The sequence below is a fragment of the Choloepus didactylus genome, chromosome 3 (assembly GCF_015220235.1).
Source record: "Choloepus didactylus isolate mChoDid1 chromosome 3, mChoDid1.pri, whole genome shotgun sequence".
In the NCBI taxonomy this organism is placed as follows: Eukaryota; Metazoa; Chordata; class Mammalia; order Pilosa; family Megalonychidae; genus Choloepus; species Choloepus didactylus.
In genome coordinates, this window is record NC_051309.1 from 128,478,142 (window position 1) to 128,550,230 (window position 72,089).

General features: G+C 36.1%; 1 pseudogene; it reads right to left on the bottom strand.

Moving 5' to 3' along the window:
- Positions 1–36,646: 36,646 nt before the first annotated feature.
- LOC119530420 lies at positions 36,647–58,647 on the bottom strand (annotated as a pseudogene).
- Between the last annotated feature and the right edge of the window lie 13,442 nt (positions 58,648–72,089).

Sequence of the window (72,089 nt, forward strand, 5' to 3'; positions counted from 1 at the left end):
GTAAAGCATGAAAAGCATATCCCACCTTTCTAACTTATTTTGGGTAATTTATATACAGCATTTTATATTGTACATGTGACACTATTGATGTGGGTATCAATTCTCTTAATTAAATTAAACTTTTGAATTCTTTGGAATAAATTCTACTAAACACTTTTTTTTTTTTTAATTCAGATCTCACTACAAAGAATGAAGCCTGCAGACTTCGCCACTATCACCATGTGGACCAACCCCTGGGCACCAGCCCTGAAGGGGGCTCCCAGCTCCCACCATGACCAGAGGCCACCTGACCCCATCACTTCCCACCTAGAGTGTTCTTTGAGCCCCCCTCAAATCATCAACTTATCCTCAGTGTTTATCTCAGTGGCAGGACATGGTAGATACTCACCCATTGGCTATTTGATGAATTAATGAATTCAGGCCAAAAAGTAGCTCTTGATCCAGCCTAAACACATCTCTTCTTTTACATGATTATCCTTACAAGTGTAAGAACACCTCTTCAACATACCTGAAAAAATGGACCTTCCTATGTGGTAGTTAGCCAATGCCAAATAGCTTTCCCTTTTATGTCTGAGATATTTTGAGATCTACTTACTTTTAGAAAGTATAAGGCATTCAAATTTATCCACATTTTTCTGCAGCAAGATGTTTTTACACCTAATACTTCTTACCATAATTTTTCAAAGTAAGTAATGATACTAGATCGGAAAACTTCTTTGCAAAAACAGAGTTTTGTGGTCAAATACTTGAAGAACATATTCACAGTTGTGGATTCATAATGCACATAAATTCATTGAAGTCTTCAAGAATTCTGAAGTAAGGAAATCTTAGATCCATATTAATTATACTTTATTTCACTAATGTATTATAACCTTAACTCCCTACACTGTCTTCCTGGCTAATTTTTGATTCATCCTACCTAGCAGCATAGCTCCAAATATGTAATTTTGGAAGTGCTCATCTGGAGCAATCATCTGAGATATTAATTAAGAATGAAAGAGCATTTGTGGCAGAATCAGTTTCAAGTGATTCTCCTATCGTTTTTCTCTTGAGAGTTTATTAGCCCTTAGTTTCTAGGGCCTCTTTTTCAGGATCTACTGTTTTGATTGTGGAGTAAATAGCTCATGTCCTATCTCTGGTTAGTAATGCAGTCTGGAAGGAGCTCTGGGTTAGAAGCACTATGCAACAGAAATATGTCATGATGAATTTTTAGTAAGCCGTTTTTCCTAACCTCTCCACTGTTTGCCATGGTAGCCAAAGTTAATGGGTATACTTCTCTATCTGGCCTAAACACTTTTACTATGAATTCACTGAGGCAATGCTAAAACTTTGCTAAGCATATAATAAAGAAACCTGGATAGGAAGTATTTCAAATGTCTATCTTTTTTAATTTCCCCTTCTACCTGCTTCAAAACTGTTCTTTCTAGAACCAAGGTGAGGAAATTTTCCATTTACTTCCCAGGAAATAATGATTCCTGAAACAATCTTTGCCTCTGTTGATTGACATTGATCTCTTTTTTTCCCCCGTTTTTATCCCATTTACTGTTTATCTTTTAGAAATTCTACAAAGCTGAAGATATATTCCCAATTTTAAAATACTTACATACCATTATTCAATGAGATTTTAGAAAAGAGGAAAATAAATTAAAAGGCTTAAATTATGGTCTTGAAAAAATTATAATTTGGAGGAATTCTGGCTTTGAAAAAAATTAGAAATCATGATTTCATATTACTTAATTTCAACTTAAATACCATCCTCCTTGTATTTCTTTCAAATACTGCTGCAGCTTGAAAAGGTCATATTTTCACATAAAACATTTATGAAGCTCAGTTAATTTCTACTAGCAAGATGGAAGAATCTGCATTCACCATTATAATTTATTGAGGTAAATTTGTCATTAGCAACCAGTATTAAACTAAACTTATACTGGGTTCCTGAAATAGTTTATGCAGTTTTCAAAGGTACCATTTTTCAACTGGGCAGTAGCTTTGGTTCAAAAGAAGGTTGATTCTTCATGAGCGATAGAACATAATGATAAATCTCCCTGTAGAATTGTTCCTGACCTAAATAATATTTATGTTCTAGTTAAAGACCTGGGATAACCAAACATTTCATTTATAATTACTTTATGAATTTTGTAGAAAACTATAATTATAATCACATGTTGCTTTTAGAATGTATAAAAATGCTAATAATAATTAATATAATAAAATTCTGTATCTGATCCTGCATGGAATTTTATCTATTAATTTTCTCCACATAGACACATACATTTCCCCTTTCAAATTATTAGGCTCATTATTTCCTCCCTTTCTAGGTCCTATAAAGTCACCAGGACTTAGCAGTTGCATCTGCATCTCAAATTCTTAAGTTTCCATACATTTCTCATGTGTATTAGTGTCCTCTCATAGTACTCTCCATTTTTAGAATGTTCCTAGAAAAGCTCACACATTCATTTTCTCCATTTAAAAATGTTTTTGTAAAATTCCTAAAAATTTAAGATAAAATTAAAAAGTAAATTACTTTATTTTAGATAAATGTCTATTTTGATTGGTTAATAAAAACTGAACTAATATTTATGAACTTTTATTGTTTTTCAGTCTTCCCATCCAAAACCAATATGTTGCCTTCAAAATATTCAAGTCTCTTTTATGACTCTATAAATAAGTGCATATACGTATGTGTGTTTTAAATTCGTCCCAACCATTTCTTCTTAAAAATTGTACTTGGAGCGTCTATTTTTGTGTGTTATGGATACTAAGGCTACTATGTATTCTGTCTGTGGTCCCATTAAATTTTAAAACTTGTTTTTGCATGTGAATATAATTATAATTTTGTTGGGGGGGGATAGGTAACTGTTCTATTTCTGACTGCTTCTGTTATTTCTATCCATGCTTTATTGTTTCTATTATACAATATCAACATCCATAAAAACATGCAGGCACACACACACACACACACACACACACACACACACACACACACACACAGGAAACAGGATGAGAAACTGCTTTCCTTTTCCCAATATTAGTATTCCTTTTCTCATTCTCATGTACTGTTACAATGGCACTAGCAAAAGTCAATGAGTAAAATTGAAAGAGAAGCCTTTCTTGCTTTAAACTTTCATAAAGTCAAGTAAAGTATTATTTTAAAAATTATATAAATAAAAAAAGAATAGAAATGCTATTTCAACAACTTCCAGAGATGCTATTTCAACAACCTTCCTATTGCTTCAGGAAATGAAAAAATAAATAAATAAATAAATAAAATAAAGGAACAGAGTGGGTGAAATACTGATCTAGAACATGTGAAAGGTGTGGGGTGGGGTGGGAGTTTTGACCAGTAAGGGACCCTGTATGCCTGTCAGAACCCAAAATTATCTCAACAGTCTGAGACAACTGGATAACTTTAAGGCTAGGAAAGTTGTGTGGAGTTGAGAGTGTCCTTGAAAATTCTGTGCATGAAACCATAAGCTCCTCCTACCTCTTTAATCCATAGTAAAACCATCTATCACCAGCATAAATAGAGATGGGGTAATTTTGCCACCATAAAAGAAGTCTGAGCCAGACCTTTCAGGAAGGCACAGCTTCTCAAAGATGTTATCAAGGACCGCCAGTACTTTTATGTTTTCTCTAACATACTTATCATTTGACTCTTTTTTTTTTTTAATATCTGTGGGCTCATGGTGGCAATGCAGCTCCAGGAACAGGTTTCATAGTTGAGGCAGAAAGAAAGCAGAAAGAGGAAAAATGTGATTGGCTTCTTTTAGACATGGAGAAAATCCCTCTATAGAGACATCTTCTGAAATCACACTGCAAATATCTGTTATTTAGTCATCCCTAGCTGAGAGGGAGGCATGCAAATCAAATACTTCAGTTTTTAGAATCCCAAAAAAGGAAGAAAGAGAAGGGAGTTGAGAATTACTTTACGTGACTTAATGTCTGTAAGAGCCCAAAACATAAAGCAGTAACCCTGAAAAAAGACACCAAAAAGAAAGTTGATAATTCCAAAGGAATAGACTCTATTAAATATTACAGCATCCTCAGAGGCATTCTACTATCTTCCAATAAATTATACAACTTCATTGCAAAAGTTTTCAAATTTTTTATTTTGTAAAATTACTATTATAATTAAAAAATGAGCTGTTAAAATTACTTTTCACAGGAAGCAATCTGATAGTAAGGGTGCATTGAAAAGTAAAATTATGAATGATATTCAAATCTGTAGCTTCAGATCTCTGTTAGTTGGAAAGAATTAAAGTTAACACACAGGCACACACAGAATTTCTGCTACTATAGATCTATGTCTTCCATTACTCACATGAAACAGCTGCCAAGAGCTGGTCTGATAAGAACTATCTTATTCAAAAATCATTAATAATCCAAAACAACCAGCACAGCATCAAATAAAACATAATTAATGATTTAACATAAAAACAAAAGAAACAATAAAATCAAATTGAAAGGGAAAAACACTTTCTAAGAAATACAACACTAAAATAGTTAAAACTCAACATAAAATATATCATACTTTAAAATTGAAGAATGTTTTTAAATATTCATAGAATTCAAAGCATAGATATAAGAACTCTGGGAAGATGTGATGAGTGGACAGCACAGGATAAATCATTAGTAGCAGAACTCAGAAAATAAATGAAAGAAGAAAGATAAAATCAGCACCGAAATAGAAACATTTCTTGAGGTAGTAAAAAAGCAGAATAGCTATTGCTAAATACAGTGTAAGGGACAAAAGGAAACAAAATGGAATCTAAAATAACAATTTGTGAAAAAGAACAGGACAAACTGATAGCTATGGAGGACAAATAAAGGTGATCAAACATATGTTAAGTCCCGACTAAGAAGAAAATGAGCCACATGCGATTTAAAAAATGATTCAAGCAAACTTCAAAGCAATTAACATACATTGAAAGAGTTCATAACAGAATACTAAAAAAAAAAAAAACACCAAAATTATGGAATAATTAGCATTGAGACATGACTTAGTAAATATCCTGGGCTTCAGTGGTAAACAAAAGTCCCTTTGATTATCAAAGCAGAAAAACAAAAGCATCCATAAGTGGGGCTAATGTCCCTCACTACAATCTGGGACAGATTCATTTCTATTTGTCAAGTACCGTTTCTGATTGATTCATGCCTGTGCCTTTTCAATTATTCAATACTTGAATATCACCTCAGTGTATATGAGATAAGAGCAGTAGAAGTAAGAATTCTCTACTACAGTGGCAGACACCTCAAAACAACAGAGCTATACAATCAAAATTCAAATCTAAGAAAAATACAAAGAAGGGATAAGTAAAGGAAGTAATGGCTATGAAAATAGAAAAATGGTAACACTATCTAATAAACCCAAGAGTTTGTGCTTGAATTTTCTAACAAATATGTATAATATTAATTTTTCTAACAAGAATAAAAGAAGGTACAAATATAAAAACTACAAAATTAAATTGGAGAAATAACTGATCAGTGAAAAGTGAAAAGTTTTCAAAGTTTCCTTTCTTTGAAAGCATGAACTCCATAATTTCACATAAAATTTCTACCAAACCTTTAAGTAACTCATTACTCCAAAGCTATTTCAAATGTGTCAGATAGATCATAGAGGAAAACAAAGACCGTGACATTCATTTTAAGTTTCCATCAAAATAGTGGCCAAAGAATGGGAATGTTATTTCCATGTCACAGAAAGCTACTGGCCAATCTCACTTCCACGTATCTGAAGATTGCAACTATGATGAAATATTAATAATTTTCAATAAAAATTGCCATAGTAATATACAGAAAAAATACATGACCACCCATCTATTTAGACTAAAATTAAGATCTATTTTTGTTTTTGAAAAACAACTCATTTATTCCTCTCTTTCTTTCACAGCTTATATTCAATATAGCTACAGACCCAGTCAGCTGTCAAAATCCACTCAGAATTGAGCATTTCTTATCACTTATACTATGTTTACCCTAGTCCAAATCATCATCACATCTTTCCTGGTTATTTCAATAGACTCCTATTTACTGGTCTCCTTATTTCTAATCTTATGCTTCTGCGGTCTGTTGTCAAAACAACTGCCAAATGAGGGTCACTGCTCTGTTCGAATATTCCTGTAGTTTTCCACCACACTCAGCCTAACATCTGAACCCTTTACTATGACTCAAATAGCTTTAAATGATCTGTCCCTCTAACTCTCTGACCTTATCTCACACTACTCTTCAGACCCCCTAGCCATCCTGATTTAATCTCCCATGACAAGAATGCTCCCATCTGTGGAAGTTGGCTCTATGTCCTGCCGAGTTTCTCCCTGATAGCCACTTTCTCACGTCCTCATTTCTTTCCTCCAAAACCTTCAATAGTCTTTCTCTGTTACTCTTTACAAAATAAAAATTTTCTAATCCCTGTGATCATTTTCTGTTGAGGTCACTGCTGTATCCCCAGCACCCAGCATACTGAATAAAACTCATTGATGCTCAATAAGTATTTTTAATGAGCAAATTAATGAATGAATGAAAGAATGAAGAATTGCTTAATGTATTCATGTGGGAATTATATATACCATATTGTTAAATGAAAAATATTTTCAAAATAAATAAATGCGGCATGAGCCAATTTTGGTAAAAATGACACTAAATATGTACATTTTAAATATACATATATTAATTATTAGATAAGTGTATGTGTACTTACACACAAAGGCATGACTTGTGCAAATTAATTAGGAAAGAGAGAGAGAAAGGAAAAGAAAGAAAGAAATATATGAAGGAAGGAAGGAAGGAAAGAAAGAAAGAAGGAAAGAAGGGAAGATAGAAGGAGAAAGGAAGAAAGGAAGGAAGAAATAAAGGCCTGGAAAGAGAAAAACAAAACTATAAACAGCAGTGACCCCTTGTGGGTAAGATTTAACATGTGTTTGTATGTGTGAGAGTGTAGCCTGTGGTGGCAGTGTATTACAAGATTTTAACTTTTTAATTTATACCATGCTCTACCATTTTTCTTTTACTTTCCTAAAATAAGAATTTAATTTTATAATTTTAATATAGTTAGAATATAACTGAAATCATTGAGAGCCAATGTTTCTAATTGAATTTAACAGGTATAATGCTAGCTCTTAGTTTAAAATAGATACTATGTATTGAATTAACAGATATGATATTTTCTTATTAGTATTTCTTTAAAAATATAAGTATTTGCTTTATCAAATATTTTCAGTCTGTTTCAAGATAATGCCAAGTATTTTTCTGAAATACACTATCTTCTTAGAACAGAGACTTACTAATTATCTTAGACATAAATTTACTAATACTCCTCAGCTCTTTCGGTTTAAGAAGTGATATAGTGAACATATACAATTATCTCTGTCATTTAATAGCAACAAATTTGTTATGGTTCAGGTTTTCTAGAATGAGATTATTTTCCAAGCAATATAAGGTGCCTGTGAATTTACCTTCATCTTTAAAGGTCAATTATGAATTTAAGCATTTGGAGAAGAGTGTGGAAAAAAATACAGGTTTGTGTTTCGATGAAAAAATACAGGTTGGTGTTCAGTTGTTACCACATCATTTATTGATTTCTCCACTGAATTGTCTTTGTTCTTTGTCAAAGATGAGTTGACTATATTTGTGTGCATCTATTTCCAGGCTCCCTCTTCTGTTCTGCTGATGTATTTGCTTATTCTCTCAATGTTTTAGTTTCCTAGCCTGCGGTAAGCAAATACCACGTGTTACGGTTTGCTAGAGCTGTTGTTATGCAAAATACCAGAAATAGGTTGGCTTTTATAAAGGGGATTTATTAGGCTACAAATTTACAGCTGTAAGGCCATAAAAGTGTCCAAACTAAGGCATCAACAAGAGGATACCTTCACTGAAGGAAGTCCAGTGGCATCCAGAGCACCTCTGTCAGCTGGGAAGGCATGTGGCTAGCGTCTGCTGGTCCTTTGCTATCGGGTTGTGTTTCAATATGGCTTTCTCCAAAATATCTCTGGACTTCTGTCTCTTTTACCTTCTCTCAGCTCTCTGCTTAGTTCTCCTGGGATGTATCTCTCTAAGCATCTGGAAGTCCTCTCAGCTTCTCTGGAGAAAACTGGGCTTCATCTCTTAGCTTCACATCTCCAAACATTTTTCTGTCTGCATTTCCAAGCATCTCCAAGCATCAGCATCTGTGTTGGCTTTTTAGTTCTTTTAAGTACTCTAGTGAACTAATCAAGACACACCCTGATTCGGCAGGGCCCAAACCTTCATGGAAATAATTTAATCAAAGTTCTCACCCACAGTTGGGTGAGTGACATCTCCATGGGAACACTCAATCAAAAGGTACCACCCTAATGAAAAAACTAATAAGTCTGCCCCCACAAGATTGGATCAAAAGATCATGGCTCTTCTGAGGTCCATAATGGTTTCAAACCCACATACCATGTAATTGGTTGGGTTAAACAATGGAAATGTATTTGCTTACAGTTTTGAGACTATAAGAAAGCCCAAATCAAGGTGTCACCAACATGATGCTCTCTTCCCAAAGACTGGCATCTTGGTGATCTTTTATCCTTAGCTTATCACATGGCAAGGCACATGGCAGTGTCTCTTGGTCTCTCCTTTCTCTTCAGGGTTGCATTAATTTCAGCTTCTGGCTGCTTCCCTGTGGCTTTTTTTCTGTCTTTCTGAGTGTCATTCTACTTATGAAGAACTCAAGTAATATTAAGACCCATCCTGACTGAGGTGAGCCGCACCTTAACTGAGTAACCTCATCAAAAAGTCCTACTTACAATGGGTTCATACCCACTGATATGGATTAAATTTGAGAATATGTTATTATGGAGTATATACAGCTCCAAATCATCACAGGGAATTTTTTTTTTCATTTTTAAGAAATCAAAATTAGGCATGTTGAATTTATATCTGCCACAATTCTCAGAACATATTAAAATATCTATCTGAGAAGATTTTGAGGAAAAAAAATTCCTGAAGTTTTTTTTTTTACCTTGGCTCTGCAATCAGAATGCCCTTGCTCTGGTTTGCATTCTGCTCTTTACAGATCTGTGACTCTGTTACTTTTTCCTTCTATATCAATTAGTTTGTCTGTACCATGTTAATTATATTAATACCTAATTTATGGGGTTCATATGAGGACCAAATGAATCAACCATGGGTGGTAAGTATTACTTGATGATTACTATATATCATATACCCATTTGCCATTGCCCCTTCTTAGAACTGCAATTTTGATGGAACCAGCATTCCTAGTCTCTCTTGAATGTAAGATGACAAGTGACACAGATTTAAGTAGACACAGATATAAGCAGAAGTCATTGTGTGTGGATTCATACCAAAAGCTCCTTAAAAGTGTGTGTGTTTGGGTGGGAGTGGAAGATGGTGGGGTGGGGAGATTCAGCTGGCAAGCAACTGTTGTTAATTGTACTTCCTAATTCTTCTCTTTTGGAATGCTACTATGATCCCTGGAGGACAGGAGACTCCTTAGGACCATGAGGAAAAGATTCAAGTCTTAAAAATGATGGAGCAAACATATAGAAAGAATCTGAACACTGATGCTATTGTGGAGCTAGTCTGAATAAGCCCTGGGAAGCCTACCTCTTGGTTTGCTTTTGTGTTTTCTAGGGTGTTTAAGCCAGTCCAGACTGAGTTTTCTGACATTTGCAACTGAACCAATCATCAGCAGATATGGTATTACAGCATTTCAAACAGTCTCTGTGCTCCAAAATACTCTTAAAATAAATTAGCTCTTAAAAAGTTTTGAAAATGTCCATACAGATGAATGTATGCACCCAGCTGGATAAAATGAAAGAAGTGATTAGAAAACTGTATGATGCTAAGTTTTTCATGCAGCAAAGATGGTAAGACAAGTCAATAAATGAATAATGGAATCTTTCTTTCTAAGTGCTATCTGGTTGAATAATAGCAGCACAATGAAAGCTAAATAGCATTAATATCAAAAATTCTAATTAGAATTTCTTTATTTTCCCAGACATATGGAGTGTTTTTTAACTATATGTAATGTTTAGTGTTCATGATTTTTAATAAATCAATCCTTAAATGTGCTTTGTCTCTTTTTTATACTCAGATATGTCGACAGTGGGCTAAAGTCAAAAGCACTGACTGGAAGTACCTTTGAATTGCTTGGCATAACCTTCTTGGTGGGCCTGCTTTAACCTGGGTAGTTGGCTTGCCTCTGGTAGAACAGACTCATACATTGCAACCATCTTCATGTTTGACACCAGTAACCACACCAAAGAAAGTCTGTGGTGCTCTGAATTAATCATCAAGACAGCAATACCCTTGTGTAGGTCCATTTTCTGTAGTCAAATTAACCCAGCTTTTTCCTTCCCAACCAGCTATGGATCATGTTATTTTCCCATATAACAAAGGGTTTCCTTTTGGTAGCAAGTATTTTAGCATTCTTTTAGAGACAATTCTCCATCAGGGAAAAAATCAGAACATTAGGAAGCATTGCCACATATTGGGATTAAAGATAGCCCTATTGTATACCACTGATACTTTATATTATTTTAGAAATGAGTTTATCAAACTGCCAGCTAATTATCTATGTAAAAATGCTGATAATGCTATACCAGGATTATATGTGATTTCTTTTGATACTGGTTTCTCTTGTCATGGTGGGGAAAACCCATAAAGCCATCATGTTCTTTGTTACTTCACTGCTGATTAAAACAAAAGATTACTCTAAATTACTCAATGGCTTCATGAAGCACAGCACAGAGATGAGGTTATCTTTGACATTCAAAGAGTCTAGAATGTAGAGGAATCAAGTAAGGACAGAAGCACAGAGCTCTGCTTACTTTTACCACTTCTCCCTTTTCAGTAATCTCCTGAATAATTCCCTTTGTTTACACTGTTCTAACTACTCAAGAGCCTAACAATTAGCCTGAAGCTCATAAGCAGACACATATACCTGATACTTCAGGAGGACTGAAAGTACAGCCTCTGATTTGCTTTTTTGTATATTATACCTCATTTACCGTACAATGTTTTCAATAGCAATATAGGCAATAAGGTGGCAAAAGGTTAGACTTAGAGAAAATTGAAAATTATCAGGAATTTCAATATTATTAAAAATAAAATTTATAAACTGAGATGAGACTATAGATTTTCTTTTGTTGCTGAGGTGCATGTGGCCTTGAATAAACATGTATAAAGGCTAGGCAAAGGGTTCAGTGCAGATTTAAAAAGGGGTTGTGCAGACCCCTTTTTATTTAAAAAAAAACAACAACTAAGTAATACAATTAAAAAACTGCAAGGTCAGAAATTTTCCCTTTTCCTAAATGTGTAAAAGAGCTGCAGAAAATGATTTTGTTATAAAAGAACTGAAACAAAATGAAACTGAGCAATGGAACAGATCTTAACTTGCTGACTAGTTATATTGGAATGACTATGTTCACTTAAATTTAAAGTGTAATAAAATATTTTCATAAAAATTACATTGTGTTTATGGCATTATGCCATCTCCAGAAAAATTGGTGTTTCAGGTAATGTGTGTATAAGTTTCAGATGACTTTGTTTAGTCCCATTGCTCCCATTTGAACATTGTCATTGTGCGAAGTTTTAAATAATTCTTGTTATCTATTTGTGCAAAAAAATTTAATTTTGTTTGAGAAAGATTTAAAATGACTATATGCCATCTCTTTAACTCTTTCCCCCCTGCTCTCCTCTCCATGTTTTTCTTCCCCTGTTATGTTGTTTTTCTCCTCATATGTCCAAATCAGGAGCAGTTTATTACACAAATTTTGTGCATTCACATGCGTAGATGTGATTGCTTCTCATAAGAATGAAAACCTTATTTTCCTCCTATCCTTTCATCAACTTTAAGGGCATATTATTCTCAAAGGGGCAAAGAAATGAGCAGAATCAGTAGAAAGGTAGAGGCATGCACACATGTAAACACAGACACACACACATATATAAATGCACACATACAAACACATATATATGTATGTGTATATATGTATGTACGTATGAGTGTATATCTTTCATCTATCATCTATTTATCTATCAATCATCCAGCTAACCTATCTAAATATACCTCTCAAGATCAAGGATTTAAGGAAATAGCATACTTTTTATGCCCTCATCTTCTGTTTAACATTATTATCCTTATCCCTTCTAGCTCTTCTAGCATATATGCCCAAATTACTTATTAAAGCCCCTATATATTTATAGTCAGCATATAAACTTACCATTGAGTCAAACATTTAAGTTCATATAATAGCACCTAGTGGGCATATATGAAATGTTTCTCTATTACCGCATCAATTACATATTTGTCCTCTAGCTAGATAGTAAGTAACTTATGCATTATTAAGAATGAGTCAAGAACCAAGCTTATAATATCCTGTTTTCTTAGATTTTAAATGCAATTTTATTTTTAATAAAAAGTAGAGCATTATAATTCAAAACTCTCCTTTGTAAAAGTACCTACTTGTCTTAAAGTATAAAATTGGTTTATAGCCATCAAAATGAGATGTTTATTCCATTATAGAAAATAGAGTTATAAACACATTCTATTTCCAATTTACAATATGTATGGCACATATACACATTAAAGAAAGGCAATAATATAAATTTTTATACATCTGCTTTTCAATATTGTTACTGACAGGCAGAAACTTGTGTATCAGTTTCCTTTCTCTATTCATTCTAATGATAATGAATATTAAACACTGATTTTGGAGAGCATGAGATTTGCCTGTAGAATCATATGTGTTTATGACTTCATCAGTTTATTTCCTACATAAGGGTCTAATGTTCTGCATTAGATAATGTAGGATAGATGTGCTGGCTTGGAGCTCTGCACCCCAGAAAAACATGTTCTTAAACTTAATCCATTCCTTTGGATGTGAAACCATTATAAATAGGTCCTTTTGATGAAGCTACTTCAGAGAGGGTGAGGCTCAACTGACTCAGAATGGGTCTTAATCCTGTTACTGAAGGCCTTATAGGGGAGGAAGAGAAGAGAGAAAGCCAAAAGAAGCAACTGGAAGCTGGAAAGCCAATGGAACCCAGAAGAGAAGCCAAGTGAGTTTGCCACATGACAAAAAAGCAAAGGACCATGGCTTTATGGTAGTCAGTGCCAGAACACCACATCACCATGCTGACACCTTGATTTTGGATTTCTCCAAGTCTCAAAACTGTGAGCCAATAAATTCCCATCACTTAAGCCAACCTATTGCATGATATTTGCTTTAGAAACCAAGAAACTAAAGCAATAGCCATATGCTTCTATTAAACCAATCTCTAGATATGTAAATTTTATTTTTTATTCTTCATGTATGAACATGTGCATTTCTATTGAGCTAAATCAATGAAATAAACCTACAGCTGAAAGTGTTGTACTGCCCTTGCCTCATGAAAATAGAAATCAATTATTCTCAGATAAGCTTTGTCTTCAGCATGTGGTGGAATGGTTACTCATAAATCTTTGAATGAAATGCCTATGAATTAGTTAGGGATGATTTCCTTTGTCATTGGGTCCTAGTTGGTTTACTGATAAGATAGTACTATCTTAACCTTGATTTTATTATATAAATATTGGTGAGCCACTGATCCCATTTACGTGAGAGAATGCCTCTTTCTCACTTCATAGAGAAATCAAGTACTGCTTTTCTTACTATTGTACATGTGACAGTGTTTGTATATTTCTCTGTGATTTAGGTGGCAACACTACATATTTACTCAACAGCAACTTCTCCAAACATCCACTCTACCCCTCTTAGTCCCATTAAGAGAAAAATACAGTCAATTACAAAGCTTTCTTTCCTAAAGAGTTCTTGTCCTGAATGGATAATTAGGAGACATGCAAAGATGTAGACGGGAAGTTCAAGAAGTGAATATTACATGAAAAAGAAAGTAAAGAGCTGCAATTGAAACTTTAAGCAGAATGAAGATTAGAATAACAAATAGAGACAAGGAAATCCTTAATAAAGTTTTATTTATGGTAACAATTACTGTTAACTATTTTGTTAATTAAAGTATACTTTGCCTTCATTCAACAGATGTTGTAAGGCATAATCAAATTTTCCTTTTGTTCACAAACTTAAGTTAATTACATTTAAATTTGTCAATTATCCAACACTTAATATGTTGCTCCACTTTACTGAGAAATATTTCTAAAATTATATTTATGCTAACTACTTTCAATGATTTTGTAAATTATATTAAAGTGTACTTTGCTTACATTAAAAGGATGATGTAATATTGAGAAATTCCAATGAAAAATAATACAAATGTATTTTAGAATTTTAATCAGCTTTACTAAGTCTTTCAGCTCTCTAAGAAAGCTTATTACTGATCAAGTGAATTAAATTATACTTTTTGTTGTAGCAATGTAAATACATCTTCAGAAAGGTCTAACTGATTCTGACGCTACCATTCGAGTCAATTAGAATGTATTTAGTAATTGCCACATGCTGGACAGTTTACTAAACTGGAAAAGACAAGGGTACTTAATGCTGTGTATTAATGAAACTTATCTTGATGGATTCTATTACTCATTAAGGACATGATATCCCAAATAGCAGCCAAACTAATCGAATACAAGGTTATGCACTGTTGAACTAAATGTCTCTGATTTGACAATAGGAGAAATAAGCTGTATGCCTAGAGGCTTGTAGTTGACTGGATTTACAGTGTACAAAGGAGAAAAACAGAGAGTTATAGTAGCAAAGAAGACCTGGGTATATTCTCACAGACAGTGAAAGGAAATTACAGTTAGGATCTGTGGCCATCTAATGAAAAAAGTGATGTAGGGTTGCACTTTATTTCTACCATGATGTCCAATTATTTTATCATTGCTACTTTATAAAAATAATTATATAATATGGGTGTTAATATAAATAACAATGGTTTTACATTAATATTTTCAATAATTAAGTCCACATAGCAGAGACACTGACACATAAGTATGTATGTTTGTGTATGTTTGAGAGTGATTGTAGATTAAATGTAGATTCTCTGGGGATTGAAACATGGAAGAGGGACAGGGGATTTTCTATTCCTTTTTTAAACACTTCTGTTATAGTTTAATTTTTCTTTCATTTTATAAAAAATATATGTCAATTTTATTTTTAAATTAGCAAAAATGTATGGTAAGGTAGAAATGCAATGGTTTTCTAGAAATTGCTTCACAAGAAAAAAATCCTTTATTCTATATATTATTTTAGAGTTTACCATCTGCTTCTAGACATGATATTTCATTTGCTTATCAACTCCACGTGCACATGATGGAGGAATCCTGGGACATAAGTCCTCTAAAGTTGAAGTTTCATGTCTTTTACAGAAATAATAATGATACCTAACTCACAGTATGACATTTAAATACTAAGTCCATGTATGCCAAAGCACTTTATAAAGTGTGAACACACGTTAGACAACATGAGCCAGTTTTATTACCTAAATTCATGTAGCTAATAAGTAGTTCATCTAGGAACAGGATCTAGTTGGCCTGATTCTGTATCCAGTAACTTTTCCCTAATAGTACATTGTACCTGCAGCAGAATGTCATCTTTCAAATAGATTACCAAATAGAATTTAGTTTATTATTTTTAATGCAATTTTAGTGAGATATATTCATATACCAGATAATCATTCAAATTGTAAAACCAGTGGTCCACAGCATCATTATACAGCTGTGCATTCATCACCATCAATTTTTGAAAATTTTCATTACTGCAAAAAATAAAAATAAAAATAAAAATAAAAATAAAAATAAAAATAGAACATCCAAAACATCCCATACCCCTTATCCCTCACTTTTATTTCTTTATTTTTTGTCATTGTTTTTTTACTCATCTGTCCATACACTGGATAAAAGGGTATCAGTTGCAAAGTTTTTACAATCACACAGTCACACTTTAAGACCTGTATAGTTACACAATCACCTTCAAGAATCAAGGCTAGTGGATTACAGTTCAACAGTTTCTGGTATTTCCTTCTAGCTATTCCAATACATTAAAAACTACAAAGGGATATCCATATAATGCATAACAGTAACCTCCAGAAAGACCTCTTGGCTATATTTGATATCTTTCAGCCACTGAAATTCTATTTTGTTTCATTTTTCTTCCCCCTTTTGGTCAAGAAGACTTTCTCAAGCCCATGATGCCAGTGCCAGGCTCTCCTCAGGAGTCATGTCCCATGTTGCCAGGGAGACTTACATCCCTGAGAGTCATGACCCATGTATGGGGGAGGGTAGTGAGTTTACCTGCAGAGCTGGCTTATAGAGAGGGGCCACGTATGAGCAACAAAAGAGGTTCTTGGGGGTGAATCTTAGGCATAATTATGAATAGACTTAGCCTCTCCTTTGCAGCAACAAGCTTCATAAGGGCAAGCCCCAAGATCAAGGGCCCAGCCTCTTAAATTGGTAATTCCCAATGCTTGCAGGGATATCAGGATTTTCCCAGGTGGGTAAGTTTAGTATTTCTACATTCTTTCCCAGTCTCTCAAGAGGGCTTTGAGAATACTTTTTTATTCTTTGCCCAAGTTCCTCTGGGTTGAATAAGGCATCACACTAATCTGTTACAAACCAGCAAGATCTCACTTCCTATTCAATGTTCCATGTAATTATGGTGTTCGAATAAACTGATCATACAAGTAAAATCAGTTAGCTAATTAGATAGTGTGCTACAGAAGATATTAATTTTGCACCAAATAAACATCTCATCCTTTGGTCTCACACAGAAGTTGAAGGTTTAAAACACTGTCAATATTGTCCTTTACCCTTTAGTTTGATTTGACTTAGTTCTAACCAGATCAGCTCCTTTCATATCTTTAATCGAAGTTTGATCTTTTCTTCAGCTTTTCTAACAGTAGTTGAATTGGATAATACTGACTTTCATAGCTGTCTTTTCCTATCTGACTGTATTTTTCTCTTTAGTATTTCTTATAGAGCAGGTATCTTGTTCACAGATTCTCTCAGTATCTGCTTGTCTGAAAATATTTTAAATTTTCCATCATTTTTGAAGGACAGTTTTGCCAGATATAGAATTCTTGGTTGGCAGTTTTCCTCTTCCAGTTTCTTAAATATATCATACCAGTGCCTTCTCACCTCCATGGTTTCTGCTGAGAAATCCACATATATTCTTATTGAGCTTGCCTTGTGTAGGGATCATTTTTCTCTTGCTGCATTCAGAATTATTTCTTTGTCTTTGACATCTGATAATCTGAATAGTGTCTTGGAGTAGGTCTATTTGGAGTAGGTCTGTTTGGAGTAGGTCTATTCTGTTTGTGCTATGCTGCTTTTCTTGGATCTGTAATTTTTTGTCTTTCATAGGAGATGGGAAACTTTCAGTGATTATATCCTCCATTATTCTTTGTGCTCCTTTTCCCTTCTCTTCTCCTTCTAGGAGGCACATGACACATAAATTCATGTGCTTCATGTTGTCATTCAATTCCCTGAGAACCTGCTCATATTTCTCCATTCTTTTTCCTATCTGTTCTGTGTGTATGATTTCAGATGTCCTGTCTTCTGGTATAATAATCCTTTCTTCTGCCTCTTCAAATCTATTGTTGGTAAGTCTCCATTGTGTTTTTCATATCTTCTGTTGTGCCTTTTGTTTCCATAAGTTCTGCCAATTGTTTTTTCAAACTTTTGAGTTCTTCTTTATGTTTGCCCAATGTCTTCTTTATATCCTCCATCACTTTTGTCATCTCTTCCCTCAACTCACTGATTTGATTTTTGAATTGATTTGGCATGCTTTTTCGAGCATCTTTAATTAGTTGTTTCAACTCCTGTATCTTGTCCAAAGTATTAGTTTGTTCCTTTGACTGGGCCATATCTTCATTTTTCCTAGTGAACTCATAATTTTTTATTGCTGTTTCAGCATCTGGTTTCCATGATTAGCTAATTCTAGAGGTCATTTTCACTCTTTTTCTTAGGGTTTTATTGTTGTTTTTGGCTTTGTTCTTTATGTGTTCTTTGGCGCTCAGTAAAACTTATTCTAGACCTCTAGCATAGCTTCTGTTTAACTCATCAGAATTTTTCAGCTTTTGTTATTCTGGTTCCTGCCCTGCATATATAGAAACATTTTTTTTTTTGAGGATGATCTACCCATGATTGACTCCAAGCAGATTTTCCTAGACCAGAAAGGTCCAGGTCTCAGGAAGAAGGTATAATCAGTATCATGTTTCCCTGAGGATGAGTCCCAGAAGGTTGTCAGATTTTCCTATCATGCCTCTAGACTCTACATTTTTCCTATCTTACCCAACAGGTGGCACTTGTCAGCCCACAGCTCCCCACCAGCTATGATGCCTTTAATTCTCAGCAGACCCTGTCCCTGCCAGGGAATGGTTAAGACAAGCTTAAGCTGTTTCTCTCTCTCTCTTTTATTCCCCAGCACCTGAGGTCTAAATTCTCTGAAGGAGGGCTGTGAAAGAAGGGGAACATACTCCGTCCTCAGTGTCCGTGCAAAAAGAAAGTTTTATTCTACTCATTTCTACATGTCTTTATAGCATACAAGGTAGTCTCCTATGTGACTGCTCTCAGGTACATTTTTTTCTAAAGCCATGAGGTGTATTTACATACCTTTAGTCTTAAGGGACAATTTCTTTGGGGGCTAGACAGGAAACAGCAGGGGCAGGGGGCAGGAGGCAGGAGACAGGAGCACGGAAGGAGCCCAGCAGGAGCTCAGAGATTATTCCCTCATCTAAATTGCAGTCTGCTTTCAGACATGCAAGGCTTTTGGCCTTTCCCTAGCTCCAGTGTCTGCCTTCAAACATCTGTAGCTTTGGGAAGGCCCTGCTCTATAGTTTGTTAAGCTAGGGGGCCTACCGTGTCTCCACAGAGGGCCACCATTTGAGCTGAGACCTTCTTCCCTTTTCTTGGGGAAGATAAGTCCTTTAAGGAATCATATCCTTCTTTTGACTCCTTGGACCCTCAGACCTATCTTAACTCCACCCTTGCATGGGTCTGCAGTAGCAATTGAAAATGCCTGAGACTTTCTCTAATGAACTAATTTGATTTTTAAAAAGAGAGAACAAAGAAAAATCCCCTTTTCAGAGTCAGTCCCCAGCCACCAAGTGTCTCCAATCAAGAGCCAGAGTTTGTACCTGCATCTATGGGACCCTTTTCTTGGGTGGCACAGCCCTTTTTGTGTTTTCTGAGCTCAGTCACCTCCAAAATCTCTGTTTTTATTTTTTTTTCCATCAGCCCCACCTCCTCTCTACCATGAGAGACTTTGGGGTTCCTTTCTTGCTTGCTCTGGGTTTATCTGTGCTTGTAGCTTCTATTCAGTAGTTCAAATTTATTAATTAAAACCATAATTGGAACCTGGTTGAGCTACCTTCCCTTTCTTCCAGCAGAGACTGCTTTTTTCCCACAGGGGAGTGTTCCAGCTCATACTGCCATGCCAGTGGAGGAGGGGCACCAGCTCCACAGTTTGGGGGGCTTTACTTACAGTTCTACACTGTGATCTTGGCCCTTTCATCCATTTCTGACTGGTGTATAATGTGTGTCCAGTCATGGATGTCCCCCAAACAGTTGTTCCAAACTCTTTGCTAGTTGTTCATGGCTGTTTACTAGCTGCTTTAGAGGACTAACTAAATTCCACACTTCCCTACACTTATCTTGCCCTGGTTCTCCTCAATTTATTCTTAAGAGCCAACATAATGTTATTAGCAGTAGTGGCAGTTGTAATTTTGATGATGGTGGTAAGCCTCAATCTACAGAGTGAGAGATGCTATTTTCAGATCCAACATTTAATAACTGGTCTCAATCTAAATCCATGATTTAAAAAAAATGAATCTGTCATATTTTAAAACCATATCTAGAATTATAAATTGAGACATTCCTTCCTAGATGTATTGGAGCTGGGAACTGGGGGCAGACATTGTTTAGCAAAGTTGAGAAACTCTGAACAAGAGATAAAAGCTAAACATCTGGAATTCTCTGTAGACCAGTGTTCTTGAGGAATAGAACTAATGCTGCGGTCCTGATTAGACTAGAACTAATTGAAGGCGGTTGGCTGTGAACACATCGTTTGCATAAATAGAATGCATATTTAAGTCAAAAATATATTTTCTAAAAGATCATAATGTGGTACTCTTTATGAATAAAATCATAATTCCATTATAAGGATAATTTCTTGTTGAAACTCAAATCTTCACAGAAAGAAATAATCTTTTTTTCAGCTTTAAAGATATATAAAGCAATTTGTCATATTTTGGATCTTTAAAACCTGAATCATTTTGAAGCAGAAGTTAAAGTACAGATGCTGGAGCCAGATAAATAGCTGAATAGATAACTTATTTAGTATCTTGATACCTCATGTTCTTTGTTTTTAAAATGGAGATGATAATACTTTATACCTCAGAGCAGTATTTGAGCATTAAGGGAGTTAGGTCACACTAAATAGGAGTCATGTATTATTATTACTATTGTATTTAAATCCATAAAGGTAGTGGTGTCGTTGAGCTATTTACCTTTCAATTATGCTTCAGAATCATCATTTTATAATAATTTTAGCTCATTATTTTGAATTTCCTCTAACATTTGAAGTTAGTGCTTGTGATGGTTAGGTTCATGTGTCAGCTTGGCCAAGTGATAGCACCCAGCTGTCTGGTCAAGCAAGCACTGGCCTAACAATTGCTGTGAGGATGCTTGTGGCTGGTTAATAAACCAACAGGCTGGTTTATTAAATCATCAGCCAATTGGCTGCAGCTGTGACTGATGACTCACCAAAGGGCATGTCTTCCACAATGAGAGAATGCAATTGGCTGGATTTAATCCAGTTATTCAGTTGAAGACTTTTAAGTGAGACAGATAGAGGACCTTCACTTCTTCTTTGGCTGACTAGTGAAGCATTTTCTGAGTAGTTCGCTGAAGTTGCCAATTTGTTTCCTGAAGAGTTCATCAAAATTGCCGGTTCATTTTCTGAGGAGCTCATTGGACATCTTCATTGGAGTTGACAGTTTGCTGACTGCCTTACAGAATTTGGACTCATGCATACCCGCAGTTGCATGAGTCACTTTTATAAATCTTATATTCATAGGTACCTCTCATTGATTCTGTTTCCCTAGAGAACCCTAATACAGTACTCTTCCACAGTTTATGAATCTAGAGTGCTCAAAAAATGCTGTAAAAAGGAATAGTTCTTCATTTAAAAAAAATACTGGAAACAAGTAATTGTTGTATTCAAAAAAGAATGGAAATAAAATGTTCCAGGGATAATATATTTCAGTGTAATCACAGACTTCAATAACTACAGTACTGATTAAATTTAAGATGCCAATGGATAGTACTTTCATATTGCTGAAATACTCTAAATGGGCAATAGAGAAGCAAATTTTACAATTTATCGAGCATGTTTTCTTCTTGGCCAAACATTTTTTTTTTCCTGGGGAAAGGTGCAACATAAATACAATTATCAAGTATAGGTTACAGATATCAACTCTGTTTTTGTTTTTTTTTTTTTAATTTTTATTGGGATTGTTCAGATACCATACAATTATCCAAAGATCCAAAGTGTACAATCAGTTGCCCCTGGTACCCTCTTACAGCTGTGCATCCATCACCACACTTAATTTTTGTTCAATTTTCAGAACCTTTTCATTTCTCCAGGCAAGAAATAAAATGAAAGATGGGGGAAAAAAAAAAGAAAAGGAAACCCGAATCCTCCCATATCCCTAACCAACCCCCCTCAACTACTGACTTGTAGTGTTCGTATAGTACATTTGTTACTGTTTATGAAAGAATGTTGAAATACTACAAACTGTAGTATATAGTTTGCAATAGGTATATATTTCTTCCCTATATGTTCCTCTATTTTTAACGTCTAGTTGTATTGTCATACATTTGTTCTGGTTCATGGAAGAATTTTCTAATATTTGTACAGTTAATCATGGATATTGCCCACCATAGGATTCAGTTTTATACATTCCCATCTTTTGACCTCCAACTTTCCTTCTGGTGACATATATGACTCTGAGCTTCCCGTTTCCACCTCGTTCACATGCCATTTGGCACTGTTAGTTATTCTCACATCTTGCTACCTACACCTCTGTTTATTTCCAAACATTAAAGTTCATCCTACTTGAACATTCTGCTCATACTAAGCAACCGCTCCCCATTCTTAAGCCTCGTCCTATATCTTGGTACCCTATATTTCATGAGTTTACATATTATAATTAGTTCTTATCAGTGAGACACTGCAATATTTGTCCATATGTCTCTGGCTTATTTCACTCAGTATATTGCCCTTGAGGTTTTGACATCAACCCATTTTTTTTTTAAGATGGTTTTGTTCACACCCCATACATTCCATCCTAAGTAAACAATCAATGGTTCTCTGTATGGTCACATATTTATGTGTTCACCACCTTCACCACTATCTATATAAGGACATCTACATTTCTTCCACAAGGCAGGAGGGAGTGTATAAGAAGGTAGAGAGGGAAAAGAAAGAGGAAAAAAATGACAGCTAGGAAGTAGCAAAAGGAAAAGTAATCTTAAATCAAAGTAGGGTAAAGAGTCAGACAACACCACCAATGTCAAGTGTCTATCATGTCTCCCCTATCCCTCCTTCTTATCTGCATTTACCCTGGTATATCAACTTTGTTACATTAAAGGAAGCATAATACAATGATTCTGTTAGTTACAGTCTCTAGTTTACATTGATTGCATCCCTCCCCCAATGCCTCCCCATTTTTAACACCTTGCAAGGTTGACATTTGCTTGTTCTCCCTTGTAAAAGAACATATTTGTACATTTTATCACAATTGTTGAACACTCTAGATTTCACCAAGTTACACAGTCCCATTCTTTATATTTCCTCCTTCCTTCTGGTGTCTCACATGCTCCCAACCTTCCTCTCTCAACCGTATACATAGCTATCTTTGTTCAGTGTACTTGCATTGCTGTGTTACCATCTCCCAAAATTGTATTCTGAACCACACACTCTCATCTTCTGTCACTCTGCAGTGCTCTCTTTAGTATTTCCTGTAGGGCAGGTGTCTTGTTTACAAAGTCTCTCATTGTCTGTTTGTCAGAAAATATTTTGAGCTCTCCCTCATATTTGAAGGACAGCTTTGCTGGATATAGGATTCTTGGTTGGAGGTTTTTCTCTCTCAGTGTCTTAAATATATCACACCACTTCCTTCTTGCTTCCATGGTTTCTGCTGAGAGATCTGCACATAGTCTTATTAAGCTTCCTTTGTATGTGATGGATTGCTTTTCTCTTGCTGCTTTCAGGATTCTCTTTTTGTCTTTGACATTTGATAATCTGATTATTAAGTGTCTTGGCATAGGCCTATTCAGATCTATTCTGTTTGGAGTATGCTGCGCTTCTTGGATCTGTAATTTTATGTCTTTCATAAGAGATGGGAAATTTTCATTAATTATTTCCTCTATTATTGCTTCTGCCCCCTTTCCCTTCTCTTCTCCTTCTGGGACACCAATGATATGTACATTATTGTACTTTGTTTCATCCTTGAGTTTCCGGAGACGCTGCTCATATTTTTTCATTCTTTTCTCCATCTGCTCCTTTGCGTGTAGGCTTTCAGGTGTTTTGTTCTCCAGTTCTTGAGTGTTTTCTTCTGCCTCTTGATGTCTGCTGTTGTATGTTTCCATTGTGTCTTTTCATCTCTTGTGTTGTGCTTTTCATTTCCATAGATTCTACTAGTTTTTTTGAACTTTCAATTTCTGCCGTATATATGCCTAGTGTTTTCTTTACAGCCTCTATCTCTTTTGTGAAATATTCTCTAAAGTTTTTGAATTACTATTAGTTGTTTAAATTCCTGTATCTGAGTTGAAGTGTACATTTGTTCCTTTGACTGGGTCATAGCTTTGTTTTTGTTAGTGTAGGTTGTAGTTTTCTGTTGTCTAGGCATCTGACCTCCTAGGCCACCCCAATCAGGTTTTCCCAGATGAGAACAGGTTCAGGTCACAGAAGGAGGAAATATTCCGTATCTGGTTCCCCTGATGGTTTTTCTTAGAGGATTAATACACTTGTACTTTTCTGTTTGGCAGGTGCAGTCTGTCACTGCCTTTGCAAGGGGGTGTGGCCTGTGGCTCTCCTCCCCCAGGCTTTGGGGTCTGGTTCCGGAAAGGTGGGTGGTAAAGCTGGGCCCCTCCCTTTCCTTTGGGAAGCTATGCCCCCTCCAAAGAGGTCACTGCCTATCAGGAAGTTCTTTGTTTCTCTGACTCTGCTGATCAAAGTGTTTTGATTTTAAAACAGCTGAGTCTGTCTTTACTGCAAAGTGCTGTGGGCTGAAAGCAGCTGCAGTTTTCTCCACAGGGAGCCAAAGGGACAGAAAAGCTCCCAGGTTCACCCGTCAGCCTCTGGGCTTCTCATCCTGAGACAGATATGTCCCCCAACTCTCCCAAGGTCAGTTGTCCCCAAAAGCCTCTGTCTGCTTGTTGAGGATTCACTGTCTGTATTTAGCAGTTAACGTTAAAATCCCAGATGGAGCTAGGCTGCAGTACACTAGCTTGTTCGGAGAGTGCTGTTCTCTAGCACCGCGCAGCTTCTGTGAGGGAGGGGCTCTCGGCTCTCAGTGCCGGTCCGCAGATTTACTTGGAGATTTTATGCTGCGATCTCGGGCATTCCTCCCAATTCAGGTTGGTGGATGATGAGTGGACAGTCACGTTTGTCTCCCTGCAGTTATTCCTGGTTATTTACTAGTTTTTTAGTCATTTATGAATTGTTCCTGGGGGTACTAGCAGTCTTCCACTACTCTCTATGCCGCCATCTTTTCTCCCTCTCAACTCTGTTTTTAATCTGATAAAATAAAAATTGAGGAAGTGAATAATCACAAAAGAAGGGTCCAAAGCAGAATGAATGAATGCAGACAGAAGAATTTCCTGTTATTATTTATTTCCCCCCCTTTTTTATATCATTCTAAGTCTTTCTTGGCTTTAATATTATTTTCTTTCATATTTGTATAAATGAATGGAAATTTAAATACAATTTTATTATTCAGGGTTTTCTAGGAAAACAGAACCAATGGGAGATAGCTATAAAAATCAGATTTTATAAAAGTGTCTCATGCAACTGTGGGGATGCATGAGTCCAAATTCCATAGGGCAGGATGCACAAGTCCAAATTCCATGAGACAGGAGGCATGAGTCCAAATTCCATAGGGCAGGCAGTGAGCTGGCAACTCTGATGAAGGTTGTCAATGTACTCCCCCAGAAGAGGCTGGCTGACTGAAGAAGAAAAGTTCTCCCTCTTCTCCTTTAAAAGCCTTCAATTGTTTGGATTAAATCCACCTTATTAAATTATCTCATTGTGGGAGACATGCCCTTCTTTGATGTATATCAGCCACAGATGCATTCAATGGACTGATGATTTAATAAATCAGCCCTCTGGTTTATTAATGAGACACAAATGTCCTTGAAGTAACAGGCCAGTGCTTGCTTGACCATACAGCTGTTCACCATATCCTGCTCAAGTTGACACATGAACCTAACCATCACAGTCCACAAATTTTCAACTTGGCAGCTTTACACATCACTGTAAACCATACTTGATTTCTAAATAGAACACAGTAACATACATATGTTTTGGCTACCATACTAAGCAGCCCTGTGTACAACCAGAAATGCACCAAATCTCTCCAGAATAGGGTGCAAGTCCTTGGGTAGCATTCACTCTTGAACTTGATATCCTATAACTTGAATATTATGAAATGAATAATACAACTTATTTCATATGATAAGGAGATAAGATAGAGAAGAAAACAAAGATATTTGCTTTATGTACAAATATAAACATACTCATAACAAAACAAAGAGGAAATATTCATGCCATCATAGTCTTCATTTATGTAACTAGTCACATGGTGTACTTCATATTTCTCACTACCTGTTTCCACTACCCATTCCATGTTCCCTTTACCTTCAGCAAGCACTTGAACTGGCCATGGTTCTTTGCCTGGTGGGGTGAACCAAACCTTCATTCTTAAAGTTTCTGGGTCACTGGTAATCCTGCCTGGATTGCATTGTTGCCAGTTTTCCATTGACTTCACACAGGGCATGGTAGTACCAGGAGATGCCCTAGGGGATCTCCTGTATTTCAGGAAAACTCTTCTTTAACTCCTTTGTGTAGTAGCAGTCCTATTTACCCTTAACAGTCAGGATTAATCACTGCAGCCAGTAGAATAATCCCTTCCTTGCTTTTGATTCAGAGACAGGAGCAGCCCAAAGTGGCCAGGTGGCAGTCTTAACTTCCAGTTCAATGGACTCATTGTTGCATTTCTTGCTGGAAGCACTCTTCCTTTTGGAAATAAGACTTGTAAACCAGCAGAGTATAAGGTTGCAGGGATAGGAAGCAAACATTTTCCTAGTGGATCACTAGGAGGATAGTGAGTGGTGCCACTCCCATTTCCACACCTTGATTCCTGGACCTGTGAATCCTGGCTATGTGAGAAACAACACAATAGAGTGGATGCTGATTCAGAGAATACACAGCCTCCTGGAGAACACTGCCCAAACCATACAAGGTATTGCCACCTAGTTGAAACAATATTGAGTCTTCAAAGGGCCATTTCACTGTTCTATCTACCCAGCTGCCTCTGGATAATGGGGAACATTGTAAGACCAGAGAATTCCATGAGCATGTGCCAATTCCCTCATTTTATTTGCTGTGAAGTGGGTTCCTTGGTCAGAAGCAATGCTGTGTGGAATAACATGATGGTGTATAAGGCATTCTGTAAGCCCACAGATGGTAGTATTGGCAGAAGCACTGAGTGCAGGGAAGGCAAACTTATTTTGGGGTACGTGTCTATTCCACTTAGAACAAATTGCTACCCCTTCCATAATGGAAGTGGTTCAATGTAATCAACCTGTCACCAGGTAGCAGGCTGTTCACCTTGGGGACTGCTGTCATATTGGGGACTGAGCATATGTCTCTGCTGCTGGCACATTGGGCACTCAGCCTTGGTGAGTGGAAGTCCATGTTGCTGAGTCAATGCATAATCTCCATCCCTACCACCATAACCACTTTGTTCATGAGCCCATTGGGCAATGACAGGAGTGGCTGGGGAAAGATGCTGGCTAGTATCCACTGAGTGGGTCATCTTATCCACTTGATTATTAAAATCTTCCTCTGCTTAAGTCACCCTCTGTTGAGCATTCACATGGGACACAAATATCTTCATGCTTTTTGCCCACTCAGGAAGTTTTACCCATATACCTCTTCCCCAGATTTGTCACCAATTTTGCAATCATGTTTCTTCCAAGTCCCATCCAAGTCCTTCCAAGACCATCCAGCCAAACCATTAGGAACAGCCCATGAACCAGGATACAAGTGCAAATCTTGCCAGTTCTCCTTCAAGCAAAATGAACAACCAAGTGCACTGCTCAAAGTTATGCTCACTGAGAGGATTTCTCTTCACCACTGTCCTACAGGGACACCCCAGAAAGGGGTAGTAGTGCTGTAGAAAGAGGCAGCAGTGCTGCAGATGTCCACTTTTGGGTGGTACCTGCATTTCATGCAGAATCATCTGTAAATCAGGCCCAAGTTTTCTCATCATCAGTCAACTGATTGTAAGGAACTCCCAAAGAGCCCACAGCTCTTGGCTGGGAAAGAAAAGGTAATGTGGCAAAAGTGGGGACCATGGGCATTTGGGTCACTTCCTTATGTAACTTGTGCCTTCAAGACCCACTTGAGCCCTATCCCATATATATCATTTCCATTTTATGATGGAGTGTGGCTGTGCATGCCCGACTTTATGGCTTGGTGGGTCAGAAAACACCCAGCTCATGATAGGCAACTCAGGTGTCATGGTAACTTGGTGGCCCATGGTTAAGTGTTCCGTCTCTATTAAGACCCAATAGCAGGCCAAAAACTGTTTCTGAAAGGAAGTAGTCATCTGCATGGGATATTAATGTTTTACTCCAAAATCCCAAGGGCCTGCATTGTGATTCTCCTGTAGGAGCCAGCCAAAGTCTCCAAACAACCTCTCTATTTGCCACTGACACTTCCAGCACCATTTGATCAGCAGGATCACATGGCCCATGTGGCAAAGCAGCTTGAACAGCAGCCTGGACCTGTCACAGAGCCTCATCTTGTTCTGGTCCCCACTCAAAACTTAAAGCTTGTCTGGTCACTTGGTAAATGGACCAGAGTAGCACACGCAGATGAGGAATGCATTGTCTCCAAAATCCAAAAAGTCTAACTAGGCATTGTGCTTCATTTTTTGGTCATAGGAGGGGCCAGATGCAACAGCTTATCCTTTACCTTAGAAGGGACAACTTGGCATGCCCCACACCACTGGACATTTAGAAATTTTAATGAGGTTGAATGCCCCTGTATTTTTGTTGGATTTATTGCCCATCTTCTGGCATGCAAATGTCTTACCAATAAGTCTGAAGTAGTTGCTACTTCTTGCTCACTAGGTCCAAACAACATGATATCATCAATATAATGGACCCATATAATATCTTGTAGGAGGGAGAAATAATCAAGTTCCCTGTGGACAATATTATGACATAGGACTGGAGAGTTGATATACTCCTAAGGTTGGACAAGACAGTGAAGGTATGCTTCTGACTTTGCCAGCTGAATGCAAATTGTTTTTTGTGGCCCTTACTAACAACCATTGAGAAAACAGTATTTGCCAGAGCAATAGCTGCATACCAGGTACCAGGGGATGTGTTGATTTGGTCAAGAAATGATATCACATCTGGAATAGCAGCTGCATTTGGGGTCACCATCTGGTTAAGCTTACATTAATCCACTGTCATCTTCAAGACCCATTTGTTTTCTGCACCGGACAAATAGGAGAGTTGAATGGGGATGTGGTGGGAATCACCACCCTTGCATCCTTCAGGTCCTTAAGAGTGACTTTAAACTCTGCAATCCCTCCAGGAATCCAGTATTGCTTACTATTTTGCAAGGCATGGTCAGTTCTAGTGGCTTCCACATAGCCTTTCTTACCATAATATCTCCCACTCCATGAGTTAGGGAACCAATGTGGGGATTCTGCCAGTTGCTGAGTATGTCTATTCCAATTATGCATTCTGGCACTGGGGAAATAATCACTGAATGGGTACAGGGAACCACTGGACCCACTGTGAGATGGACCTAGAAAAAACTCCATCAATCCCCTGACCTCCATAAACCCCTACTTTGACAGGTGGACCAGAGTGACACTTTGGGTCTCTTGGAATTAATGTCACTTCTGAACCAGTGTCTAATAATCCCTGAAATATCTGGTCATTTCCTTTTCCCCAATGCACAGTTACCCTGGTAAAAGGTTGTAGGTCCCCCTGGGGTAGGCTGGGAGGAAGATTAACAGTATAAATTTTTGGCAGTGTAACAGGGTCCTTCCCCAAGGGTTCCTGGCCTTCCCCTCATTCAAGGGGCTCTGGGTCTGTAAATTCTCCCAAGTATGGGAATTGATTAAGGAGCGGTGATTCTCTGTTTTTGTAATTCAGGTTAGACTTTTGTTCACTTGACCTAGAATTCTGCTTACAGAGATCAAACAAGAATTTAGTAGATGTCCCATATATTTTACCTCTAGGTACTCCATGATCTACTGGCTGATACATAAGTCTCTGAGAGTCAGATTATTTTGACTGCTGCTTTGATTCTACTATCCATTATGGCAGCCACACCCACCTTGTCTTTGGTGATTAGCTGCTGCCACATGGCTTCTGCCAACTTGGAATCCAATTATCCCCATTGTGTGTAAGGATTCCAAGTTCAGTGACAGCAGTTCCCACAGTAATATCTGCCTTACAGAGAAGGTTTACTACAGGGCTTTTCATGGAGGAAGCAAGGAGCCTCACAAATGTATTCCTTACAGTCCTGGTGAAAGGTGTGCCCTGTGGACATTCCTGGTATGTGTGAGCAGGTCTTGCATGATAAATCCACTCTAACATTCCAATCTCTCTAAGCCTTTGGATCCCTTCCTCTGCATTACACTAGGGCAGTTCTGGTATTTTAACCTCAGGTAATGTCAGCCACCTTTGATCCATGTTTCATCCAACCACCCAAACAGTTAACACCCTTTCTAGCACCTTAAGCTACAACCTCGAACATAGAAAATTTTCTTAGGGGGCCTAATTCAGCCTAATCAAACCTTAAAATCCTTCCAACATTATCCAACACCCTTAATATCCATTCTTACACATAGTCCCCTGATTTCTGTCTATATAAATCAGAAAACTCATGTAGTTCATTTGGATGATAGCATACTTCCTCACAGGTCACACTTTGTTTCTCACCCTTTGGGGCCTGTTGGAACTTTAGTCTAGTTATAGGATTTGAAGAAAAGATTGATGGTGGTGGTGGGTCGTGGAAATAATTAGAAGTATCTAATTTTTTCAAGCCAATTACCTCAGGGCATTCTGCTGCAGTTTCATCTGGTGAAACAGTATTAATCTCTCTGGAGAGAAGAGTGAGTGCTGCTTCCTCAGTGAGGGTGATTATAGGTTTAGCAGGCACTGAAGGGTTAATCTCTTTAGGTGGAGGTTGGATGGCAGGATCCTTAGGGTAGACTGGAGGGCAGGAACCTGTTTCCTCAAAGCAGGCTGGAGGTTGGGTAGCTCTCCTCAGGGCAGACTGGAGGAGGACCAGGCTGTTTCCTCAGGCCAGACCATTACATGTATATCCAGCAAAGACTCAGCTGAATCCAGGGTTCCAGTGTCCCCATTGCCTTTATTATCACACCATATGTCCTATCCCAATTTTCAGGAACCCATTCTTTTCCAATCAATGCCTTTACTTTAACTGAAGACACCCTGCAAGTTTGAGGTTGTAGTTTATGTTGTAGATCTGCTACTCCTACAATGAGACTCAGGGTCTGGTTTTCAGAGATCTCAAGTCTGCAGCCACAGGAAATAAGATTTTCTTTCAGAGCACACATAGAAACCTTTACATCTGCCATACAGTGTTTAAGTTTCAAGTTTGAAGACTTCAGCTCATCCCTTTTTCTTATAACTTTATCCAGAGTATTTAGGAATAACTGGGCAACATCATTACACATCTTATCTCCACAAAACTCTGTTAAGGTGTCAAAAAGATTGTCACCCAGAGCCTTGCCTCATACAAGACTATGATTAGGAGAATCAAATGGTGATATTTTGCATATCTCCATTGTTAACTCACTCTATGGGCTGACAGTGCTATCTTGATTTTTGGAAATGGAGTCATTAGTACTTTTGAATCTAATTAGACTAGAAAACCAACTGCAAAAGCCAATTTTAAGATTCTGTTTCTCAAGAATGACTCCTGGGAACAAGCTGTATTAGTTAGGTTTTCTACGGAAACAGAACCAGTAGGAAATATCTTTAAATATGAGATTTTATAAAAGTGTCTCACACAACTGTGGGGATGCATGAGTCCAAATTCCATAGGGCAGGATGCACAAGTCCAAATTCCATAGGGTAGGAAGTGAGCTGGCAACTCCAATGAAGGTCTTCAATGAACTCCCCAGAAGAGGCTGGCTGGCTGAATAAGAAGTGAACTTTCTCTCTCTTCTCCTTTAAAAGTCTTCAAATGATTTGATTAAATGCAACTGATTGAATTCTTTTATTTCAGAATATATACCCTTCATTGTTGTAATCAGCCACAGATGCAATTAATTGACTTCTGATTTAATAAACCAGCCTTCTAGCTTATACACTAGGCACAAATGTCTTTGCAGTAAAGGGTAGGCAAGTGCTTGCTTGACCAGACACCTGGGCACCATATCCTGGCCAAGCAGACACATGAACCTAAACATAAGAACACTCTTGTCTATATACATACATATATGCACACATACCTAAACAGGGTAATATGCATACTTATGTATCTGAAAATATGTAACTTTTAAAAACTATAAAATATAAAATTGTCCTCTAACACTGATTCTTCCTTTGCATACATTCCCACTATCCTCAACAAAACTAAAGTCAAAAATTTTCTATATTGCTGGTGAAGTCACAGATGCACACTCAGTGGCCATCTCCAGCCCTTGCCAACCCACCCCTACCTCCTCTATCTACTGTGTAACAATGATTCAGTCTGTTCCTATTCCACAACCTGGGGGAACTATTGTGTCTAATGTAAAGGCATGACTGGACCTTATACCTGGAAACCAGGAATAAACAATCCCAGATGCTTATAAGGGAAAGAAAATCTCAGTAGCAGGGCCCCTTCCCCCTAGGGTGGGTAAACACCCCAACATAAACTTGTCTCTCTTCTCCAAGGCAAAGTAGAGCATGTGGAGCTACCATCCACCCACCCTGACCCAAGCAGTTCAGCCTTCCCAGAAGACCAGCCATGAGGGGCTCTCTTCCCCTGCTCTTTTAGAACCTTTGTGCCCTGAATGTAATAAATTGGTCATTTGCTGAAAGTTTCTGTTGTACCCTGAGTCTGTATTCCAATGACACACCATGTAGCAACTCAGCCCACATATATAACCTCTTTGACAAATTATTTACATTTTAAGTATATATGTATAGGCATTATTTGCATTGTGTTCCTTTTTTAGAAAACATGCCCAGGTTCCTTTTCTTGAGCAACTTCTTTGTCATATTAACCTATATATCTCATTGACCTTTTCAGTACAAATAGGTATATTTCAAATGTTTAAACTACTTATATATAGATACATAAAAATATGTGTTTCTTATTTTGAACATATAATTATGGTCCCAATTTTTACAATTATAGATAATTCTTCAATAAATATTGTTGTGCTTGTCCGTTTGAGTTTGATTCAATGCATTTCTTTAGGTTAATAACCTAAAAGGAAGAATAGCCTGAACATTTTAAAACCAGTATATTGCCAAATTGCCCTCCAAAAAGACTATTCCAAACTGCATCCAATAAAGACAGCATAGAGTTTATTACTTCCAAATATATATATTTCATCTCCTTGGCTATAATCAGTTTTTTTTTCCTTTCTTTCAACCTAATGGAAGGATAATATAACCTAATGTTCAATTTTAACTTACAGTGTTTGAAACATATTGGGGACATTTGCATTTCTTCTTCTAATCAAATTCTCAAAGCATACACATGTCTAATTATCTATGAGCTAGTCTCTGTTGTTTATATTGAGTTGTAAGGATTCTTTCTATATTCTGAATATTAACACTTTGGTAAATGTTATAAGCATTTTCTCTATGTACTTCTCTTTTCTTTTGAAGATTTCTAGGGCATCCTTTTTCAAGTATGCAGTTTTTGACAGGCCCAAGACTGCAGCAGTTCATCTTAACTGACTCTGGAGATCAGATATCATCTCTCTCACTTACTGGCTTGATGGTCTGGGCAATTTACTTAATTTACTTAATAGCTGAAGCCATGTTGGCTAAGTTTCCTCTAAAGTGATGACAAAAGCATTTTTAACCAATACATTAACAATATGACTTTGAGAAAGTTACTTTACCAGACTGTATATCTCAGTTTGCTCATTTCTGATATTAGGATGAAGACAGTACCATCTTCATATGGTTATGTCAGAATCATATTTGTTAATAACAGATCAAGCACTTAGAAGAGTCTCTGGAGTAGTAACTGCTCAATACGTAATACATGTAATATGTTGGAAGCATTATTAATTATTTTTTGCCACATTTTGTAGCATGATTTTTGTCAGGCTTTCCACCTTGGAGTCAAATACCCTAGCTTCCACTTCCCATATCAATCTGCGCACACATGATGGGAGTGTGAGGGTATTGGGAAGGTTGCAGAATGGATGGGTGGCCATTGGCTGTGAATGAAACTAATTTCCTTGGTGATTATAATTGGGACTTTTCCTAGATTTTATATTTGTTCTTTCTGAGCCTGACATTTTTTGGAATCTGAAACTACCTTTATAAGAGCTTTCTCTTGCATGTGTGTTACACTGTGGTGACTTCCATTTTGTCAGACTTTCTATTTGTTTCTAAATCCCAAGATTTGGGCAAAGTTTCTACAGATGGTACCAATTCTTTTCTCTCCCAGGGTTATTATTAAAAATATTATCTGATATTTTAAGGCATATTTGGCGGAAAGAAAAATAATCTTGTATAATCAGTGTATCATTTTGATCTAGTCTCTCACTTTCTTTTGCATTTTTCTTTGTCTACTCTATACCTTGACATGTATAAAATTTTCACTTAAGTATCATGGTAATCTTTCAGACTACTGAATCACACTACCTAATTATTTTTTTCTGAAATTCGCTAACCAATAGCATCTGCACACTAAAATCTACTAATTTCTCAGTTTTCAAGGCCAAGTCAGAAAAATCTTCCAGGATAGAGGTATTGAAAATTGAAATTTATTCTTATAGAATCCATTTATGAGCAGATCATTACTGAACAAGAGAATTTCAGAAGACAATTTAAGATTAAGTTTTTGTTGTGGAAAAGGTATGTAGAAGATTATGAGGCATGCCTGAATACTTTTTCCTCTAATTTCTTAATATTGGCTTTATTGCATTTCCCTGCTTCAGTGTGAGACACATAATGGCAGGCATCTGTCAGCTCCACCTTCAATGGAATTCAGGTTTGTTTCTTTTAGTTGCCTGCAGAGCATCTTGAAAAAATATTCTCATGTACAATTTTTGGTGACAGCACTACTTATATTTTCCTCTTTAACTCTTAAAACTACCATTAAAAGATACAATACACTACAATCCATTTAAATATATTTTAAAACATTAGTCCTGCCAAATTTCATTGTCTTGGTTCTATTACCTCAATTGTTCTTACTTTCTCAAAATTTAGCTGGATTACTTACACACATATATTAATAACTACTGGTTAAGATTTAGAAAAATCCAAATCTATAATTTATAAGTAAGTATTTATGTAAAAGAAAAATAAACAGAATTCTTCCAGGTATTTACAAAAAAAGCTATATATGTAGCTTCCAAAGGCAGAGGAACAATCAACAGAGGAAAGAGAACACTCCTACATGTCAACCGAGAGCATCCCTGAAACTTAGAAGGGTAAAAGACTGGGTACCACAGGTGAGTTACCAAATCTATTTGTTTTTCAGAATGCATCTTGCATGCTGAGAAGGAGGAAATGTGGATTTGAAGCAACTGCATACCAAATTAATCATTTGTGCTTGTTGAGAGATTAAGTATCTCATATATCAACTTGTTCAAGTTTTGTAAGGCCCTAAATAGCACTATTAAGTAGAGCAATTAATTTTTTTCTTCATTAACTTTACTTACGCTTAGATGCCTAGAAAACTTAGAGCGATTTCAAAAAACAGTACTGCTTACTAAGTGGGTTTTCTCAAGTTCTCACAAATCACAGTGACACCAAAAGCATCAGTGTGGGCCTCATTAAGAAGAAAAAAAGGAAACCATAGATATAGATAAGATATATTGGTTTAAGGTTTCAATCAAGTATTGAAACAATAAGAAAAAAAAAAAGGAAACCATAGACATAGATAAGATATATTAGCTTAAGGTTTCAATCAAGTTTTGAAACAATTGGGCATGGAAGGGCAAAAACAGAATTTAAATTTCCTATTATTCTTAGTACAGAATTCTATGGAAAGAGATATCATAAGTACAAAGATTTTTCCAATAAAAATCAGTCTGTTAAAGGAAATGTTAAAGTAGCAAACAACTGGTGTTTAGAAGACACAACTAATTAGCAGCTATGCATTTCCAACTATGATAAAGATAATAAGCATACCATTTAAAACCTTATTAATGACTATCAAGTTAATAGAAAAAAAATTCTTGCTACACATTATACCTCTTTAGCAAGAAGATTTTGACCAGTTATTTACTATATTATTATGAATATACTTGCATTAATTTTCTTCTGTACCTTCCATTGTTTTACTGAATCTGTATGAAGCAAGCAGATATTACAAAGTGATATAGGAATTGTCTATTCTTAATTAGCATCATTATTTCTTCTTGAAATTATGTTTGATCTCTGAATGCATGTGTTATAGCAATCAACCTTTTCTGTGAAACTTGAATAATTTGGAAGCTAATTAAAGTACTTCACTTACAAAGTAATAAAATATACTTTGTTTTCTACAAATTGCCTAAGGGTTTTGAATTGAGCTAGTTGCATCAGCATTGATTGCAGTGTTCTGCAAAGGAAAATAATTTGCTTTGTAAAGGAGAGAAAGCTAGTTCTGTCCCCCTTTCATTTTCATAAAAAAAAAAAAACCTGGACAAGATATCAGGATATTTTAAAAAATGTATGTTGAGAGATATACCAGTGAGTGTGAGAAGAAAGAAAAAAAAGTAAAAGAGAAAAATAAAATAGTGAACTAGTTTTTGTATAGTTTATTTAACATAAAATCTTAATATCTTAAAGTAACAATTTCATTTTAAAGCAGCAGCAGAATTTTCCATCTTCAAATTAAGATATATGGGATATGAGCCTACCATTCTTATATAATTTCATATTTTCAGAAGTCCATTACATAAGCATATAATATTCATTACATTTTATTTACTAAGAAAGTTTTACCTTTTCTTTAGGGATAGTTATGAGATTTAATTAATCTCCCTTTATATCTCATGATATCATAAAATTAAATATAGTATAATGGTGATCAAAGAAAAGATACAAATATAATTCAGAGATTTTGTGGGTTTGGTTCAAGACCATGGCAGTAAAGTATCATAATAAAGTAAGTCACACAAATTTTTTGGTTTCACAATGTAATACTTTAATTTAAAAACTGTTTATTTCTAAAAAAAAATGCCATTCATCATCTGAGCCTTCAGCAAGTCATAATCTTTTTGCTGGTGGAGAGTCTTGCCTTGATGTTGATGGCTGTTGACTGATCAGGGTGGTGTTTGCTGAAGGTAGGGCTTACTGTGGCAAATTTTAAAAATAAGACAATGATGAAGTTTGCCATGTTAAATGACTCTTCCTTTCATAAAATACTTCTCTGTAGGAGCATTGTGATGCTGTTTCACAGCATTTTACCCACAGTAGAACTATTTTCAAAATTAGAGGTAATCCTCTCAAACCCTTCTGCTGTTTTATCAACTAAATTTATGTAATATGCTAAATAATTTGTTGCCATTTCAACAATGTTCACAGCATCTTTATCAGGAATATATTTCCTCTCAAGGAACCACTTTCTTTTCTCATCCATAAGAGGTAACTCCTTATCCATTAAAGTTTTATCATAGGATTGAAGCAATTCATTCACATCTTCAGCCTCTACTTCTAATTCAGTTTCTTTTGCTATTTCCACCACATGTGTAGTAACTTCCTCCACTGAAGTCTTGAACCATTCAAGGTCATCCATGAAAGCTGAAATCAACTTCTTCCAAATGTGTTAAAGTTGATATTTTGACCTCCTCTCATGAATCACAAATGTTTTTAATGGCATCTGGAATGTTAAACTCTTTCCAGAAGGTTTTCAATTGACTGCCCAAATCGATCAGAGGAATCACTATCTATGGCAGCTATAGACTTGTCAAATGTATGTCTTAAATATGGAGAACTGAGAGTCAAACTTACTTCTTGATCCATGGGCTATGGAATGGTTGTTGTATCAGCAGGTGTTCTAGTTTGCTAATGCTGCCGGAATGCAAAATACCAGAGATGGATTGGCTTTTATAAAGGGGGTTTATTTGGTTACACAGTTACAGTCTTACAGCCATAAACTGACCATCAACTGTAGGGTACCTTCACTGGAGAAAGGCCATTGACATCTGGAAAATCTCTGTTAGATGAGCAGGCATGTGGCTGGCCTCTGCTTACTCCCAGTTTGCATTTCAAAATGATATTCTCCAGAACATCTCTGTGTCAGCTTCTCAGGGCAAACTCTGGGCTAGTACCTCCAAAACATCAGCAAAACTCTGCTTTCAATGGCTGTATTAGTTAGGGTTCTGTACAGAAACAGAATCAATGAGAGATATCTATGAATATAAGATTTATAAAAGTGACTCACACAACTGTGGGTATGCACAAATCCAAATTCCATAGGGCAGTCAGCAAACTATCAACTCCAATGAAAATGTTCAATGAACCCTTCAGGAAATGAGTTGGCAACTTCGATGAACTCCCAGGAAACAAAGTGGGATCTTTGACAAACATGTTCAATGAACTCTTCAGGAAATGAATGGGCAACTTCAGTGAACTCCTCAGTAAATGGTTTGCTGGGCAGCTGAAGAAGAAGTTAAGTTCCTCTATCTGTCTCACTTAAAAGTCTTCAACTGATTGAATTAATCCAGCCAACTGCATTCTCTCATTGTGGAAGACACGCCATTCATCGAGTCATAGTCACTGCTGCAGCCAATTGACTGATGATTTAATAAACCAACCTGTTGTTTTATTAACCAGCCACAAACATCCTCACAGCAATGGTTAGGCCAGTGCTTGCTTGACCAGACAGCTGGGTACCATCACCTGGCCAAGTTGACACATGAACCTAACCATCACAGTCCACCCTTTGTCAACTTGGGAGCTATACACCTCACCTAAAACCACACTTTATCTCTAAGTAGAGAACAATAACAGACATATATTTCACCTAACAACACTCCACTGTTCAGCGTACAACTGGAAATGCACTAAATCTCTCCAGAATAGGGTGCAAGTCCTTGGGTGGCATTAACTCTTAAAATCAATTTCCTTTAGCTTAAATACAGCAAAATGAACAGTACAGCTTATGCCATATGATAAGGGGATAAGACAGAGAAGAAAGCAAAGATATTTTCTTTACAGACAAAAACAAATATACTCATAACAAAAGAAGGAGGAAATATTCATGCCATCATAGTCTTCATTTCTGTAACTGGTCACATGGTCATAGTTCATATTTATCACTATCTTCTTCCTCTACCCATTCTATGTTCCCTTTACCCTCAGCAAGCACTTCAGCTGGCCATGGTTCTTTGTCTGGTGGGGTGACCCAAACCTTCATTCTTGAAGTTTCTTGCCCATTGGTAGTCCTTCCCAGATTGGGTTGTTGCAGTTTTCCATTGAATTTAATCACAGGGCATAGTAGTACTAAGAGATGCCCTAGGGAATATTCTGTATTCCAGGAAAACTCTTCTTTACTTCCATTGTGTAGTTGCAGTGCTATTTCCCCTAGATAGTCAGGATCAATCACCCCAGCCAGTACAGTAATCCCCTTCCTTGCTTGCTGATTCAGAGGCATAAGAAGACCAAAGTGGCCAGGTGGCAGTCTTAACTTCCAGTTCAATGGGATTATTGTTGTGATTCCTGGTGGAAGCACTCCTCCTTTTGGAAACAAGACTTGTAGACCAGCAGAGCTTAAGCTTGCAGGGACAGGAAGCCAAAATTACCTAGTAGATCACTAGGAGTGATAGTGAGTGGTGCCATTCCTGTTTCCACCTCTTGATTCCTGGACCCATGAATCCTGGCTATGGAAAAACAGCACCATAGAGTGGATGCTGATTCAGAACATACACAGCCTCTTGGAGAACACTGCTGCAGCCCTGCAAGATATTGCCACCTAGTTGGCACTGTAATTGAGTTTCCAACAGGCCATTCCCCTGTCTATCAGCCCAGCTGCATCTGGATGATGGGGAACATGGTAAGACCAGAGAATTCCATGAGCATGTGCCCATTCCCTCACTTCATTTGCTGTGAAGTGGGTTCCCTGGTGAGAAGCAATGCTGTGTGGAATACCGTGATGGTGGATAAGGCATTCTGTAAGTCCACAGATGGTAGTTTTGGCAGAAGCATGTCGTGCAGGGAAGGCAAACCCATATCTGGAGTATGTCTATTCCACTAAGAACAAATCACTGCCCCTTCCATGATGGAAGTGGTCCAATGTAATCAACCTGCCAGCAGGTAGCAGGCTGATCACCTTGGGGAATGGTGCTGTATTGGTGACTGAGTGTGGGTTTCTTTTGCTGGCAGATTAGACACTCAGCAGTGGCTGTGGCCAGGTCAGCCTTGGTGAGTGGAAGTCCATGTTGCTGAGCCCATGCATAACCTCCATCCCTACCACCATGACCACTTTGTTCATTGGGCAATGACAGGAGTTGCTGGGGAAAGAGGCTGATTGGTATTCACCAGATGGGTCATTTTATCCAGTTGGTTATTAAAATCTCCTGAAGTCACCCTCTGGTAAGCATTCACATGGGACACAAATATCTTCATGTTTTTTGCCCACTCAGAAAGGTCTATCCACATACCCCTTCCCCAGACTTCTTTGTCACCAATCTTCCAATGATGTTCCTTCCAAGTCGCTGACTGTCCAGCCAAACCATTAGCATCAGACCATGAATCAGTATACAAATGCACTTCTGGCCAGTTCTCCTTCCAAACAAAGTGAACAACCAGGTGCACTGCTCCAAGTTCTGCCCACTGGGAGGATTTCCCCTCCCCACTGTCCTTCAGGGACATCCCAGAAAGGGGCTGCAGTGCTGCAACTGTCCACTTTTAGGTGGTGCCTGCATATAATGCAGAACCATCTGTAAACCAGGCCCAAGTTTTCTCTTCCTCAGTCAACTGATTGTAAGGAACTCCCCAAGATGCCATAGCTGTGGGCTGGGAAAGAGAAGGTAAGGTGGAAGGAGTGGGGGCCATGGGTATTTGGGCCACTTCCGCATGCAACTTACTTGTACCTTCAGGACCTGCTCGAGCTCTGTCTTGTATATACCATTTCCATTTTATGATGGAGTGCTGCTGTGCACTCCCAACTTTATGGCTTGGGTCAGACAACACCCAGCTCATGATAGGCAACTCAAGACTCATAGTAACTTTGTGGCCCATGGTTAAGCGTTCTGTCTCTACTAAGGCCCAGTAGCAGGCCAACAGCTGTTTCTCAGATGGAGAGTAGTTATCTGAAGAGGATGGTAAAGCTTTACTCCAAAATCCTAAGGGCCTGCATTGTGATTCTCCTACAGGAGCCTGCCAAAAGCTCCAAACAGCATCTCTATTTGCCACTGACACTTCCAGCACCATTGGGTCAGCTGGATCATATGGTCCAAGGGGCAGAGCAGCTTGCACAGCAGCCTGGACCTGTCGCAGAGCCTCATCTTGTTCTGGTCCCCACTCAAAACTAGAAGCTTTTCTGGTCACTCAGTAAAGGGGCCAAAGTAGCACACTTAAATGAGGAATATGTTGTCTCCAAAATCCAAGGAGGCCAACTAAGTGTTGTGCCTCTTTTTTGGTCATAGGCAGGGCCAGATGCAACAGCTTATCCTTCACCTTAGAAGGACTATCTCAACAGGCCCCATACCACTGGAACCTAGAAATTTTACCAAGGTGGAAGGCCCCTGTATTTTTGTTGGATTTATCTCCCATCCTCTGCCATGCAAATACCTTACCAACAAATCTAGAGTAGTTGCTACTTCTTGTTCACTAGGTCTAATCAACATGATATCATCAATATAATGGACCAGAGTGATGTCTTGTGGGAGGGAGAAACAATCAAGATCCCTACAGACAATATTATGACATAGGACTGAAGAGTTGATATAACCCTGAGGTAGCACAGTGAATGTAAACTGCTGGCCTTGCCATCTGAATGCAAACTGTTTCTGGTGGTCCTTACTAACAACCATTGAGAAAACAGTGCTTGCCAGAGCAAACCAGGTACCATGTAATGTGTTGATTTAATCAAGCAATGATACCACATCTGGAACAGCAGCTGCATTTGGGGTCACCACCTGGTTAAGCTTATGATAATACACTGCCATCCTCCAAGACCCATCTGTTTTCTGCACAGGACAAATAGGAGAGTTGAATGGGGATGTGATGGGAATCACCACCCCTGCATCCTTCAAGCCCTTAAGAGTGGCATTAATCTCTGAAATCCCTCCAGGAATCCAATATTGCTCCTGGTTTACTATTTTCCTAGGCAGGGGCAATTCTAGTAGCTTCTACTTGGCCTTTCCCACCATAATAGCCCTCACTGCATGAGTTAGGGAACCAATGTGAGGAATCTGCCAGTTGTTGAGTATGTCTATTCCAATTATCCATTCCAGCACTGGGGAAATAACCACAGAATGGGTCTGGGGACCCACTGGACCCACTTTGAGATGAACCTGAGCTAAAACTCCATCAATCACCTGACTTCCACAAGCCTCAACTCTGGTGGACCAGAGTGATATTTAGGGTCTCCTGGAATTAATGTCACTTCTGAACCAGTGTCTAATAATCCATGAAATATCTGATCATTTCCTTTTCCCCAATGCATTGTTACCCTGGTAAAAGGCCCTAGGTCCCCTTGGGGAAGGCTGAGAGGAAGAATAAAAGTATAAATTTCTGACAATGTAACAGGGTCCTTCCCCAAGAGTACACAGCCTTCCTTTCATTCAAGGGGCTCTGGATCTGTAAACTGTCTCAAGTCTGGAAATTGATTATGGGGCCATGACTCTGTTTTTGTAATTCAAGGGAGACTTTTGTTCATGTGACCTAGACTACTTCTGCCTATATAGTTCAAACAAGAATTTAGTCGATTGACCATCTATTTTACTACTTGGTACTCTATGATCTACTAGCCAATGCCATATGTCTTTGTGAGTCATATTATTTTGATTGATGCTTTGAGCCTGTTTTCCACTATGGTAGCCATGCCTACCTTGTCTGTAGCAATTAACTGCAGCCACCTGGCTTCTACTGACTCAGGACCCAATTATTCTCATCATGTTTAAGGAGTCCAGCTCAGTGACAGCAGTTCCTATAGTAATATATGACCTACAGAGAAGGGTGACTACAGAGCTCTTCAGAGATGATGGAGCTAGTTTCAAAAATTCATCCCTCACAGTCCTGGTAAAAGGTGTGTCCTATGGACATTCCAGGGGTATGTGAGCAGGTCTTCCATAATAAATCCACTCTAACATTCCAATCTCTCTTAAGCCTTTGAATCCCCTCCTCCACATTATACCAGGATAGTTCTGGCATTTCAATCTCCAGTAGTGCTGGCTGTCTTTTGATCCATGTTTCAGCCAAACATGGAAACAAACTGTTAATGCCCTTTCTAACCCCTCGAGCTACAACATTGAAGGCAGAATCTCTGCTTAGTGGGCCCGTATCAGTAAATTCAGCCTGATCCAACCTTATATTCCTTCCACCATTATCCCATACCCTTAATATCCATTCCCACACATATTCCCCTGGTTTCTGTCTGTATAAGTTGGAAAATTCATACAATTCCTTTGGAGTATAGCGTACCCCTTCATGGATCACACTTTATATCTCACCCTTTGGGGCCTGTTGGGACTTTAGTCTAGTTACAGGTCTTGAAGCAAAGACTGGTGGTGTGGGTGGGTCATGAAAAGAGTTATAATTATCCCTCAAGCCATTTACCTCAAGACATTCTGTTGCATTTTCATCTCTTAAAACCGGATTAATCTCTCCAGATAGAGGAGTGAGGGCTGCTTCCTCAGGGGAGGTGTTTACAGGATTAGCAGGCACTGAAGGATTAATCTCTTTAGGTGGAGGTTGGATGGCAAGCTCCTTAGGGCAGACTGGAGGTGGGGAAGCTGTTTCCTCAGGACAGCCCTCTACAGGTAAATCTAACAGTGACTCAGCAGAATCCAGGGCTCCAATGTCCTCACTGCCATTATTATCAATCCTCATGTCCCCATCTCAAGTTTTGTGATCCCATTCTTTTCCAATCAATGCCTTTACTTTAACAGCAGACACCCTGAGAGGTTGAAATTCTAGTTTACATTGTAAATCTGCTACTCACACAATGAGGTTCTGCATCTGGTTTCCAGAAATCTCAAGTCTGCGGGCAAAGGAAATAAGATTTTCTTTCAAGGCACACAGAAACTTTTACATCTGTCATACAGCATTTAAGTTTTAAATTTGAAGCCTTTAGTTTGTCACTTTCTCTTACAACTTTATCCAACATATCTAAGAGCAGCCAGCCAACATCATTATACCTCTTAATTCTGCAAAACTCTATGAAGGTGTTGAAAACACTATCACCCAGAGCCTTGCTTCATACAAAAGTATGATTAGGAGAATCAAACAGTGCTATTTTGCTTATCTCCTTTGCCACCTCATGCCATGGACTGTCAGTGCCCTCTTGATTATTGGAAATAAGAGTCATTAGTGCCTCTGAATCTAATCAGAGAAGAAAACAAATTGTAAAATCCCATTTTAAGATTCTGCTTCTTGTTAGGTTCAGAGCCATTCAAGAATTCACACAAATACAGCGAGTCATGGTTTAAGTAGAGAATTTAAGGTTTATTAAAGGAAGAAAGCAGAAGAAAGCAGGTGGGAGCCATTAGAAAAGAAAGAAAGGAAAAATGGCTCCGGCTCTCCATCTGAGAGCAGCATTTTTTAAAGGGAAAACCCATGTTGGGTATTGAGGGGGAAGGTCCTGCTGAGTGTGTTCTGGGCCTCAATTGGGTGAGTGCTTATCAGTTTTTGCTGACTGGTTACTAGGGTTTTAACACACTACTCTTCTTTGTTGTGCACTGTATTATCTATGTGGAGGAAGCAGGCCTTTTGGCTTGTTTGCGGTCATTCATCTTTATGGTGATATCTGATTTTGGCTTGTCTGCCCCTGGAGTCTAGGTACCACTGTGACTGGGATTCCTAAAACAGCCTTCAACCGTTAGTTTATGGCACACTTGGTATTTATGAGATAAGCAGCAGGGCCCATGGATCAGACATTCTTTCTATATGTTAGACTCTTTTTCTGGGGCCTGACACTTCTCAAGAACCACTCCTGGTACCAAGCTGTATTAGTTAGGGTTCTTTAGGGAAACAGAATCAATGCGAGATATCTATGAATATAAGATTTATAAAAGTGACTCACATGACTGCAGGTATGCATAAGTCCAAATTCCATAGGGCAGTCAGCAAACTGTCAACTCCAATGAAGATGTTTGATGAACTTTTCAGGAAATGAACTGGCAACTTCAACGAATTCCTCAGGAAATGAAGTGGAATCTTTGACAAATGTGTTTGATGAACTCCTCAGGAAATGAACTGGCAACTTCAAAGAACTCCTCAGGAAATGCTTCACTGGGCAGTTGAAGAAGAAGGAAAGGTCCTCTGTCTCACTGAAGTCTTCAACTTATTGATTGGTTTAAATCCAGCCAACTGCATTCTCTCATTGTGGAAGACACACTCTTTCTTGAGTCATCAGTCACTGTTGCAGCCAATTGACTGATGATTTAATAAACCAGCCTGTTGGTTTATTAACCAGCCACAAACATCCTTGCAGCAATGGTTAGAACAGTGCTTGCTTGACCAGACTGGGTACCATCACCTGTCCAAGTAGACACATGAACCTAACCATCACAATGACCATCTTCAAAATGTCTCTGTAAGTTGCAATGCCTCTCTCAGTTTCTGTGCATTCTTCAAAGTGTCCCTCTGGGCTGTAGCATGCATTTAGGTCTGTGTGGCTCTTTTTAAGCTACTCCAGTGATCCAATTAACACCCACCCTCAATGGGAAGGGTAAAACCTCCATGTAAATTATCCAAATGCTTCACTCACAGTTGATTGAATCACATCTCCATGGAAACACTCAATCAAAGGATTTTAACCTAATCAACACTAAATACATCTGCCCCCAGAAGATTGCATCAAAGAACATGGCATTTTGGGGGACATAATACATTCAAACTGGCACAGCAGGCATGAAAACAACATTAATCTCAGTGAACTTCTCAGTTAGAGCTCTTGGATGCCCAGGTACATTTTCAATGAGCAGTAATATTTTGAAATGAATCTTTTTTTTCTGATCAGCAAGTCTCAACAGTGGGCTTAAAATATTCAGTAAACCATGTTGTAAACAGATGCGCTGTCATCGGAGCTTTGTTGTCCCATTGATAGAGCACAAGCAGAGTAGATTTCACATAATTCTTAAGAGCCCTTGGATTTTTGGAATGGTAAGTGAGCAATGGATTCAATTTCAAGCCACCAGCTGCATTAATCCCTAACAAGAGAGTCAGTTTGTCCTTTGAAGCTTTGTAGTCAAGCATTGACTTCTCCTCTCTAGCTATGAGAGTCCTAGGTGGCATATTCTTCCATATAACACTGTTTCATCTACATAGGAAATCTATTGTTTAATGTAGTCACCTTCATCAATTATCTTAGCTAGATCTTCTAGATGAATTGCTGAAACTTCTACATAAGCACTTGCTACTTCACCTTGCACTTTTATGTTATGGAGATGGCTTCTTCCCTGAAACCCCATGAACATACTTCTGCTAGCTTCAAACTTTTCTTCTTCAGTTTCTTCACCTCTCTTAACCTTCATAAAATTAAAGGCAGTTGGCTTAAGGAAATAGAAGCTTTCATCTTTTATTCAGACCATTAAAATATTCTCCTTATCATCAGTAGAAGATTGTTTCATGTTTCTAACCTTTGTTCACTGGAGTAGCACTTTTAATTTCTTTCAAGAAATTTCCTTTACATTCACAGTTTGTCTGTTCAGTATAAAAGGCCTAAATTTTGTCCTGTCTCAGCTTTTGACATGCCTTCCTCACTAAATTTAATTTCAACTTTTGATTTAAAATGAAGACTGGCACAATTCTTCCTTTCATTTGAATACTTAAAGGCAATTGGAGGACTATTAACTGGACTAATTTCGATATTTTTGCATCTCAGGGAATAATAAAGCTGGAAGAGAGAGAGAAAGATGGAGGAATGGCTGGTTAGTGGAGCACTAAGAACATACATAACAGTTATCAATTGTTTGCCATCTTAAACGGATGTGGTTTGTGATTCTCCATAATGATTGCAATAGTAACACCAAAGATCACTGATCACAAATAGCCATAATATATCTAATAGTAATAAGTTTGAAATATTGTAAGAATTACCAAAATATGATACAGAGACACAAAGTGAGCACAGGTTGTTAGAAAAATGATGCCAATAGACTTGATTAATTCAGGGTTACCACTAACCTTCAATTTGTAAAAGAATGCAATGTGTGCAAAGTACAATGAAACTAAGAACAATAAAATGAAGTATGCCTGTTTTACCCTAATAGCACTGATTTTCATTTCATTGTTTTCCAACTAAAATGACTCATGCTTTCATGTGCTTAAGTAGTAAATGAACTGTTTACAAACATAAGCTTTTAGAACTAGACCTTATAAACAGAAGACATACAATAAGATATAAATGTTAATTTGATTGAAATGGAAATTTTGGAACCATCAATTCTAAATTCTCTTCTCCTACTTCATTTTAATAATGTACCAGAGGTCAGAGAATTGGTCTTTTAGACTAGGTCCAGAAAAAATAGCCTCTCCTGCCCAGAGTCCTAGCTAATTACTTCATTGAGTTCAGTCATTGCTGAAAAAACATATTCTAGTTATATATGCATGCTATTTATCAATATACTTTTGTAGTGCTGTGGTTCAAAGTGTTAAAAAAATAAAAAGACTGAGGGGCAAGATGGCAGCATAGAGAGGAGTGGAAGCTAAGTAGTCCCCATGGAACAACTACAAAAAAACAGAAACAACTAGTAAATAATCCAGAATAACTGCGGGGGGAAAAACAAGACCATCCACTCATCATACACCAACCTGAATTGGGAGGAATGCCTGAGAACACAGCATAAAATTTGTAAGTAAAACCTGCGGAACCAGGTCGGGAGACCCCCTCCCCCATAGCCCGAGCTGCGGAGCCTCGTGGTGCCAGAGAGAAACTCTCTCCCAGCAAGTGAATATAGCTCAGCTGAGCTCCAATTGGGGTTTTCAGTAGTGAATGTGAACTGCTCACTACAGGTACGCATCCCCAAAAAACAGACAGAGGCTTTGGGTGACGACTGACCTGGGAGAGCCGGAGGGTCGCCTTGACTGGGTCTGAAGGGGACTATCTGTTTCTTTTTTGGCTCAGTGGAGAAAGCCCAAGTCATTTTAAGTTTCCAGGGCTGTGACTCGGGGAAGGGCGGAGACAGCACAAGCAGAGAGCAAGACCATTGAAATGCTAATGACCTCCACCTGGGGGCTCTGTCTTCTCTAGGAGGAAAGGGGTGGGGCCCTTTCCATTCAGAACCAGACCCCAGAGCCTGGGGGAACACAGCCATACTGCCTCACACCAGTCAAGAATTATAGGCTAACAGGTGTCACCTGCTGGGCAGAAAAGCACAGTGACCTGAGGCATCAAAGGGTGGAGCAATTTTCTAAGACACACCCGCAGGGAAACCGATACTGCATATTTCTTCCCTCTGGGACCTGAGCCTGTTCTGGTCTGGGAAAACCTGATTTGGATAAACAAGGAAACCATGCCTAGACAAAAGAAAATTAAAACCTACACTAAGAAAAACAAAGTTATGGCCCAGTCAAAAGAACAAACGTACACTTCAACTGAGATACAGGAATTTATACAACTAATGCTAAATCAGTTCAAAAAGTTTAGAGGAGATATTGCAAAAGAGATAGAGGCTGTAAAGGAAGCACTGGACATGTATATGGTAGAAATCAAAAGTTCAAAAAACCTACTAGTAGAATCTATGGAAATGAAAGGCACAACACCAGAGATGAAAGACACAATGGAAACATACAACAGCAGATCTCAAGAGGCAGAAGAAAACACTCAGGAACTGGAGAACAAAACACCTGAAAGCCTACACACAAAGGAGCAGATGGAGAAAAGAATGAAAAAATATGAGCAACGTCTCCGGGAACTCAAGGATGAAACAAAGTACAATAATGTACGTATCATTGGTGTCCCAGAAGGAAAAGAGAAGGGAAAGGGGGCAGAAGCAATAATAGAGGAAATAATTAATGAAAATTTCCCATCTCTTATGAAAGACATAAAATTACAGATCCAAGAAGCGCAGTGTACTCCAAACAGAAGAGATCTGAATAGGCCTACGCCAAGACACTTAATAATCAGATTACCAGATGTCAAAGACAAAGAGAGAATCCTGAAAGCAGCAAGAGAAAAGCAATCCATTACATACAAAGGAAGCTTAATAAGACTATGTGTGGATCTCTCAGCAGAAACCATGGAGGCAAGAAGGAAGTGGTGTAATATATTTAAGATACTGAAAGAGAAAAACCACCAACCAAGAATCCTGTATCCAGCAAAGCTGTCCTTCAAATATGAGGGAGAGCTCAAAATATTTTCTGACAAACAGACAATGAGAGACTTTATGAACAAGACACCTGCCCTACAGGAAATACTAAAGGGAGCACTACAGGGTGATAGAAGACAGGAGTGTGTGGTTTGGAACACAATTTTGGGAGATGGTAGCACAACAATGTAAGTACACTGAACAAAGGTAACTATGAATATGGTTGAGAGAGGAAGATGGGGAGCATGTGAGACACAAGAAAGGAGGAAAGATAACGACTGAGACTGTGTAACTTGGTGAAATCTAGAGTATTCAACAATTGTGATAAAATGTACAAATATGTTCTTTTACAAGGGAGAACAAGCAAATGTCAACCTTGCAAGGTGTTAAAAATGGGGAGGCATTGGGGGAGGGATGCAATCAGCATAAACTAGAGACTGTAACTAATAGAATCATTGTATTATGCTTCCTTTAATGTAACAAAGGTGATATACCAAGGTGAATGCAGATAAGAGGGAGGCATAGGAGAGTCATGTTAGACACTTGACATTGGTGGTATTGTCTGATTCTTTATTCTACTTTGATTTAAGGTTATTTTTCCTTTTGCTGCTTCCTAGCTGTCATTTTTTTTTTCCTCTTTCTTTTGCCTCTCTACCTTCTTTGACTCTCCCTCCTGCCTTGTGGAAGAAATGTAGATGCTCTTATATAGATAGTGGTGAAGGTGGTGAACACATAAATGTATGACCATGCAGAAAACCATCGATTATTTACTTGGGATGGAATGTATGGTGAGTGAACAAAACCATATTAAAAAAAATGGGTTGATGACAAAACCTCGAGGGCAATATACTGAGTGAAATAAGCCAGACACATTAGGACAATTATTGCAAGGTCTCACTGATAGGAACTAATTACAATATGTAAACTCATAGACATGAAATATAAAGTACCAGGATATAGGACGAGGCTTAAGAATGGGGAGTGGTTGCTTAGTACGAGCAGAATGTTCAATTAGGATGAACTTAAATGTTTGGAAATGAACAGGGGTGTTGGTAGCAAGACATGAGAATAACTAACAGTGCCAAATGGTGTGTGAATGAGGTGGAAAGGGGAAGCTCAGCGTCATATATGTCACCAGAAGGAAAGTTGGAGGTCAAAAGATGGAAATGTATAAAACTGAATCCTATGGTGGGCAATGTCCACGATCAACTGTACAAATACTAGAAATCACTTCATGAACCAGAACAAATGTATGACAATACAATTAGAAGTTAATAATAGAGGGGCATATAGGGAAGAACTATATACCTATTACAAACTATATACTACAGTTAGTAGTATTTCAACATTTTTTCATAAACAGTAACAAACGTATTATATCAATACTAGGAGTCAACAATTGAGGGGGGTTGGTTAGGGATAGGGGAGGATTAGAGTTTCCTTTTCTTTTTTTCTTTTTTCATCTTTCACTTTATTTTTTGTCTGGAGTAATGAAAAGTTTCTAAAAATTGAACAAAAATTAAGTGTAGTGATGGATGCACAGATGTATGAGGGTACCCAGGGGCAAGTGATTGTACACTTTGGATCTTTGGATAATTGTATGGTATCTGAACAATCTCAATAAAAATGAAAAAAAAAAATAAAGAAAGTAGTACCAACTGTTTCATAATTATTAGTCAAAATTTCAACACTGAAAAATGAATTAAAAAGCAAATTAAAAGTGAATTATTCATAAAAAAAGATTTTTAGGGTATGTTTAATGCACAGTTCAGCCTTTCAACTTTCTAAAAAGTCACAATCTGAATAGTCTCCTCAGATGTTGTTAAAGAGCACTAAGTAAACTACCTACCCTACTTTGCCAAAAATTTACTCACAATTATTAATAGACTAACATGAATGTGATTGGTACTTTATCTTTGTTAAGACACCCTATTTGACAAGTCTCCTGTATAATAACAAGGGATTATTGCTGAAAAGAAATGCAAGGCTCAGAATCCATTTAAGATGGAATCTCTGAGGAAACACACAATCTACCAAGACTCACATAAGTAGATGTAGACCATTTATTAGATCTAGATCTAATAAAGAAATTGAATTAGTAATTAATAACTTTCCAAAACAGAAAGCACCAGGCCCAGATGATTTCATTGGTGAATTTTACAAAACATTTAAGGAAGAAAAATACCAATTCTTTACAATCACTTCAAGAATATAGCAGTGGAGGCAACACTTTATAACTCATTCTGTGAGGCCAGCATTACTCTAATACCAAAAGCAAGAAAATATATTACAAGAAAGGAAAATTATAGACCAATAATTCTCATGAACAGAAATGAAAAAACCCTCAATCAAATATTAATAAATCTAATCCAACATTGTATATAAAAGAATTATACAGCATGACCAAGTGGGGTTTATTCCAGGTATGAAAGTCTCTTTAAGTATCCAAAATCAATTAATGCAACCCACGGTTGCAAAAATTCAATGCAATTCCAAGCAAAATACCAGTGAGTTATTTTTTTAGGTATTGACAAACTGATTCCGAAGTTTATGCACAAAGTTAAAACAAGAATAGCCAACATAATACTAAAGAAGAATGTAGTTGGAGGAGTGACAGTACCCAAATTTAAAACTTACTTTAATGCAACAATAATCAAGGCAGTATGGTGTTGGTCAGTGTGATGGTTTGAAGCTATATGTACCCCAGAAGAAAACATGTTCTTAAATTTAAACCATTCCTGAGAGTGTGAGCCCATTGTAAAACCTTTTGATGAGGTTACTTCACTTAAGAAGTTGTGGCCCACCTCAGTCAGGATGGTTCTTTGTCTTAGTACTGTAGTCCATCAAAGCAGAATGAAACTCAGACAGTGAGAATATAACAACAGAGGGAGCATCCAGAAGCTGAAATCAATGGAACTCTGAAGAGAAGAGAGAAGCCAAGAGACACTGCCATGTACAGGTGGTAAGTAAGGACCAAGGATCACTGTCAGCCAGTCCTAGAAAGCCAGTCTTTAGGAAAAAGCAAAACTTTGCTGACACTTTGATTTGCACTTTCTTTTAGCCTCAAAAACTGTGAGCAAATACATTCCCATTGTTTTACCTGACCTATTTTATGGTGTTTGATTGTTTGCTTCAGCAGCCTAGTAAACTAAAATATTGAGAGAATAAGCAAATAAATCAATGGCACAAAAGAGAGAGCTCAGAAATAGACACACACATAGTCAACATATCTTTCACAAAAGAACAAGGACAATTCAATGGAGAAAGAAGTCTTTTCAACAGTGTGTCAACAACTAGACACCCACATGCAAAAAAACTTCATCTAAACACAGATCTTACCCATCACAAATGATGAACTAAAAATGGATCATAGCCAAAAATTTTAAATGCAAAACTACAAAACTTCTAGAATATAACATAGGAGAAAATCTAGGTGACTTACATTTAGTGATTTTTTTTTAGATAAAAACTTGAAAGCAGAATACATGAAAGAAAATAATTGATAAGTTGAACTTTGTTAAAATTAAAAACTTCTGCTCTTTGAAAGATACTGTTAAGAGAATGAAAAAACAAGCTCCAGTCTGGGAGAAAATATTTGCAAAACACACATTTGATAAAGGGCTTGTAGTCAAAATTAAAAACTCAACAGTAAGAAAGCAAATAGCCCAAATGAAAACAGTCAAAAAATTTGAAGATATTTCTCTAAAGAAGATATATAGATGTTAAATAATCATATGAAAAGATATTCCACATCATATCATTAGGAACTGCAAATTAAAACAATGAAAAGAAAAAAACAAAACAAAACAAAACAAAACAAAAAAAACCAAAACAAAACAATGAGATAGCTAGCTATCAGACACCTAAAAATGGCTAAAATCCCAAACCCCGACAACACCAAATACTGAGGAGGATTTGGAGAGATAGAAACTCTCACTTATGCTGGTGGAAATGTAAATTGGTACAACCACTTTGGAAGATAGTTTGGCAGTTTCTTATAGAGCTAAGTCTAGGTTTACCATATGATTCAGCAATCACTTTGCTAGGTATCACCCAAATGAGTTGAAAACGTGTGTCTGCATAAAAACCTGCAACCTTATTCATAATCTCTAAAATGTGGAAGAAACCAAGATATCCTTTAATAGGTGAATGGATGAACTGTGATACATTCACACAATGGAATATTATTCAGTGATAAGAAAAAAAAAATGAGATTTCAAGCCAGGAGTAGAAAGCGGAAACTTTATATGCATATTGCTAACTGAAAGAAGCTAGTCAAAAAGCTCCATGCTGTGTGATTCCAAACATATGACTTTCTGGAAAAGGCAAAAATAGAGACAGTAAAAAGATCAATGATTGACATGTGTTGAGGGGGAGGGCGGAAGGGAGGAAAAAATAGATGGATTACAGAGGATTTCTAGGGTAGCAGAAACAGCAGAAATATTATTCATGATACTGTGGATACATGACATTATGCACTTGTCAAATCCCATAGAACTATACAACTCAATGGTGAACCCTAATGTGAACTACGGACCTTAGTTAATAATGTATTAATATTGGTTCATTAATTGTAACAAATATGACACATTAATTCAAGATGTTATTAAGAGGGCAAACTAGGCGTAGGGTGAGGAGGGAGAGGAAGTGGGATATTGGAACTTTTCTTTTCTGCAATTTTTCTGTCAAGTAAAACTGAAGCAAAAATTGAAGTCTAGTAATAAAAATAAGGTGTGTAATATGATTGGGCTTCACTTTCTGAAGGATCACTTTGGCAATTGACACAAAATAGAGTGTGAGGCTTAGGCATAAGCAGAAATGGTAAGAAATGTTAAAAGAAATTACAGTAATTTAGAGGAGAAATATGGTGGTGTGGACCAGGTTGAAAGTAGTGGTTCTGGTAAAAAGTGAATTCATTTTTAATCTAGCTGAAGATAGAAACTTTTTTGATGGCAGATGCTAACCTTAGGAGGCATAGTAAATGGGATTTTCACAGTTTCCAAGGCAGTATATGACAAGACTTTTAGTGTGGGGAAGACATAGTGAGCTGGGAGATCTGTCAGATGAGGAAGGGCTGGTGATAGGAATACTGCCTTGAAAATGTGGAAAGAAAAAGGCAAATATTAGTGTCCAAGTATGTTCATATCAGTATTTTAACAGCAGAAAATAAACACCACCTAAATGTCTCAAAAATTGGCTTATATTTTCATGAAAGAAATTCATGCTCACATGATTATTTATTACAAAATGTCAAGTGGAAAGGGAAGAATGAAATCATTTCAAAGAATTTGAAAGTGAAACTTAATCTATTTATAAATTAAATGGATATAAAAAAATGGAATGAAGTAGACCAAAATATTAGCAGTGGTAATCATTTGGTTGCAGGACATTATTAATTTCATTTTCTTACTTGTAATATATTTTCTCTATTTTCTTACAATGAACATATGTTGACATTATAATCAGATAAATTATTAATAATAAAAATGATCACATATGTGGTAAGTGCATAATTTGTATCTGAATGAGTTTTTGGATAGGAAAACAATTTAGCAGAATAGTAATGGGAACAATAGAATGTAGTAGGTGGTAAGTGGACTTTGGAGAAAACACTTATAGTAAAAGTAGTGTTTCAAATTTCCATTTATGCATTTATTTATTTATTCATTCAACAGATATTCAATGAGCATGCATGATATACCTCTTTCTCTTCTGAGAGAAGAAAAAGCCCACATCCTTGTAGAACTTAGTATTAGAAAACAGTCACTAAACATAAACAAAAAACTGATAGTGAAAAGTGCTGCAGAGAAAAACACAAGCAAGCAAGCAACAAACCAAATCAAAACAAAACAACTAAATTATGTAATAAATAGTTTCTGGCAGAGAAATTTGATTGAATATTCAGGAAAAATCTTTCTCAGGTGACTAGATGGAGCTAAAATCTGCAAAACAGGAAATTTTAAGCTTTAAATTTTGAATTATATGTATCTTCTCAATTTGAATGCCCAACAGTATTATATTTAACCTATCAATTGATATTTAACTTATAATAAGAATAAAACAGAATGGCATTTTCATGTTTTTTTTCTGCTGTTTAATTTCTTCATGCAAAAAAAATATTCTGTGATTATATTTGATGGCCATCCAGGAGTTGTCTGATTTTTTAATTATTTCTTTATACTTCATTTGTTAATAGGAACAGTTTCACTTATTTCTTTATGATTCCAGTTGGCCAGGGAATTATGCCGTTGTTCCATCCAGGTAATGAATTAACAAAGCATCCTCTCAGAGTTATATTGTTAAATTTAGTAATACTTGAGGATTGATTTTTTCTTTCTTAATTAATATTTAGTTATTGATCTTCAAACTCTGAACACAAAGCTAAAGGATTCATACATATTACCATAAACTCAGAAAACAAAATATTTTAACCAATATTACAAAAATTTGATTGAGAATAGAAGAGCTTCAGCCACTTTCATTCTGGTCTCCCTGAACTCAGACAGACATATTTCCTGCCCTTTGTTTCTCTCTCCTTGCAGGATCAAAAATAGATTTGATCATTAGAAGATAAAATATTTGTATTTTAATATTTTTAAATATAGCTAAAATAAACTTGATTAAAATATATTTACCTAATAGTCTCTTGCATTTAATGATTAATATATACTTCTCCCTATATATAAAGAGAGACAATGTTAATGGATTAGAGTACTGCTTGGAAGTACAAAATAGGTATAACTAAACAGCATAAGTGCAATTGTTGGCTGGAAAAAGTCATCAGAGCATAATGTGCTCATAATCTTGTCAACTGTATGTGCCCTACATTAAAGAAAATATCTACTTTCTCAAATATGTCCATTAAGAAATGTAGAAATATTCTGGGGTCAGAGTGAAAACTCACCTACTTTTATAGGAGAATTTGACTAACACAATTCATTATACTGTTTTTAAAAATCCACAAAACAATCATAAAGTACTTTCATCATATGTTCTCTTTTACCTTGGTGAATTCACCAACCTTTCAATTTTGACTTCTTTAATTGAAGTGATTAATGGGATATCAATAATTGAACTACACATATTTCTATTACCAATGTATAATACAGTATAATAAATATGATAAATGATATTAAAACTGAATATTCATAAAAGTTTTTAAAGGTCACAATGTAGAAGCCATATAGTAACTTTACTTGCCTTCTCTTGAGAGCAGAGCAGCCCTCCTTTAATGCATGTCATGGGTAAATGTCTAATTTTCATGCCAACACTGTGACTCCATCCTCTGGTCATATGACTGTCAAAGCATGTGGGACTCCCCTTAAAAATAAGGGAGGGAATGGAACCTGATTGCCTCCGAGGTTTGTTTTAGATTTATAGAGTGGTCATGAGCATGGACTGTGGAGCTAGACTATTAGAAGTGAATCCAAGCTGCTCAATTTAATGACTGCATGGCCTTAGACATGTTGTGAAAAAATAAGAGGAGACTGGAATTGTGTTTTGAGAGCCCAATGTATTTGTAGGGCAGTTGAAATATACTCCAATTGTGGGCAAAGATATCAAATGTGTTTTCACTCGTGAGTCTGCTTCTGTTCATTATTAGTTGCTGTCATGGTTCTTGTATTGAGAAAGATTCTAAAACTTCTCACAAATAAGAGAATCAGAGGCTTTATTTATTAATATTTAAGAATAAATTTCTTTAGAGGCATCTAGACTCCAATACAATATGGTGGCCTAAATATCTGATTGTCTTTGATACTATTTAATGATAGTAAGTTATCATCACTCATATAAACTAAACTCAACTCTCATTAACATATAATAGATAAAAAGAAGTAGCAAACAACAAATGTAAAGTTTTTGGTTATCTTTTTAAGATATAAGTGGCTCATAGTCATATTAAAAGTGAGGCAGATATGAAAATTATACACACTAATTTGTGCGCACATCACACAGCAGTAAATCCCTCACTGTCTTCTCACCCTGGGACCTTTTTCAGCATTGTTATCATTAACAGGGAAAGGTTAAGTACTACAGGCCGTCTTAGCTTTGGGGAACACATTTATGGACTACTAATCAATTATTTACAATCCTGGAGAAAACAAAGAGGCTTCTTAAATTCACAGTATTTATCAAAACTGTAACTATCAGTGCTGCTAAAAGAAGTCAAGCAGAAGAATGTTTCATTCAACCCAAGTAACATGTTGCCTTTCTAAACTGGGAGAATCTTGACTTTTCTGGGAATATTTTTTAAAAATAAATTGAATGTTACCGTTTGGAAGTTGGTTAATAAATTCAAGTAGCAATGGCTTTTAATAAAGATAATTAATAGCCCATATTTACACATAATTTTGAAGAATCTTCACTCAGATCATTCCAGACTTGGCTTTTATTGACTAAAATAATATAAGCAGAGTAATTGAATTTTTCATATGTAATAGTATTTTCTGGATCTAACTTAAATCAGTAATCTGAAGTCTCAGAAAAAAAAGAATGTATAAATTGATACCAAAATTATTTAAATAACATAAGGTGATGTGAACAATATTTTAAATATTGTAGTATAAAAGAGAAAACTTGTGAAATAGCAAATTTCTTAAGCCTGAAGTATTCTTTCTACACACATTAGTGAAGGTTATGTGTTGGGTTCTAGAGTCATACATATGGTTTCAAATTCTGGTTTTGTCATTTTTTTTTACAATTTACTTTGGGCTTGTTATTTGAAGTTCCTAGATTTTGCATTCTTTATCTGTAGCTGAGCATAACCACCAAATGTACTTTGCATACTCATTTGGAGGACTTGATAATCTATATAAAGCCTGGGTAACCTACATAAAGAAGACAAACTGAAAATTATTATTCAAAGAGGGTTGTTATCTTTCTTTAAAACATTTTATTATGGAACTTTTTAAATATACTCTAATGAATAGTGCTTTAGCATGTATGAGACCATTTAGAATCAATAAGAGAAGAGATTAATAAATGTGATTATACATAATTTTAAAAATCACATGGCAAAAATCAAATCAAATAAAAAGAAATTAAATAACATCTCTGAGCCCAAATTTTAATGAAAACTATATAAAATGTTTCTAAAAAGAGAGGGAAAATGTTACTACTCCTAAACACAAATTGACTAGAAATACAAACTGAGCAAATGGCTTTCAACCATATGCAAAGATGCTAAACTTCTTTTGTAATAATAGAAATACAACCTAAATTCAAGATAATATCTATCACTCCATCAGATTGTCAAAACTCCAAAAATGTGAAATTAAGGGTAATTTTCATATGTTGATGTTGGGAAAAAGAAATAGTGCAATGTCTATGAAGTAGAATTTGATGATATCAAAATTATATATTTCCCTAATTATATGATGCAACACTCTGATTCTAGGAATCTATTTCAAAGACCCACAGGCAAAAATATGAAAACACACATGCATAGAACTTGGTAATAGCAAGAAACTGGGAACAAAGCAAATGACTTCCATAGAGGTCATGACATTATTACAGCAAGGTAAGACATTCCATGGAAAAGTCTCCTCTCAGAAACAACCAATAAGAGAACAAATCCCACTTACTTAGAACTCTGGAGGATGATAGAGACTGCAGAAGGACTTCACAGATGCTAAATGAATGAAAAAAGGAAACAAAACACCAAAAATAAAGGTAAGGGATCTACAATCTGTACCTGCAGTCCAGACTCCTCCCCCTCACTTGATCCCATGCATCTTGAGATTCACACGGAGGCAACATGGTCTGGATACCTCCTGCCATGGATGCAGACCACAGAGCCACTCACAGCAGCAAGAGAGAACCCTATGCATGTCTAGGAACAGTTTCCCAAAGCTGCAGAGACCCAGGGAAGAACCCAAGTGGCTAGCAAGTGTACAAATACAAAAGATTCCCAGGAAACAAAAGAGACCATGGCAGAATAGTTGGCAAGAGGTTCACTCACTCAAACCAGCATCTGATTACTTGATTAGCTAAAGAAGAAAACAAACTATTTGAATGTTGCCCCCATCTGACTCCACAGAGTGTGATATCCTAATGGAGAAGTTGTCAGAGGCAGAAAAGCCTCATGGAGAAAAAGAGGAAGTACTGAACTGCCAGAAGGAAAGACAGGTCCCAGTACTGAAAAGTGTAATGAAAAGAGAGCACTAAGTGAGGGAGAGCAATTAAACAAATCATAGGGACTGGAGAGAAAATTCTGCACAAAAACAAAGAAAACAGACCAGGATTCTAGGACAAGGAAAAGAGGAAAGGAAGGTTTCTCCTAGGTAGAACAGTTGTATATAAAAAGGCAATCTTAAAAGCTGTCCTACATGTACCATGCAAGAAACAAGTGCAGAAGACCTGAGAAAATCTTAACAGTTAAACACAGGCTACTATAAATTTCAGTATAAGTTGGACCAGGCATCAAAGAAGAGCCTTAACATGAAGACAACCTACAATAAAACCATAGGCAAGAGGGACAACCTGACCTTCAGAGTCACCATATCAAAATAATCAGATGCTTAGATATCAGCAAAAAAAAAAAAAAAAAATCACAAGCCATACTAAGAAACAGGAAAGTATGGATCAGTCAAGGGAATTAATTAAAACTTCAGAGTAACTCAGACTTTGGAACAGCCAATCAAGGAAGTTCAACAAATCTCCTAAATCAATACAAGGAGATGAGGAACATAAGAAAAATTAAATTAAAATGATGGATACCACATTAAAGGATATTAAGGAGATAATGTATAAGCAAAAGAAAGGATTATAAAATTTAAAAAGAAACATAATTTGTTAGGGTGAAAATGACAATAATGGAGATTAAAAATACATTAGAGGCATACAACAGCAGATTTGAACAGGCAGAAGAAATAATCAGAGTACTGAAGACAAGACAATCAAAATCATATAGTCAGAAAAACAAATAGAGAGAATAGAAAAAAATGAGCAGTGTCTAAGGAATTTGAGTGACAACATGAAGCATACCAACATGAGTCCCAGAAGAAGAAGAGAAGAAAAAAAAGGGGCAGAAAGAATAGTTGAGGAAATAATAGCCAAAAATATCACCACTCTTAAGAAAGATATAAATATACATGCCCCAAAAGTACAATATCCTCCAAACTGGATAAACCCTAATAGAACTACTTCAAGACATATACTAATTAGAATGTCAAATACCAGTGATAAAGAGAGAATTCTGAAAGCAGCAATAGAAAAGTGATTTGTCACATACTAGGGATTCTCAATAAGAATAAGTGCTGATTTCGCATCATAAACCATGGAGATGAGAAGGCACAGGTACGATATGTTTCAGGTACTGAAAGAGAAAAACTGCCAGCCCCAAATTCTTATTCTGGAAAAACTGTCCTTCAAAAAAGGAGGGAGAGTTTAAAACATTCACATGTAAACAGAAACCAAGAGAATTCATCACCAAAATAACTACCCTACAAGAATTGCTAAGAGGAGTTTTCCAGGTTGAAAGGAAAAGTTTGGAAACAGTGGCTTGGAGCAGTGTGAAGTGAAGATATTCAGTAAAGGTAACTAAAAAGGTAAAGGCAAACTCCAATATTACTGATTCCTTAATATATAACTCTACTCTTTCATTCCTTTAAGAATTAGAATACAATTGAATAAATAGTAGTCAAATTTCCTGATAATGGACATGCAAAAATATGTGGGGAAAAAAAAAAACATAATGAGGGGAAACATAGATGTATGGGAACAGAGAATATGCATGGTTTTGAAGTCAAATTGGTGCTTTTCTAAATTAGTAAGTTATAAATTTAGGTTGTGTAGTAAAAAATCTCTAGGTAACTACAAAAAAACTATTTAAAATACATACAGAAATAAAAATGAGAAAGAATTCTACTAGATACATCACAAAAGATCAACTATACAGAAAAGGAGGCTGCAATAAACGAAAAATAGAGACAGAAACTATTTAAGAAATATAAAAAAAAAAGGACAAAATGGCTGAAGAAACCACTGCCTTCACAGCTATAACACTGAAGTTTAATAGATTAAAATTACCAGTCAAGACAAATTGGCAGAATGGATAAAAAAGCATGATCCACATATATGTTGTTTACAAGAGACTCACCTTATACCCAAGACATAAATAAATTGAAAGTGAAAGAATGGAAAAACAAAATTGAGGCAAAAAGTAACCAAAAGAGAACTGGGGTAGTTATTCTAATATCAGACAAAATACAATTCAATTCAAAACTGTTAGAAGAGACAAAGAAAGATGCTATATATTAATTAAATTCAATCCACTGAGAAGAAATAACAATCATAAACATGTATGTACCAAAGCAAACTGGACTAAAAATGCATGAGGCAAGAAATGACCAAATTGAAGGGAGAAATAGACAGTCCTAAAACAACAGTTGGAGAATTCAATACAAAATGCTCATCAATAGATAGAACATCTAGACAGATCTGTAAGGAAACAGAGAACCTGAATTATATGATAAATGAACTAGATCTAACAGATATATACAGAACACTGCACCCCAAATCAGCAGGATACACATTCTAATCAAGTGCACATGGATTGTTCTCCAGGGTAGACCACATGCCGGATCACAAAAGAAGTCTCAATAAATTTAAAAACTTTGAAATTATGCAAAACTTTTTTTCTAACCACAATGGAATGGAGCTGCAAAACAATAATGGACAGAGAACTGGAAAATTCACAAATATCCAGAAGTTAAATAACACATTATTTAAAAATCAATGGGATAAAAAAGAAATCACAAGGGAAATAACTAAATATCTTGAGACAAATGAAAATGAGAAGACAACAGATCAAAATTTATGGGATGCAGTGAGGGGAATTTCAGAGGGACATTTATAGCCCTAATGCTTACATGATAATAATAAGAAAAGCTCAAATCAAGGACCTAACTGCACACATGGAGGAACTTGAAAAATAATAGTAAACTAAACACAAAACCTGCAGGAGGAAAGAAATGGCAAAGATTAGAGCAGAAATAAATGAAATAGAGAGAAAAAAAGAAACAATAGAGAGCATTAACAAAATTAAAATTTGGTTCTTTGTAGTGATCAATAAATTTACCACATTTTTAGCTAGAACAACAATGAAAAAAAAAGACAAGATATAAATAAATAAAATCAGAAATGAGGATGGGGGGCATTACTACTGACCCCACAGAAATAAAAAGCATCATAAGAGGATACTATGAACAATTGTATGCCACTAAATTAGGCAACCAAGATGGAGTGGACAAATTCTTATAAACACATGAACAACCTACACTGACTCTAGAAGAAATAGATCTCAACAGACCAATTACATGTAAAGTGATAGAATCAGTCATAAAAAACCTCTCCAAAATAAAAACCCAGGACCAGGTGGCTTCACAGATTAATTCTACCAAACATTTCAACAAGAATTAATGCCAATACTGCTCAAACTCTTCCAAAAACTTGAAAAGGAGGGAACACTACCTAACTCATTCTATGAGGCCAACATCACCCAAATAACAAAACCAGATAAAGGTACTACAAAAGAAGAAAATTACAGACTAACATTTCTTATGAATATAGATGCAAAAATCCTCAACAAAATGCTAGCAAGCCAAATCCAACAGCACATAAAAGAATTATACACCATGATCATGCAGAAATTATCCCAAATGTGCAAGAGTGAATCAAGATAAAATTAGTTAATATAATACTCAACATTAATAAAGCAAAGGGGAAAAACATATGATCATTTCAATTGATGCAGAAAAAAGGTATTTGATAAAATCCAAATCCTTTCTTGATAAAAACACTTAGCACAATAGGAATAAAAGGAAACTTCCTCAACATGATGAAGGACATATACAAAAAACTCATGGCTAACATCATACTCGATGAAAGACTGAAAGCGTTCTCTCTAAGATTAAGAACAAGACAGGGATGTCCACTGTCTCCCCTGTTATTCAACACTGTAGTGGAAGTTCTAGCAAGAGCAGTTAGTCAAGAAAAAGAAATAAAAGGCATCTGAATTGGATAGGAAGAAGTAATATTTTCACTATTTTAAGATGACATGATCTTATATATATAAAGTCCTGAAAAATCTATAACAAAGGTACTAGCTCTAATAAATGAATTCAGCAAAGGGCAGGGCGCTAGATCAATAAACAAACTCAGTAGTGTTTCTATATACTGATGATGAAAAATCTGAGGAGAAATTCAAGACAAACTTCCATTGAAAATTGCAACTAAAAGAATCAAATAACAAGGAAAAAATTTAAGCAAGGATATATAGGAGGTATACATAGAAAACCACAAAACCTTCCTAATAGAAATCACAGAAGGCCTAAAAAATGAAAGAACATTTCTTCATCATGGATTGGAAGACTAAATATTGCCAAGATGTCAATTCTACGCAAAATGATTTAAAGATTGAATGCAATCCCAATAAAACACCAATAGATATCTCTGCAGAAATGGGAAAGTCAATCATTAAATATATTTGGAAGACTAAGTAAGTGGCCCTGAATAGAATAGCTATTTTGAAAAAGAAAAAAGTTGGAGGACTCATAGTTCCTGACTTTCAAACTTAGTACAAGACCACAGTGATCAAAAACAGCATGGTACTGGCACAAAGATAGATATGTAGAACACTTGAATCAAATTGAAAGGTCAGAAATAGACCCTCACATTTATGGCCAGCTGATTTTTGACAAGGGTGCCAACTCTACTCATTTGGGAAAGAATAGTCTTTTCAACAAATTGAGTTGTGAGAACTGGATAACACTATACAAAAATACAACGGGGTCCCCTATCTCATACTGTATATAAATGTTAACTCAAAATGGATCAAAGTCCTAAATATAAGAACCAGTATTATAAAAAATCCTAGAAGAAAATATAGCTTAGCGTCTTCATCTTTTCGCATTAGGCAATGGTTTTTTAGACTTTACACCCAAAGCACAAACAACAAAATAGAAATTAGATAAATGGGCTCTCCTCAAAAGTAAAAACTTTTATGGATCAAAAGATTATCATGAAAGTGAAAAGACAACCTACTCAATTGAAGAAAATATTTGGAAACCACATATCCGTTAAGGATTTAATACCTAGAATATATAAAAAGCTTCAACTCAAAAACAAAAAGAAAATGACTCAAATAAAATGGGCAAAAGACTTGTATAGACATTTCTTCAAAGAAGATATACAAATGTTCAAAAAAGTGCATGACAAGAGACAACATCACTACCTATTAGGGAAATAAAAATCAAAACCATGACATACCATTTCTCACCCACCAGAATGTCTAGTATTTTTTTTTTTTTTGAAGAAAATTATGAGTGCTGGAGGTGATAGAGCAGAATAGGAACTCTCATTCATTGTTGGTGGGAATGTGCAGCTGCTGTGGAATTCAATTTGGCAGTTCTTCAGAAAGTTAAGCATCAAATTACCATATGACTCAGCAATCTGAATTCTAGGTCTGTACCCAAAAGAACTGAAACAGGGGCTTAAACAGATATTTGGACACTGATGTTCATAGCAGCATTATTCACAATTGCCAAAATATGGAAGCAACCCAAGTGTCCACCAACTGATAAATGGATAAAAAAATGTGGTGTATACATACAATGGAATATGATTCAACCTTAAAAAGAAATGAAGTTCTAATTCACACAACAAAATAGATGAACCTTGAGACTTCGTGTTGAGTGAAATAAACGATACAGAAAAGGACAAATATTGTATGATCTTACTGATATGATATAATTAGAATAAACAAACTTACAGATTCAGAATCTAGAATATAGGTTACCAGGGATGAGGTAAGTGTAGGGAATGGGTTGCTAATGCTTAAATTGTATAAAGTTTCTATTTGGGTTTATTGTAAAGTTTTGGTAATTGATGGTGGTGAAGGTAGCACAATGTTGTGAACATAATCATCAGCACTGACTTATATATTTGAATATGGTTAAAAGGGGGAAATTTTAGATTGTATATATGTTACTTGAATAAAGTTTTAAAAAATACGTTACTGTACAACACAATGAACCCAAATGAAAATGAAGGACTATAGTTGATAGTACAATTATAAAAATGTTCTTCTATGAATTGTAACAAACAGAACACTGATGCAAAGTGTTAAAAATAGGGTGGTGTATTAGGGTGCTCTAGGGAGATAGAACTGACAGGAGATATCTGTAAATATTATGAGATTTTTATGATAATTGTTTCATACCTTGTGGGGATGTGCAAGTCCAAATTCTGTAGGGCAGACCATAAGCTGGGAACTCCAATGAAGGTTTTCAATGAATTCACCAGAAGATGCTGACTGGCTGAAGTAGAGATGGAAATTCTCTCTTCCAACTGCTGAAATCATCACTACTCCTTTTAAAACCTCCAACTGATTGGATGAGATCTGACTCATTGTTGAAGGCAATATTCTCAGTTGATTGTAGATACAATCAGCCATAGATGCAATCAATTTACTCATGATTTAAGTCTGAAAATGTCCTCACAGTAACAATCAGTTCAGTTCTTGCTTGACCAAACAACTGGACAAGCTGACACATGAACTTAGTCATCAGAGTCCACCGTATGTCAACTTTGCAGCCATACACATCCCCTTAAACTACAGTTAATCTTCAAATAAAAACATTAATAGTCATATTTTTACCTAACAATAATCAACTGTCCTGAGTACAGTTGGATATGTACTAACTCTCCTCAGAATAGAGTGTAAACCCTTAGATAATATTTTCTAGTCTGCTTAAAGCAGATACCATGAAATGGGTGGACTTAGACCATGGGTATTTATTAGCTTACAATTTGAGGCTGAGAAAATGTTCAAACCAAGACGTCATCAAAGTTGTGCGTTTTTCCTGAAGACTGACCTCTGGTTCCTTTGCCACAGGACAAGGTACATGGTAGCACCAGCTGGTCTCTACCTTCTCTACTGGGTTTTGTTGCTTTCAGCTTCTTTCTTCCATGGCTATTTTCCCTCTCTCTGTATTCATTCCATTTATAAAGGACTCCAGTAATAGGAGTGAGACCCATCCTTCATGAAGTGGGTCACACCTTAATTGAAGTAGCCTCATCAACAGTCCTACTTACAATGGGTTTACAGTCACTGGAATGGATAGATTTAAGAACATATTTTTTTTTTTCTGGGATACATAGAGCTTCACACTACCACACATCATATACTGGAAGTCTTACTTTAAACATAATTTTTCTATAAACCTACAACTCCTCTAATCAAAAAAAAAACAAAAAACAAAAACACCTCTCAATAGGAGCCTGGTTGAATAAACAATACAACATCAACAAAATGGAATACTTTCAGCTATAACAAACAAACAAAAAAAACTAATACAACTATCTACTATTATGGAAAGATCTCCAGTGTGTAGTACTAATTGAAAAAAGTGAAGTAGAGAAAATACAAAGTACATACACACAGTACTAAATCTAAGAAAGAAAGACACCCAAATACATATATTTATGTATGTGTGTATATGAATGCATTTCTGTATATACTAGATTTTCTTGTATTAAAACTAAATAAGCCATAATTTATAAGAAACAATTACCTAAGAATAAGAAAAAGTTAGATTGAGGGGAGAGAGCTTCTAGCAACACATCTTTGAACTACTGCTTTTTAAACATAATTTAAATTTTTCTTGACTTTAGAAATAAGGCAAATATTCAGCACATTTAAAAATTAAATCTATTTATAGATTCAATATGTATTGTATTGCTCATAATAGAACATTTTAAGTTATATACATTAAAGGTATATACTGAGTCAAATACCTAGAACAAGACACAATGTAAGAATATTTTCACTCTATTTCTTGTGCTACTGAGGTTGTTTCTATATTACTGTGATTATCTTAAAATTTAAGTCCAATGAGACCTAAAATTTGGTTAAATTTGATAGGTTTCTGCATCCATGTGCATTTTATAATACCAACAACAAAGAAGATATCAAAAAGTTATTTGATGGAGTTAATAGTAATAATAATAATAATATATCAAAGAAGCTCTGTAAAGTGTTATTACTTGCTCTGGAATTAAAAGCAAAATACATAAATTTTTAAATACTGCATGCTTTCAGAGGGATACAGACAACATCTTTCACTGTAACATCTCTAGTAGTAATCTAGGTCCTACACTAGAGATGTTAAACAAATATCATAGGGAGACACATTTATCAGACTCTAAATTAGGAAAGATGGTAGGAAAAACTTTGTAATGACTTCTGTCTCTGGCAATCCACAACATACTGTCATCGTACTGTGGGTAAAGCAATTTTTCAGTTATGCCTGAGTTTGTTGCCAATTGAGAAGGCCAAATACAGGAAAAAATATTGTGCCTCATAATCTGATTATATCAGTCCTGTAGCTACTTTGCTTTATAGAAAAGACTATTGATTGCCTTTGCAACAGCCATTTTCTTTCTTCTTCCTTGTCAGTAGAATCCCAATTTTGGTCACTCTTCTGTAAGCAGCCAAAAGAGACTGGACCTTTCCAAGGCCATAAAGAGTTAAGTTGTGCTCTAAATCATTCTTGGTGGCCTCTCTCCCCTCAATAAATAACAGGCTTCAGCATTGGCATGTCATACAAATTTGTCCAATGAAATAGGGGAATTTGGCTGAAGATGTTCTCAAAATATCTTTCTTCATCTTTAAACAGGGAGGTGAGACAAGGATGTTCCCATTTCTTTCTACAGTGTTATTGTCTGATACCTGGTACTGTGATAAACATATTGGAACCTAAAGAAGAGGCAACATAAGAGGACAATACTCAGGATGGTAGTACAGAAATATATAAAAGAACCTTGGATTTTTAGAATATTGTTGAGACTTTGAAGTGATCCAACTCTGGGACTACTATATCTCAGGATTTTTTGTTATGTGAAATAATAAATGACATTATTTTAACTACTATCATTTTGTTTTTCCTTACTTGCATCCAAATGCATCTCAACTAAAGTATCTTGCATTCTAGAATTTTCTTTTCTTTATTTCCTTCAAGTCACTATTAGGATTTTCATAAATTACCATTTTCCATACATTATTCTCCTGCCTTAGTATTACCTAATAAACTAATGTATTAATTCTAATCTACTATGTCTATAGTTCAAAGTTTCCATTAGCTGCCCATATCTTTTGTTCTCTGTAACCAGGCTTATAAACTTTCTCTCTCTTGTACTTCTCTGCCTACTTATTTGCTCATGTTGTTCCTTCAATGGTCTCATCTTCCTTTCTATTTATCTAAATCTTATCAATCCATCTTACATGCAAACAAAACCCATGGACTCCACCTAGTAGAGTTGTTTCTCTAAATAATGCATCCAATATCAGTTTATTTGACAACTGATGTGTATATAACACTGCCTCATTCTTCCATCTTTATAGAAATATTAATGTTAATAAAAACCTCATATTTTTTCATCAGGAGTTGTCAACAAGGAGACATGCTACTAAATCAGTTAGGGTATTATGCTTTCAACAGCACATTTAATCCATATGCTAAATCTTAAAGGGTTTTTTCTTTGCACATGAGCAGCAAAAGTAAACAATGTATATATAATTAAAATAATAGCTTAAATCTTGTGATAAGAATTAGATAAATCCATATCAAGTCTTACATTGTGATTTACCTCTCTAAAAAGTTATTATACCATAAGTGTTAATGGATAAATATTTGTGCCATCAAAAATTAGTCCAATGCAAGAGTTTTGTGGGATAATCTGCTTTAAAATACATCCAGGTCTGTACTGAATAAAAGGATGAGCTTGAAAACACAGTCCCATGCATGGAAAGAAGCTAGATTTGGAGTTATACAATTTTTTTTCACTTTTCACTGTTTGTTTTCTTTTTCTTGCTTAAAAGCATCAATGCATATCATTTACAAAAAGTATTAAGTTTCATAGTTCAGTACCTTATGTTAACATTACTTAGATTAGTTAGAACATGAGAATATAGTTACACTCTGAACACTTGAAACAATTATTCTTGCAGTGCCTGAAGGGTGACAAAGTATTTTGTTGATTCGTCTTAAATTAACCACTGAAAACTTCAGTTATATACAATTTTAAAGGAGTAATAGCATTATTAGGGGATTATTTCAGTATGGCCAAATTCTTTCATAACATATTAGACTATATCCAGTGACAATTTACTATGTTGCATCTTTAACTTTAAAAGAGTAAAATTTAAGACATTCTCTAGAATTTAGCATTAAGTTTTATCTGAGCTCACAGAAAGAGTAAAAATCTTATTTGTCTACTGAATAAAATTATTTAATACTTTTAAGAACATGCTTATCTTTTTATAGAATTTATTTTTCTTAAAATTTAAAGATTTTTTTCTAGAAAGATATTCAGAAACAGGGTTTAATTTTGAAGAAAAGCTGGTGAGAACATATTTTCCAAATTATTACCTCTGCTGTTTAACCATCTCCACATGTTTGAAAATTTTATACTTTAGTCTTCCAATATTTCATGTCAATAGCTAAAACACAGTGTCTCCTGACAGTAGTATTTTGTTAACGTGGAATATTTTTTTTTAATATCAAAGTGAAAACAATAATAAATTTTTGAAGCTTTATTTTGTGCTAGGCCTTATCTTAAAGGCTTTACATATATCAGCCAAATTTATTTTCACAATAATCCTCTGAAAAAGGGTCATTATAATCCACTAATATAATGAGAAATCTGAGAATAAGAAATTATTGACTGATTACAACTGAGACAATTGATAGGTGACAATTAGTAAGCCTGTGTGATTGTCAACAATATTTTAACTATAGTGGTGAACAATGAAGTCAATTATTTACTATTTATTAATACATAATTTTTTAAAAATATAGCAACTCAATCATAAATAATAACCTAATATATAACTATACCACCTGCTAAGTGAAAGCACAGTGAAATGACTCCCACTATATCTGAGACAACTCTGAGGCCACTATTAGAATGTGCTGAATGTAATAAAGATCTATTCTTGGTTTGAGATTACATATTCCTCCATATAAATCCAACCATTAGAATTTATATATCACATAAAATCTCACAGATCATATCTAATATCTCTTCCACAAAAGAGTGAAGATGATTATTATATTCCTCTGAGTTTTCTGCTTTCTAATGTAAAGTTTGCTAATGAAACTAAATTGCTGTGGTTAATTTGTTAACACATCTATGAATATGTGTCATAGATTTTATCTAACTCATTAATAATGAAGAAGCCAGCAAGATGTTAAAACTTAAAAAAGCACTGGTATATAGGCAATTAACTAAATACGTTTTAAAGAAAATATCACTGGGCGGGATAGAAAATTGGTTAATTTCCAACAGGGCCCTAAGCCCTTGGGTTAACTCTGGAAGAATCTTTTCCCTGTTATTTGCATCTCTGCCAGAATAAAAACTACAAATTAATGTCTGCCCCAACTGAGTTTTTAAATTTCCCAGTCAATAAAATGTCATGCTCAGAACTGCACTGACCATTAATTTCTTATGTCTATTTCAAAGAGTTGGAATAATTTTTCTGACAGTAAACATTCCATGAAACTTCAGGATCTCACTTCAATTCCATTTCAGCCAACCCTCTTATGTCTTAGTCCTAAATCACTTTATCTCTAAAATCTTAAAATCTAATGAATGTGTCAACCATTCCTTCTGGTTCTCTTTTCTTTATTTCTAATCCATTTGAATTTAGACTCTACAAGTCAGCCAACTCTACTGTTTACAGTCATTGTACAAACTAGCTCTGGACCGTACTGTCTTCCAACCACATATGTAAATCCATGGAGCAATACTTCAACCATATTCTTGCCAGGACCTTCTTATTCCTTAACCAATCTCCTTTTTACCAGCCATAACATCCCAAACCATTTTGTATCTTCTCTGTTCCCAAGTCTTTGTGGCTGAAAATTGTTTAAGAGAAATACATCCTATATCTTCACTCTTAACCATTTCTTTAGCCACAAATCTTCCATTATACATGTTTTATTCCTGCATCAGTAGTTAGATACACTTATTGAAATAAACATTACAGTTGGTTAGCACACTTTCCATATACAGTGTTCTACATTCCTGGAGAGTCTGGTCAAAACAGCAAACACTTGTTTTCATTTGGGATGGAGTGAAATTTCAGTCTGATCATCTTAGGAGCAAGAGCTTTCTAAGAATCATAACATAGACAGTACATTTCAGGAAAGTGAACTGATTTTATAGTCTCCAACTGTGTAACAGTCCCAATAAAACATTAAGTAAAACTACTTAATATTAGTAATAATCTCCTAATTTAGCTCAAATTATTTTTCTCCATACAAACAAAACAAATCTAGCAATATGAAAGATGTTTACTTCAGTTTCAGTGTCCTCTCTTTGTCAAAATATTTGAAATATATAAAGTTTCTACTTAAAAATATATTGTGACCGAGATGCATGTAAAAGGAGAGCAAAAAAAAAAAAACAATTTTTCCTGAATGTCAAGGGATAATAGAGCTATAAATGTTAGCAATATGATCTTTCTTATGTCCCATCAAAGGCATCCCAAGGAAAGAAAAACTCATGAATCAGGGCACAGTCTACACCTGTGTTCAATGCTGCTGAGAAGTCTAAAAACTTAATAACCAAGAAGTGTGTATTGCCTTTACTAACTTATTGATCAATAAGAATGCTGTCAAGAAGCCTGGCAATTACGTTATGTAAAATAAGTAGGGAGTAAGTAATTAGAAGCAGGGCCATAGACACATTTTCCCCCAGAAAAAATCTGTGTCCCATGTATGTCTCAGTTGTATTTAATTTTTTAATGCAAATTTTAATTGAGCTATATTCACACACCATACAATCCATCCCAAGTATACAATCAATGGCTCATAGTATCATCACTTAATTGTGCAATCATCACCACAATTTTAGAACATTTTCATAAAAGTCTTCAATTTGTATTGCCAATACTTTTAACAGACTTGATTTCCTCTGACTCTAACCTTATGGTACATCAGGTTGGATTTTTTTCAATTTGTTTATCTTTAAACAAAGAGAGACATTTGTGAAAAAGAGTGATGGGGTGTTGTTATCCCAGCCCCTGAATCACTTTGCTGCTATCAGACCTCTTCAGGCATATACTGGTGGTAGAAGTTGATGTTCGTATTACTTCACTTAATTTCTATCAGGTATCCACTGTGAAAGGTTTTATAGAACTGAGATGGGATTGCTAG